This window comes from Phallusia mammillata, chromosome 4, assembly GCF_965637545.1.
Source record: "Phallusia mammillata chromosome 4, kaPhaMamm4.hap1.1, whole genome shotgun sequence".
Classification (NCBI taxonomy): domain Eukaryota; kingdom Metazoa; phylum Chordata; class Ascidiacea; order Phlebobranchia; family Ascidiidae; genus Phallusia; species Phallusia mammillata.
The window spans coordinates 31,260,732-31,332,820 of NC_137255.1; the positions used below are offsets into that span (position 1 = coordinate 31,260,732).

At 35.2% G+C, this 72,089-nt stretch overlaps 3 protein-coding genes and 1 long non-coding RNA gene across 14 annotated transcripts in view; all 4 read left to right on the forward strand.

The window, feature by feature from the left end:
* Positions 1–18,594: 18,594 nt before the first annotated feature.
* Positions 18,595–20,073, forward strand: LOC145224061 (uncharacterized). Its single transcript, XR_013859552.1, has 2 exons — positions 18,595–18,983; positions 19,488–20,073. It is a non-coding gene; the product is annotated as an uncharacterized LOC145224061 (long non-coding RNA).
* A 4,168-nt stretch (positions 20,074–24,241) lies between these two features.
* Positions 24,242–35,792, forward strand: LOC145224060 (uncharacterized). Its single transcript, XM_080090488.1, has 19 exons — positions 24,242–24,295; positions 24,617–25,156; positions 25,927–26,029; positions 26,363–26,902; positions 27,237–27,361; positions 28,569–28,671; positions 29,008–29,109; positions 29,444–29,546; positions 29,881–29,983; positions 30,318–30,442; positions 31,213–31,315; positions 31,652–32,191; positions 32,526–32,650; positions 32,985–33,087; positions 33,424–33,526; positions 33,861–34,403; positions 35,175–35,277; positions 35,379–35,485; positions 35,553–35,792. Exons 5-8 carry the CDS (start codon positions 27,337–27,339, stop codon positions 29,490–29,492), a joined length of 279 nt encoding a protein of 92 aa, XP_079946614.1. The 5' UTR covers positions 24,242–24,295; positions 24,617–25,156; positions 25,927–26,029; positions 26,363–26,902; positions 27,237–27,336; the 3' UTR covers positions 29,493–29,546; positions 29,881–29,983; positions 30,318–30,442; positions 31,213–31,315; positions 31,652–32,191; positions 32,526–32,650; positions 32,985–33,087; positions 33,424–33,526; positions 33,861–34,403; positions 35,175–35,277; positions 35,379–35,485; positions 35,553–35,792.
* Positions 35,793–36,876: 1,084 nt separating this feature from the next.
* Positions 36,877–54,712, forward strand: LOC145222868 (uncharacterized). 6 transcript variants are annotated; one of them, XM_080089094.1, is made up of 11 exons: positions 36,878–37,764; positions 38,440–38,597; positions 41,326–41,492; positions 42,030–42,136; positions 42,241–42,356; positions 44,080–44,218; positions 47,339–47,555; positions 48,129–48,439; positions 48,713–49,039; positions 49,459–49,597; positions 52,039–54,712. In XM_080089094.1, the coding sequence occupies exons 9-10, from the start codon at positions 48,727–48,729 to the stop codon at positions 49,572–49,574; spliced, it is 429 nt and encodes a 142-aa protein (XP_079945220.1). In that variant the 5' UTR covers positions 36,878–37,764; positions 38,440–38,597; positions 41,326–41,492; positions 42,030–42,136; positions 42,241–42,356; positions 44,080–44,218; positions 47,339–47,555; positions 48,129–48,439; positions 48,713–48,726; the 3' UTR covers positions 49,575–49,597; positions 52,039–54,712. The 6 variants fall into 6 exon arrangements, with proteins under 6 accessions (XP_079945223.1, XP_079945220.1, XP_079945218.1 ...); XM_080089097.1 differs by lacking the exon at positions 52,039–54,712 and adding an exon at positions 49,888–50,481 and having other exon boundaries at positions 36,877–37,764; positions 42,030–42,356; XM_080089092.1 differs by having other exon boundaries at positions 42,030–42,356.
* A 3,695-nt stretch (positions 54,713–58,407) lies between these two features.
* LOC145224156 (uncharacterized) overlaps positions 58,408–72,089 on the forward strand; it is an 18,538-nt gene continuing 4,856 nt past the window's right edge. The window contains exons 1-9 of one of the 6 annotated variants that reach the window (XR_013859578.1): positions 58,563–58,626; positions 58,742–58,924; positions 59,446–59,615; positions 61,242–61,412; positions 61,802–61,909; positions 62,768–62,853; positions 63,625–63,862; positions 64,390–64,522; positions 65,371–65,442. Coding sequence is in view for 2 of the 6 variants with exons in the window: in XM_080090592.1 (XP_079946718.1) it covers positions 58,538–58,626; positions 59,446–59,615; positions 61,242–61,412; positions 61,802–61,909; positions 62,768–62,853; positions 63,625–63,862; positions 64,390–64,522; positions 64,918–64,921 (999 nt within the window). In the remaining 4 variants the exon portion in view is untranslated. Of the gene's footprint in view, positions 58,627–58,741; positions 58,925–59,445; positions 59,616–59,992; positions 60,119–61,241; positions 61,413–61,801; positions 61,910–62,767; positions 62,854–63,624; positions 63,863–64,389; positions 64,523–64,917; positions 65,443–72,089 lie in introns of those variants that run through there. The other 5 variants (XR_013859577.1, XM_080090592.1, XM_080090593.1 and 2 more) reach the window with 5 other exon arrangements.

Consider the following 72,089-nt stretch of genomic DNA (forward strand, 5'->3'; position numbering starts at 1 on the left):
TGAAAACATTTGACATTGCATGGCTTCAGACAGTAAGGTTGCTGAAATAGTTTTAATAGAAGGTGTGTTTTGTAGAAGGCATGCTTCCAGTAAATGAAATGTCATTTTTAAGTCGATACTATTTTGTATGTTTTCGCTTGTGTTCAAAATCTGTTGCATGTTTTTGGCGTTAATAAAGTTTTCTTCTAGATTGATCAGTGGTGTTTTGCATTTTGTAAAGTATCTCTTGATTATGTTTGCGTTGTTTCTTGAGAAGGCAGATAGAGATTGATTTAAACATAGAATAAAAGGAGTCCATAAAATCACATGTAACCGTTGAGATTTGTCAAAAATGTTTGTTTACAAGGTTTTTGTGGAAATTTGTTCACGCACTAATGACCATGTGATGAAAAGTGATACCATAAAAAAATACTTTGTTATCAATTGCGGCATGAATTTGGGGAAAAAATTGCACTTTTGGAGTTAGAATAATATTTTGTGTTTTAATTTGCCGAAGTTGTTTAAAAACTTTATTAGTGAAGTTTTCTGAATCTAATTAACGTGACGCAATAATTCATGAGTTTGGCAAATATGATTTCAGTGTTTAGTTATGACGTAAAATTTTTCCGGAAGTTTCCAGTGCCGAAATTGAGCTACTGCTTGCTATGTCCGATTTTGTTTTGTGCCAATCAATGGGTAATAAATTCTTTTTTTTGAAAAAATTGACCGCGTAATGACGTTTTGCCGAAAGAAAACCCAAAAAAAGAAGTACCGTTTCATTGGCCTAAGAACGATAGTAGTGCGTCTTTTTGCTGCAAATGTGATTTACAAGTCAAACTTTTACGCCTCGATGGAATTGCAAGTTCAGGAGTTCGTTAATATGCATTTATTTTCGAAAAATATTGAGCGCGGAACATATTTATTGAACGATTGTGAAAATAAACATTGCGTCATCAGCGATCAGCCGTTTGTAAACAGACGTGGCGAAAATTTTTATCTTAAAAGTTGAGACTGTTTTTGGTCGTTTTGTCGCAAAATTATGAAGATCAAAGACAAAATCGTTTGGTAACTCGTTTTTGGAATAATATTCTAAAAGTTTAAGTTTTAATTTAACTTGGAAACATTGTCTGCCGATGACTCAGTTTTTCAGTTTACTAAGAAAAAACTTTGATTTCACTTCTAAATGTCTTTTTGTATTTTTATCACAGGCGTGCAAAGTCGCCAAAGGACACATACATACAGACATTTGAATCATAGCTTGGATTTACTGACAGATTCTTTTCTTCGTGAATGCACCCCTACATTTATACAGTATTTGGTTTTGCTCTATAAGGACATTAAAAAAGCAATGGTTTTAGGTATCAACTTTTTTGCAAATGATCAATTACCATGATAGTGAGTTTTTTGTCATCATGAAATCTTTTTCACCAGGGGTGATAGACTAGAATGGCATACATAATTTTGTTGTTTATATCTAGCCTGCATTGCTGTGCTGTTTATGTTTGGCCCGGAAACAAATTTTCATGGTCAAGTGTAGCTGACACTTGCCACGAAATATTGTTGAGAACTATAAGCTTGGTAAAGCCACATGTGCATTTTAAGCTTTGATTTCACTTCTAAATGTCTTTTTGTATTCTTATTACAGGCGTGCAAAGTCGCCAAAGGACACATACATACAGACATTTGAATCATAGCTTGGATTTACTGACAGATTCTTTCCTTCGTGAATGCACCCCCACATTTATACGGTATTTGGTTTTGCTCTATAGCAGCTGTTCCCAAACTGGGGTCCGCGGACCTTTAGGGGTCCGTGAAGCAATTTTGCGGGGTCCGCGAAAGGGTTGACATGCCTCTATAATCTTATTTGGCGTCAATTTGTGTCACTGAATAGGTTTAAATCAAAGTACCATTAGAGATCCACTGCCTTTATTACTATGTACAATAGATAGCCTTTGTTGCATGACAACTATCAAGAATGCAATTGTTTGCGCACTATCGTGAGATTTTCTGTCTTGTCTGTGATGTCCCAAACCGTCTTTGGATCGTTGTTATGTGTAATTTTGCATACCTAATAAGCTAAAATTCTGAAAATCAACTTTCGTATTGCTAAAATACACCTTCAGGCTTAAGGTCGACGAGTCCTCGATATAATAGCAAAATAACCGTTTTGAAAAAACAATGAAAAAGTTTGAAAACCAGCAAGTTAGAAAGTTGTTACATTAAAAAGAATCGTGACTGCACTATGTTTTTGCATTTTTCCTATATAGCATTCTTTAATTTTTATAGGGCCGCGAAATATCAAAATAATTGCAAAGGGTCCACCAGGCAAAATTTTTAGAAAAGTTTGGAAACCGCTGCTCTATAGGGACATTAAAAAAGCAATGGTTTTAGGTATCAACTTTTATGCAAATGATCAATTACCATGATAGTGGGTTTTTTGTCATCGTGACATCTTTTTAACCAGGGGTGATAGACTAGAATAGCATACATAATTTTGTTGTTTATAACTAGCCTGCATTGCTGTGCTGTTTATGTTTGGCCCGGAAACAAATTTTCATGGTCAAGTGTAGCTGACACTTGCCACAAAATGTTGTTGAGAACTTTAAGCTTGGTAAAGCCACATGTGCATTTTAAACTTTGATTTCACTTCTAAATGTCTTTTTGTATTCTTATTGCAGGCGCGCAAAGTCGCCAATAGACACATACATACCGACATTTGAATCATAGCTTGGATTTACTGACAGATTCTTTCCTTCGTGAATGCACCCCTACATTTATACGGTATTTGGTTTTGCTCTATTAGGACATTAAAAAAGCAATGGTTTTAGGTATCAACTTTTTTGCAAATGATCAATTACCATGATAGTGAGTTTTTTGTCATCATGAAATCTTTTTCACCAGGGGTGATAGACTAGAATGGCATACATAATTTTGTTGTTTATATCTAGCCTGCATTGCTGTGCTGTTTATGTTTCGCCCGGAAACAAATTTTCATGGTCAAGTGTAGCTGACACTTGCCACAAAATATTCTTGAGAACTATAAGCTTGGTAAAGCCACATGTGCATTTTAAACTTTAATTTCACTTCTAAATGTCTTTTTGTATTCTTATTACAGGCGTACAAAGTAGCCGAAGGATACATATGCTAAACCCATGGGTTCCGCATCTTTTTCTTCGCTGTAAGTTGTTAAAGCTGTGTAATTGAAACCCGTCAAAAAACATACTTTCAGATTTGCACTCTTTAAGCCACATGTGAGTATAGTACTGGGGTTGTGTTTTTCCGTTTTTCATTTCTGGGTTAATGTGTTGGTCTCAGAAGGTAACATTTGATAAGACATCTTACATTCAAATTCCAGCCGTTATTTTTATGTTTTGATTCAAACAGGCTAACTTATGTGGATACAAACCCCTATCCTTTCAGCACCAATTGTTGTTTCTACTTTGTATTTGTAGCCTAATTGCTGTATATGTTCATTAGTGTGTCCCTTGATTTCACAAACCTGCCTGCTTGAAAACATTTGACATTGCATGGCTTCAGACAGTAAGGTTGCTGAAATAGTTTTAATAGAAGGTGTGTTTTGTAGAAGGCATGCTTCCAGTAAATGAAATGTCATTTTTAAGTCGATACTATTTTGTATGTTTTCGCTTGTGTTCAAAATCTGTTGCATGTTTTTGGCGTTAATAAAGTTTTCTTCTAGATTGATCAGTGGTGTTTTGCATTTTGTAAAGTATCTCTTGATTATGTTTGCGTTGTTTCTTGAGAAGGCAGATAGAGATTGATTTAAACATAGAATAAAAGGAGTCCATAAAATCACATGTAACCGTTGAGATTTGTCAAAAATGTTTGTTTACAAGGTTTTTGTGGAAATTTGTTCACGCACTAATGACCATGTGATGAAAAGTGATACCATAAAAAAATACTTTGTTATCAATTGCGGCATGAATTTGGGGAAAAAATTGCACTTTTGGAGTTAGAATAATATTTTGTGTTTTAATTTGCCGAAGTTGTTTAAAAACTTTATTAGTGAAGTTTTCTGAATCTAATTAACGTGACGCAATAATTCATGAGTTTGGCAAATATGATTTCAGTGTTTAGTTATGACGTAACATTTTTCCGGAAGTTTCCAGTGCCGAAATTGAGCTACTGCTTGCTATGTCCGATTTTGTTTTGTGCCAATCAATGGGTAATAAATTCTTTTTTTTGAAAAAATTGACCGCGTAATGACGTTTTGCCGAAAGAAAACCCAAAAAAAGAAGTACCGTTTCATTGGCCTAAGAACGATAGTAGTGCGTCTTTTTGCTGCAAATGTGATTTACAAGTCAAACTTTTACGCCTCGATGGAATTGCAAGTTCAGGAGTTCGTTAATATGCATTTATTTTCGAAAAATATTGAGCGCGGAACATATTTATTGAACGATTGTGAAAATAAACATTGCGTCATCAGCGATCAGCCGTTTGTAAACAGACGTGGCGAAAATTTTTATCTTAAAAGTTGAGACTGTTTTTGGTCGTTTTGTCGCAAAATTATGAAGATCAAAGACAAAATCGTTTGGTAACTCGTTTTTGGAATAATATTCTAAAAGTTTAAGTTTTAATTTAACTTGGAAACATTGTCTGCCGATGACTCAGTTTTTCAGTTTACTAAGAAAAAACTTTGATTTCACTTCTAAATGTCTTTTTGTATTTTTATCACAGGCGTGCAAAGTCGCCAAAGGACACATACATACAGACATTTGAATCATAGCTTGGATTTACTGACAGATTCTTTTCTTCGTGAATGCACCCCTACATTTATACAGTATTTGGTTTTGCTCTATAAGGACATTAAAAAAGCAATGGTTTTAGGTATCAACTTTTTTGCAAATGATCAATTACCATGATAGTGAGTTTTTTGTCATCATGAAATCTTTTTCACCAGGGGTGATAGACTAGAATGGCATACATAATTTTGTTGTTTATATCTAGCCTGCATTGCTGTGCTGTTTATGTTTGGCCCGGAAACAAATTTTCATGGTCAAGTGTAGCTGACACTTGCCACGAAATATTGTTGAGAACTATAAGCTTGGTAAAGCCACATGTGCATTTTAAGCTTTGATTTCACTTCTAAATGTCTTTTTGTATTCTTATTACAGGCGTGCAAAGTCGCCAAAGGACACATACATACAGACATTTGAATCATAGCTTGGATTTACTGACAGATTCTTTCCTTCGTGAATGCACCCCCACATTTATACGGTATTTGGTTTTGCTCTATAGCAGCTGTTCCCAAACTGGGGTCCGCGGACCTTTAGGGGTCCGTGAAGCAATTTTGCGGGGTCCGCGAAAGGGTTGACATGCCTCTATAATCTTATTTGGCGTCAATTTGTGTCACTGAATAGGTTTAAATCAAAGTACCATTAGAGATCCACTGCCTTTATTACTATGTACAATAGATAGCCTTTGTTGCATGACAACTATCAAGAATGCAATTGTTTGCGCACTATCGTGAGATTTTCTGTCTTGTCTGTGATGTCCCAAACCGTCTTTGGATCGTTGTTATGTGTAATTTTGCATACCTAATAAGCTAAAATTCTGAAAATCAACTTTCGTATTGCTAAAATACACCTTCAGGCTTAAGGTCGACGAGTCCTCGATATAATAGCAAAATAACCGTTTTGAAAAAACAATGAAAAAGTTTGAAAACCAGCAAGTTAGAAAGTTGTTACATTAAAAAGAATCGTGACTGCACTATGTTTTTGCATTTTTCCTATATAGCATTCTTTAATTTTTATAGGGCCGCGAAATATCAAAATAATTGCAAAGGGTCCACCAGGCAAAATTTTTAGAAAAGTTTGGAAACCGCTGCTCTATAGGGACATTAAAAAAGCAATGGTTTTAGGTATCAACTTTTATGCAAATGATCAATTACCATGATAGTGGGTTTTTTGTCATCGTGACATCTTTTTAACCAGGGGTGATAGACTAGAATAGCATACATAATTTTGTTGTTTATAACTAGCCTGCATTGCTGTGCTGTTTATGTTTGGCCCGGAAACAAATTTTCATGGTCAAGTGTAGCTGACACTTGCCACAAAATGTTGTTGAGAACTTTAAGCTTGGTAAAGCCACATGTGCATTTTAAACTTTGATTTCACTTCTAAATGTCTTTTTGTATTCTTATTGCAGGCGCGCAAAGTCGCCAATAGACACATACATACCGACATTTGAATCATAGCTTGGATTTACTGACAGATTCTTTCCTTCGTGAATGCACCCCTACATTTATACGGTATTTGGTTTTGCTCTATTAGGACATTAAAAAAGCAATGGTTTTAGGTATCAACTTTTTTGCAAATGATCAATTACCATGATAGTGAGTTTTTTGTCATCATGAAATCTTTTTCACCAGGGGTGATAGACTAGAATGGCATACATAATTTTGTTGTTTATATCTAGCCTGCATTGCTGTGCTGTTTATGTTTCGCCCGGAAACAAATTTTCATGGTCAAGTGTAGCTGACACTTGCCACAAAATATTCTTGAGAACTATAAGCTTGGTAAAGCCACATGTGCATTTTAAACTTTAATTTCACTTCTAAATGTCTTTTTGTATTCTTATTACAGGCGTACAAAGTAGCCGAAGGATACATATGCTAAACCCATGGGTTCCGCATCTTTTTCTTCGCTGTAAGTTGTTAAAGCTGTGTAATTGAAACCCGTCAAAAAACATACTTTCAGATTTGCACTCTTTAAGCCACATGTGAGTATAGTACTGGGGTTGTGTTTTTCCGTTTTTCATTTCTGGGTTAATGTGTTGGTCTCAGAAGGTAACATTTGATAAGACATCTTACATTCAAATTCCAGCCGTTATTTTTATGTTTTGATTCAAACAGGCTAACTTATGTGGATACAAACCCCTATCCTTTCAGCACCAATTGTTGTTTCTACTTTGTATTTGTAGCCTAATTGCTGTATATGTTCATTAGTGTGTCCCTTGATTTCACAAACCTGCCTGCTTGAAAACATTTGACATTGCATGGCTTCAGACAGTAAGGTTGCTGAAATAGTTTTAATAGAAGGTGTGTTTTGTAGAAGGCATGCTTCCAGTAAATGAAATGTCATTTTTAAGTCGATACTATTTTGTATGTTTTCGCTTGTGTTCAAAATCTGTTGCATGTTTTTGGCGTTAATAAAGTTTTCTTCTAGATTGATCAGTGGTGTTTTGCATTTTGTAAAGTATCTCTTGATTATGTTTGCGTTGTTTCTTGAGAAGGCAGATAGAGATTGATTTAAACATAGAATAAAAGGAGTCCATAAAATCACATGTAACCGTTGAGATTTGTCAAAAATGTTTGTTTACAAGGTTTTTGTGGAAATTTGTTCACGCACTAATGACCATGTGATGAAAAGTGATACCATAAAAAAATACTTTGTTATCAATTGCGGCATGAATTTGGGGAAAAAATTGCACTTTTGGAGTTAGAATAATATTTTGTGTTTTAATTTGCCGAAGTTGTTTAAAAACTTTATTAGTGAAGTTTTCTGAATCTAATTAACGTGACGCAATAATTCATGAGTTTGGCAAATATGATTTCAGTGTTTAGTTATGACGTAAAATTTTTCCGGAAGTTTCCAGTGCCGAAATTGAGCTACTGCTTGCTATGTCCGATTTTGTTTTGTGCCAATCAATGGGTAATAAATTCTTTTTTTTGAAAAAATTGACCGCGTAATGACGTTTTGCCGAAAGAAAACCCAAAAAAAGAAGTACCGTTTCATTGGCCTAAGAACGATAGTAGTGCGTCTTTTTGCTGCAAATGTGATTTACAAGTCAAACTTTTACGCCTCGATGGAATTGCAAGTTCAGGAGTTCGTTAATATGCATTTATTTTCGAAAAATATTGAGCGCGGAACATATTTATTGAACGATTGTGAAAATAAACATTGCGTCATCAGCGATCAGCCGTTTGTAAACAGACGTGGCGAAAATTTTTATCTTAAAAGTTGAGACTGTTTTTGGTCGTTTTGTCGCAAAATTATGAAGATCAAAGACAAAATCGTTTGGTAACTCGTTTTTGGAATAATATTCTAAAAGTTTAAGTTTTAATTTAACTTGGAAACATTGTCTGCCGATGACTCAGTTTTTCAGTTTACTAAGAAAAAACTTTGATTTCACTTCTAAATGTCTTTTTGTATTTTTATCACAGGCGTGCAAAGTCGCCAAAGGACACATACATACAGACATTTGAATCATAGCTTGGATTTACTGACAGATTCTTTTCTTCGTGAATGCACCCCTACATTTATACAGTATTTGGTTTTGCTCTATAAGGACATTAAAAAAGCAATGGTTTTAGGTATCAACTTTTTTGCAAATGATCAATTACCATGATAGTGAGTTTTTTGTCATCATGAAATCTTTTTCACCAGGGGTGATAGACTAGAATGGCATACATAATTTTGTTGTTTATATCTAGCCTGCATTGCTGTGCTGTTTATGTTTGGCCCGGAAACAAATTTTCATGGTCAAGTGTAGCTGACACTTGCCACGAAATATTGTTGAGAACTATAAGCTTGGTAAAGCCACATGTGCATTTTAAGCTTTGATTTCACTTCTAAATGTCTTTTTGTATTCTTATTACAGGCGTGCAAAGTCGCCAAAGGACACATACATACAGACATTTGAATCATAGCTTGGATTTACTGACAGATTCTTTCCTTCGTGAATGCACCCCCACATTTATACGGTATTTGGTTTTGCTCTATAGCAGCTGTTCCCAAACTGGGGTCCGCGGACCTTTAGGGGTCCGTGAAGCAATTTTGCGGGGTCCGCGAAAGGGTTGACATGCCTCTATAATCTTATTTGGCGTCAATTTGTGTCACTGAATAGGTTTAAATCAAAGTACCATTAGAGATCCACTGCCTTTATTACTATGTACAATAGATAGCCTTTGTTGCATGACAACTATCAAGAATGCAATTGTTTGCGCACTATCGTGAGATTTTCTGTCTTGTCTGTGATGTCCCAAACCGTCTTTGGATCGTTGTTATGTGTAATTTTGCATACCTAATAAGCTAAAATTCTGAAAATCAACTTTCGTATTGCTAAAATACACCTTCAGGCTTAAGGTCGACGAGTCCTCGATATAATAGCAAAATAACCGTTTTGAAAAAACAATGAAAAAGTTTGAAAACCAGCAAGTTAGAAAGTTGTTACATTAAAAAGAATCGTGACTGCACTATGTTTTTGCATTTTTCCTATATAGCATTCTTTAATTTTTATAGGGCCGCGAAATATCAAAATAATTGCAAAGGGTCCACCAGGCAAAATTTTTAGAAAAGTTTGGAAACCGCTGCTCTATAGGGACATTAAAAAAGCAATGGTTTTAGGTATCAACTTTTATGCAAATGATCAATTACCATGATAGTGGGTTTTTTGTCATCGTGACATCTTTTTAACCAGGGGTGATAGACTAGAATAGCATACATAATTTTGTTGTTTATAACTAGCCTGCATTGCTGTGCTGTTTATGTTTGGCCCGGAAACAAATTTTCATGGTCAAGTGTAGCTGACACTTGCCACAAAATGTTGTTGAGAACTTTAAGCTTGGTAAAGCCACATGTGCATTTTAAACTTTGATTTCACTTCTAAATGTCTTTTTGTATTCTTATTGCAGGCGCGCAAAGTCGCCAATAGACACATACATACCGACATTTGAATCATAGCTTGGATTTACTGACAGATTCTTTCCTTCGTGAATGCACCCCTACATTTATACGGTATTTGGTTTTGCTCTATTAGGACATTAAAAAAGCAATGGTTTTAGGTATCAACTTTTTTGCAAATGATCAATTACCATGATAGTGAGTTTTTTGTCATCATGAAATCTTTTTCACCAGGGGTGATAGACTAGAATGGCATACATAATTTTGTTGTTTATATCTAGCCTGCATTGCTGTGCTGTTTATGTTTCGCCCGGAAACAAATTTTCATGGTCAAGTGTAGCTGACACTTGCCACAAAATATTCTTGAGAACTATAAGCTTGGTAAAGCCACATGTGCATTTTAAACTTTAATTTCACTTCTAAATGTCTTTTTGTATTCTTATTACAGGCGTACAAAGTAGCCGAAGGATACATATGCTAAACCCATGGGTTCCGCATCTTTTTCTTCGCTGTAAGTTGTTAAAGCTGTGTAATTGAAACCCGTCAAAAAACATACTTTCAGATTTGCACTCTTTAAGCCACATGTGAGTATAGTACTGGGGTTGTGTTTTTCCGTTTTTCATTTCTGGGTTAATGTGTTGGTCTCAGAAGGTAACATTTGATAAGACATCTTACATTCAAATTCCAGCCGTTATTTTTATGTTTTGATTCAAACAGGCTAACTTATGTGGATACAAACCCCTATCCTTTCAGCACCAATTGTTGTTTCTACTTTGTATTTGTAGCCTAATTGCTGTATATGTTCATTAGTGTGTCCCTTGATTTCACAAACCTGCCTGCTTGAAAACATTTGACATTGCATGGCTTCAGACAGTAAGGTTGCTGAAATAGTTTTAATAGAAGGTGTGTTTTGTAGAAGGCATGCTTCCAGTAAATGAAATGTCATTTTTAAGTCGATACTATTTTGTATGTTTTCGCTTGTGTTCAAAATCTGTTGCATGTTTTTGGCGTTAATAAAGTTTTCTTCTAGATTGATCAGTGGTGTTTTGCATTTTGTAAAGTATCTCTTGATTATGTTTGCGTTGTTTCTTGAGAAGGCAGATAGAGATTGATTTAAACATAGAATAAAAGGAGTCCATAAAATCACATGTAACCGTTGAGATTTGTCAAAAATGTTTGTTTACAAGGTTTTTGTGGAAATTTGTTCACGCACTAATGACCATGTGATGAAAAGTGATACCATAAAAAAATACTTTGTTATCAATTGCGGCATGAATTTGGGGAAAAAATTGCACTTTTGGAGTTAGAATAATATTTTGTGTTTTAATTTGCCGAAGTTGTTTAAAAACTTTATTAGTGAAGTTTTCTGAATCTAATTAACGTGACGCAATAATTCATGAGTTTGGCAAATATGATTTCAGTGTTTAGTTATGACGTAAAATTTTTCCGGAAGTTTCCAGTGCCGAAATTGAGCTACTGCTTGCTATGTCCGATTTTGTTTTGTGCCAATCAATGGGTAATAAATTCTTTTTTTTGAAAAAATTGACCGCGTAATGACGTTTTGCCGAAAGCAAACCCAAAAAAAGAAGTACCGTTTCATTGGCCTAAGAACGATAGTAGTGCGTCTTTTTGCTGCAAAAGTTATTTGCAAGTCAAACTTTTACGCCTCGATGGAATAGCAAGTTCAGGAGTTCGTTAATATGCATTTATTTTCGAAAAATATTGAGCGCGGAACATATTTATTGAACGACTGTGAAAATAAACATTGCGTCATCAGCGATCAGCCGTTTGTAAACAGACGTGGCGAAAATTTTTATCTTAAAAGTTGAGACTGTTTTTGGTCGTTTTGTCGCAAAATTATGAAGATCAAAGACAAAATCGTTTGGTAACTCGTTTTTGGAATAATATTCTAAAAGTTTAAGTTTTAATTTAACTTGGAAACATTGTCTGACGATGACTCAGTTTTTCAGTTTACTAAGAAAAAACTTTGATTTCACTTCTAAATGTCTTTTTGTATTTTTATCACAGGCGTGCAAAGTCGCCAAAGGACACATACATACAGACATTTGAATCATAGCTTGGATTTACTGACAGATTCTTTTCTTCGTGAATGCACCTCTATATTTATACGGTATTTGGTTTTGCTCTGTAAGGACATTAAAAAAGCAATGGTTTTAGGTATCAACTTTTTTGCAAATGATCAATTACCATGATAGTGAGTTTTTTGTCATCGTGACATCTTTTTAACCAGGGGTGATAGACTAGAATGCCATACATCATTTTGTTGTTTATAACTAGCCTGCATTGCTGTGCTGTTTATGTTTGGCCCGGAAACAAATTTTCATGGTCAAGTGTAGCTGACACTTGCCACAAAATATTGTTGAGAACTATAAGCTTGGTAAAGCCACATGTGCATTTTAAGCTTTGATTTCACTTCTAAATGTTTTTTTGTATTCTTATTACAGGGTGCAAAGTCGCCAAAGGACACATACATACCGACATTTGAATCATAGCTTGGATTTACTGACAGATTCTTTTCTTCGTGAATGTACCCCTCCATTTATACGGTATTTGGTTTTGCTCTATAAGGACATTAAAAAAGCAATGGTTTTAGGTATAAACTTTTTTGCAAATGATCAATTACCATGATAGTGAGTTTTTTGTCATCATGAAATCTTTTTCACCAGGGGTGATAGACTAGAATGGCATACATAATTTTGTTGTTTATATCTAGCCTGCATTGCTGTGCTGTTTATGTTTGGCCCGGAAACAAATTTTCATGGTCAAGTGTAGCTGACACTTGCCACAAAATATTGTTGAGAACTATAAGCTTGGTAAAGCCACATGTGCATTTTAAGCTTTGATTTCACTTCTAAATGTCTTTTTGTATTCTTATTACAGGCGTGCAAAGTCGCCAAAGGACACATACATACCGACATTTGAATCATAGCTTGGATTTACTGACAGATTCTTTCCTTCGTGAATGCACCCCTACATTTATACGGTATTTGGTTTTGCTCTATAGGGACATTAAAAAAGCAATGGTTTTAGGTATCAACTTTTTTGCAAATGATCAATTACCATGATAGTGGGTTTTTTGTCATCGTGACATCTTTTTCACCAGGGGTGATAGACTAGAATGGCATACATAATTTTGTTGTTTATAACTAGCCTGCATTGCTGTGCTGTTTATGTTTGGCCCGGAAACAAATTTTCATGGTCAAGTGTAGCTGACACTTGCCACAAAATATTCTTGAGAACTATAAGCTTAGTAAAGCCACATGTGCATTTTAAACTTTGATTTCACTTCTAAATGTCTTTTTGTATTCTTATTACAGGCGTGCAAAGTAGCCGAAGGATACATATGCTAAACCAATGGGTTCCGCATCTTTTTCTTCGCTGTAAGTTTTTAAAGCTGTGTAATTGAAACCCGTCAAAAAACATACTTTCAGATTTGCACTCTTTAAGCCACATGTGAGTATAGTACTGGGATTGTGTCTTTCCGTTTTTCATTTCTGGGTTAATGTGTTGTCTCAGAAGGTAACATTTGATAAGACATCTTACATTCAAATTCCAGCCGTTATTTTTATGTTTTGATTCAAACAGGCTAACTTATGTGGATACAAACCCCTATCCTTTCAGCACCAATTGTTGTTTCTACTTTGTATTTGTAGCCTAATTGCTGTATATGTTCATTAGTGTGTCCCTTGATTTTACAAACCTGCCTGCTTGAAAACATTTGACATTGCATCGCTTCAGACAGTAAGGTTGCTGAAATAGTTTTAATAGAAGGTGTGTTTTGTAGAAGGCATGCTTCCAGTAAATGAAATGTCATTTTTTAGTCGATACTATTTTGTATGTTTTCGCTTGTGTTCAAAATCTGTTGCATGTTTTTGGCGTTAATAAAGTTTTCTTCTAGATTGATCAGTGTTGTTTTGCATTTTGTAAAGTATCTCTTGATTATGTTTGCGTTGTTTCTTGAGAAGGCAGGTAGAGATTGATTTAAACATAGAATAAAAGGAGTCCATAAAATCACATGTAACCGTTGAGATTTGTCAAAAATGTTTGTTTACAAGCTTTTTGTGGAAATTTGTTCACGCACTAATGACAATGTCATGAAAAGTGATACCATAAAAAAATACTTTGTTATCAATTGCGGCAGGAATTTGGGGGAAAAAATTGCACTTTTGGAGTTAGAATAATATTTTGTGTTTTAATTTGCCGAAGTTGTTTAAAAACTTTATTAGTGAAGTTTTCTGAATCTAATTAACGTGACGCAATAATTCATGAGTTTGGCAAATATGATTTCAGTGTTTAGTTATGACGTAAAATTTTTCCGAAAGTTTCCAGTGCCGAAATTGAGCTACTGCTTGCTATGTCCGATTTTGTTTTGTGCCAATCAATGGGTAATAAATTCTTTTTTTTGAAAAAATTGACCGCGTAATGACGTTTTGCCGAACGAAAACCCAAAAAAAGAAGTACCGTTTCATTGGCCTAAGAACGATAGTAGTGCGTCTTTTTGCTGCAAAAGTGATTTGCAAGTCAAACTTTTACGCCTCGATGGAATAGCAAGTTCAGGAGTTCGTTAATATGCATTTATTTTCGAAAAATATTGAGCGCGGAACATATTTATTGAACGATTGTGAAAATAAACATTGCGTCATCAGCGATCAGCCGTTTGTAAACAGACGTGGCGAAAATTTTTATCTTAAAAGTTGAGACTGTTTTTGGTCGTTTTGTCGCAAAATTATGAAGATCAAAGACAAAATCGTTTGGTAACTCGTTTTTGGAATAATATTCTAAAAGTTTAAGTTTTAATTTAACTTGGAAACATTGTCTGCCGATGACTCAGTTTTTCAGTTTACTAAGAAAAAACTTTGATTTCACTTCTAAATGTCTTTTTGTATTTTTATCACAGGCGTGCAAAGTCGCCAAAGGACACATACATACAGACATTTGAATCATAGCTTGGATTTACTGACAGATTCTTTTCTTCGTGAATGCACCTCTATATTTATACGGTATTTGGTTTTGCTCTGTAAGGACATTAAAAAAGCAATGGTTTTAGGTATCAACTTTTTTGCAAATGATCAATTACCATGATAGTGAGTTTTTTGTCATCGTGACATCTTTTTAACCAGGGGTGATAGACTAGAATGCCATACATCATTTTGTTGTTTATAACTAGCCTGCATTGCTGTGCTGTTTATGTTTGGCCCGGAAACAAATTTTCATGGTCAAGTGTAGCTGACACTTGCCACAAAATATTGTTGAGAACTATAAGCTTGGTAAAGCCACATGTGCATTTTAAGCTTTGATTTCACTTCTAAATGTTTTTTTGTATTCTTATTACAGGCGTGCAAAGTCGCCAAAGGACACATACATACCGACATTTGAATCATAGCTTGGATTTACTGACAGATTCTTTTCTTCGTGAATGCACCCCTACATTTATACGGTATTTGGTTTTGCTCTATAAGGACATTAAAAAAGCAATGGTTTTAGGTATCAACTTTTTTGCAAATGATCAATTACCATGATAGTGAGTTTTTTGTCATCATGAAATCTTTTTCACCAGGGGTGATAGACTAGAATGGCATGATGCACCCTTGTATACCTTTTCGTACTGGTGCACCCCATGCATGTTTTGGTGCACCTTGCACACCGGTTGAAGAGCATTGGACTAGAATGGTGTACATAATTTGTTGCCTATAACTATCCTGCATTGCTGTGCTGTTTATGTTTGGCCCGGAAACAAATTTTCATGGTCAAGTGTAGCTGACACTTGCCACAAAATATTCTTGAGAACTATATGCTTGGTAAAGCCACCTGTGCATTTTAAACTTTGATTTCACTTCTAAATGTCTGTTTGTATTCTTATTACAGGTGTGCAAAGTAGCCAAAAGACACATACATACAGACATTTGAATCATAGCTTGGATTTACTGACAGATTCTTTCCTTCGTGAATGCACCCCTACATTTATACGGTATTTGGTTTTGCTCTATGAGGACATTAAAAAAGCAATGGTTTTAGGTATAAACCTTTTTGCAAATGATCAATTACCATGATAGTGAGTTTTTTGTCATCATGAAATCTTTTTCACCAGGGGTGATAGACTAGAATGGCATACATAATTTTGTTGTTTATAACTAGCCTGCATTGCTGTGCTGTTTATGTTTGGCCCAGAAACAAATTTTTATGGTCAAGTATAGCTGACACTTACCACAAAATATTCTTGAGAACTATAAGCTTGGTAAAGCCACATGTGCATTTTAAACTTTGATTTCACTTCTAAATGTCTTTTTGTATTCTTATTACAGGCATGCAAAGTAGCCAAAGGACACATGCAAAGTCGCCCAAGGACGCATACATGCAGACATTTGAATCATAGCTTGGATTTACTGACAGATTCTTTTCTTCGTGAATGCACCCCTACTTTTCTACGGTATTTGGTTTTGCTCAATGAGGACATTAAAAAAGCAAAGGTTTTAGGTATCAACTTTTTTGTAAATGATCAATTACCATGATAGTGAGTTTTTTGTCATCATGAAATGTTTTTCATAGGGGTGATAGACTAGAACAGTGCTCTTCAATCTTTTTTGGTGTGGTGAACCCTTGAAGTTGTTGTGACGAACTCATGCACCCTGTTTACTTAAAAGGTAAACTGAGATAAAAAGCGATATGAAAAATTGTTATGCATATCATTTTGTCAAATAACTCCAAGCATATGTTCGCAAATTTTCTATGAAACATTGGCGAAAAAATCATCACTCGATATCCAAACATCACCCGAATGTAACACAGACACTATCAAACTGGACACAGGTATAAACCATGGAAAAAGTTTACCTTGGTGTTGTACATGAGTTGAAACCTACATCTTTTTTCTAATATCTTGTAAGTCAAATATTAATGGTTCATTAAAAGTTTGTGATGCACCCTTGTATACCTTTTCGTACTGGTGCACCCCATGCATGTTTTGGTGCACCTTGCACACCGGTTGAAGAGCATTGGACTAGAATGGTGTACATAATTTGTTGCCTATAACTATCCTGCATTGCTGTGCTGTTTATGTTTGGCCCGGAAACAAATTTTCATGGTCAAGTGTAGCTGACACTTGCCACAAAATATTCTTGAGAACTTTAAGCTTGGTAAAGCCACCTGTGCATTTTAAACTTTGATTTCACTTCTAAATGTCTGTTTGTATTCTTATTACAGGTGTGCAAAGTAGCCAAAGGACGCATACATACAGACATTTGAATCATAGCTTGGATTTACTGACAGATTCTTTTCTTCGTGAATGCACCCCTACATTTATACGGTATTTGGTTTTGCTCTATAAGGACATTAAAAAAGCAATGGTTTTAGGTATCAACTTTTTTGCAAATGATCAATTACCATGATAGTGAGTTTTTTGTCATCATGAAATCTTTTTCACCAGGGTTGATAGACTAGAATGCCATACATCATTTTGTTGTTTATATCTAGCCTGCATTGCTGTGCTGTTTATGTTTGGCCCGGAAACAAATTTTCATGGTCAAGTGTAGCTGACACTTGCCACAAAATATTGTTGAGAACTATAAGCTTGGTAAAGCCACATGTGCATTTTAAGCTTTGATTTCACTTCTAAATGTCTTTTTGTATTCTTATTACAGGCGTGCAAAGTAGCCAAAGGACACATACATACAGACATTTGAATCATAGCTTGGATTTACTGACAGATTCTTTTCTTCGTGAATGCACCCCTACATTTATACGGTATTTGGTTTTGCTCTATAAGGACATTAAAAAAGCAATGGTTTTAGGTATAAAATTTTTTGCAAATGATCAATTACCATGATAGTGAGTTTTTTGTCATCATGAAATCTTTTTCACCAGGGTTGATAGACTAGAATGGCATACATAATTTTGTTTTTTATAACTAGCCTGCATTGCTGTGCTGTTTATGTTTGGCCCGGAAACAAATTTTCATGGTCAAGTGTAGCTGACACTTGCCACAAAATATTCTTGAGAACTTTAAGCTTGGTAAAGCCACATGTGCATTTTAAACTTTGATTTCACTTCTAAATGTATTTTTGTATTCTTATTGCAGGCGAGCAAAGTTGCCAAAGGACGCATACATACAGACATTTGAATCATAGCTTGGATTTACTGACAGATTCTTTTCTTCGTGAATGCACCCCTACATTTATACGGTATTTGGTTTTGCCCTATAAGGACATTAAAAAAGCAATGGTTTTAGGTATCAACTTTTTTGCAAACGATCAATTACCATGATATTTGGTTTTTTGTCATCATAAAATCTTTTTCACCAGGGATGATAGACTAGAATGGCATACATAATTTTGTTGTTTATAACTAGCCTGCATTGCTGTGCTGTTTATGTTTGGCCCAGAAACAAATTTTTATGGTCAAGTATAGCTGACACTTACCACAAAATATTGTTGAGAACTATAAGCTTGGTAAAGCCACATGTGCATTTTAAACTTTGATTTCACTTCTAAATGTCTTTTTGTATTCTTATTACAGGCATGCAAAGTAGCCAAAGGACACATGCAAAGTCGCCCAAGGACGCATACATGCAGACATTTGAATCATAGCTTGGATTTACTGACAGATTCTTTTCTTCGTGAATGCACCCCTACTTTTCTACGGTATTTGGTTTTGCTCAATGAGGACATTAAAAAAGCAAAGGTTTTAGGTATCAACTTTTTTGTAAATGATCAATTACCATGATAGTGAGTTTTTTGTCATCATGAAATGTTTTTCATAGGGGTGATAGACTAGAACAGTGCTCTTCAATCTTTTTTTGTGTGGTGAACCCTTGAAGTTGTTGTGACGAACTCATGCACCCTGTTTACTTAAAAGGTAAACTGAGATAAAAAGCGATATGAAAAATTGTTATGCATATCATTTTGTCAAATAACTCCAAGCATATGTTCGCAAATTTTCTATGAAACATTGGCGAAAAAATCATTACTCGATATCCAAACATCACCCGAATGTAACACAGACACTATCAAACTGGACACAGGTATAAACCATGGAAAAAGTTTACCTTGGTGTTGTACATGAGTTGAAACCTACATCTTTTTTCTAATATCTTGTAAGTCAAATATTAATGGTTCATTAAAAGTTTGTGATGCACCCTTGTATACCTTTTCGTACTGGTGCACCCCATGCATGTTTTGGTGCACCTTGCACACCGGTTGAAGAGCATTGGACTAGAATGGTGTACATAATTTGTTGCCTATAACTATCCTGCATTGCTGTGCTGTTTATGTTTGGCCCGGAAACAAATTTTCATGGTCAAGTGTAGCTGACACTTGCCACAAAATATTCTTGAGAACTATAAGCTTGGTAAAGCCACATGTGCATTTTAAGCTTTGATTTCACTTCTAAATGTCTTTTTGTATTCTTATTGCAGGCGAGCAAAGTCGCCAAAGGACGCATACATACAGACATTTGAATCATAGCTTGGATTTACTGACAGATTCTTTTCTTCGTGAATGCACCCCTACATTTATACGGTATTTGGTTTTGCTCTATAAGGACATTAAAAAAGCAATGGTTTTAGGTATCAACTTTTTTGCAAATGATCAATTACCATGATAGTGGGTTTTTTGTCATCGTGACATCTTTTTCACCAGGGGTGGTAGACTAGAATGGCATACATAATTTTGTTGTTTATAACTAGCCTGCATTGCTGTGCTGTTTATGTTTGGCCCGGAAACAAATTTTCATGGTCAAGTGTAGCTGACACTTGCCACAAAATATTCTTGAGAACTATAAGCTTAGTAAAGCCACATGTGCATTTTAAACTTTGATTTCACTTCTAAATGTCTTTTTGTATTCTTATTACAGGCGTGCAAAGTAGCCGAAGGATACATATGCTAAACCCATGGGTTCCGCATCTTTTTCTTCGCTGTAAGTTTTTAAAGCTGTGTAATTGAAACCCGTCAAAAAACATACTTTCAGATTTGCACTCTTTAAGCCACATGTGAGTATAGTACTGGGATTGTGTCTTTCCGTTTTTCATTTCTGGGTTAATGTGTTGTCTCAGAAGGTAACATTTGATAAGACATCTTACATTCAAATTCCAGCCGTTATTTTTATGTTTTGATTCAAACAGGCTAACTTATGTGGATACAAACCCCTATCCTTTCAGCACCAATTGTTGTTTCTACTTTGTATTTGTAGCCTAATTGCTGTATATGTTCATTAGTGTGTCCCATGATTTTACAAACCTGCCTGCTTGAAAACATTTGACATTGCATGGCTTCAGACAGTAAGGTTGCTGAAATAGTTTTAATAGAAGGTGTGTTTTGTAGAAGGCATGCTTCCAGTAAATGAAATGTCATTTTTTAGTCGATACTATTTTGTATGTTTTCGCTTGTGTTCAAAATCTGTTGCATGTTTTTGGCGTGAATAAAGTTTTCTTCTAGATTGATCAGTGTTGTTTTGCATTTTGTAAAGTATCTCTTGATTATGTTTGCGTTGTTTCTTGAGAAGGCAGGTAGAGATTGATTTAAACATAGAATAAAAGGAGTCCATAAAATCACATGTAACCGTTGAGATTTGTCAAAAATCTTTGTTTACAAGCTTTTTGTGGAAATTTGTTCACGCACTAATGACAATGTGATGAAAAGTGATACCATAAAAAAATACTTTGTTATCAATTGCGGCATGAATTTGGGGGGAAAAATTGCACTTTTGGAGTTAGAATAATATTTTGTGTTTTAATTTGCCGAAGTTGTTTAAAAACTTTATTAGTGAAGTTTTCTGAATCTAATTAACGTGACGCAATAATTCATGAGTTTGGCAAATATGATTTCAGTGTTTAGTTATGATGTAAAAATTTTCCAGAAGTTTCCAGTGCCGAAATTGAGCTACTGCTTGCTATGTCCGATTTTGTTTTGTGCCAATAAATGGGTAATAAATTCTTTTTTTTGAAAAAATTGATCGCGTGATGACGTTTTGCCGAATGCAAACTCAAATAAAGAAGTACCGTTTCATTGGCCTAAGAACGATAGTAGTGCGTCTTTTTGCTGCAAAAGTGATTTGCAAGTTAAACTTTTACGCCTCGATGGAATAGCAAGTTCAGGAGTTCGTTAATATGCATTTATTTTCGAAAGATATTGAGCGCGAAACATATTTATTGAACAACTGTGAAAATAAACATTGCGTCATCAGCGATCAGCTGTTTGTAAACAGACGTGGCGAAAATTTTTATCTTAAAAATTGAAACTGTTTTTGGTCGTTTTGTCGCAAAATTATGAAGATCAAAGACAAAATCGTTTGGTAACTCGTTTTTGGAATAATGTTCTAAAAGTTTAAGTTTCAATTTAACTTGGAAACATTGTCTGCCGATGACTCAGTTTTTCAGTTTACTAAGAAAAAACTTTGATTTCACTTCTAAATGTCTTTTTGTATTTTTATTACAGGCGTGCAAAGTCGCCAAAGGACACATACTTACAGACATTTGAATCATAGCTTGGATTTACTGACAGATTCTTTTCTTCGTGAATGCACCCCTACATTTATACGGTATTTGGTTTTGCTCTATAAGGACATTAAAAAAGCAATGGTTTTAGGTATAAACTTTTTTGCAAATGATCAATTACCATGATATTTGGTTTTTTGTCATCATAAAATCTTTTTAACCAGGGGTGATAGACTAGAATGGCATACATAATTTTGTTGTTTATAACTAGCCTGCATTGCTGTGCTGTTTATGTTTGGCCCGGAAACAAATTTTCATGGTCAAGTGTAGCTGACACTTGCCACAAAATATTCTTGAGAACTATATGCTTGGTAAAGCCACCTGTGCATTTTAAACTTTGATTTCACTTCTAAATGTCTGTTTGTATTCTTATTACAGGTGTGCAAAGTAGCCAAAAGACACATACATACAGACATTTGAATCATAGCTTGGATTTACTGACAGATTCTTTTCTTCATGAATGCACCCCTACATTTATACGGTATTTGGTTTTGCTCTATAAGGACATTAAAAAAGCAATGGTTTTAGGTATAAACTTTTTTGCAAATGATCAATTACCATGATAGTGAGTTTTTTGTCATCATGAAATCTTTTTCACCAGGGGTGATAGACTAGAATGGCATACATAATTTTGTTGTTTATAACTAGCCTGCATTGCTGTGCTGTTTATGTTTGGCCCAGAAACAAATTTTTATGGTCAAGTATAGCTGACACTTACCACAAAATATTCTTGAGAACTATAAGCTTGGTAAAGCCACATGTGCATTTTAAAGTTCTTTGATTTCACTTCTAAATGTCTTTTTGTATTCTTATTACAGGCATGCAAAGTAGCCAAAGGACACATGCAAAGTCGCCCAAGGACGCATACATGCAGACATTTGAATCATAGCTTGGATTTACTGACAGATTCTTTTCTTCGTGAATGCACCCCTACTTTTCTACGGTATTTGGTTTTGCTCAATGAGGACATTAAAAAAGCAAAGGTTTTAGGTATCAACTTTTTTGTAAATGATCAATTACCATGATAGTGAGTTTTTTGTCATCATGAAATGTTTTTCATAGGGGTGATAGACTAGAACAGTGCTCTTCAATCTTTTTTGGTGTGGTGAACCCTTGAAGTTGTTGTGACGAACTCATGCACCCTGTTTACTTAAAAGGTAAACTGAGATAAAAAGCGATATGAAAAATTGTTATGCATATCATTTTGTCAAATAACTCCAAGCATATGTTCGCAAATTTTCTATGAAACATTGGCGAAAAAATCATCACTCGATATCCAAACATCACCCGAATGTAACACAGACACTATCAAACTGGACACAGGTATAAACCATGGAAAAAGTTTACCTTGGTGTTGTACATGAGTTGAAACCTACATCTTTTTTCTAATATCTTGTAAGTCAAATATTAATGGTTCATTAAAAGTTTGTGATGCACCCTTGTATACCGTTTCGTACTGGTGCACCCCATGCATGTTTTGGTGCACCTTGCACACCGGTTGAAGAGCATTGGACTAGAATGGTGTACATAATTTGTTGCCTATAACTATCCTGCATTGCTGTGCTGTTTATGTTTGGCCCGGAAACAAATTTTCATGGTCAAGTGTAGCTGACACTTGCCTCACAATATTCTTGAGAACTATATGCTTGGTAAAGCCACCTGTGCATTTTAAACTTTGATTTCACTTCTAAATGTCTGTTTGTATTCTTATTACAGGTGTGCAAAGTAGCCAAAGGACACATACATACAGACATTTGAATCATAGCTTGGATTTACTGACAGATTCTTTTCTTCGTGAATGCACCCCTACATTTATACAGTATTTGGTTTTGCTCTATAAGGACATTAAAAAAGCAATGGTTTTAGGTATAAACCTTTTTGCAAATGATCAATTACCATGATAGTGAGTTTTTTGTCATCATGAAATCTTTTTCACCAGGGTTGATAGACTAGAATGGCATACATAATTTTGTTTTTTATAACTAGCCTGCATTGCTGTGCTGTTTATGTTTGGCCCGGAAACAAATTTTCATGGTCAAGTGTAGCTGACACTTGCCACAAAATATTCTTGAGAACTTTAAGCTTGGTAAAGCCACATGTGCATTTTAAACTTTGATTTCACTTCTAAATGTCTTTTTGTATTCTTATTGCAGGCGAGCAAAGTCGCCAAAGGACGCATACATACAGACATTTGAATCATAGCTTGGATTTACTGACAGATTCTTTTCTTCGTGAATGCACCCCTACATTTATACGGTATTTGGTTTTGCTCTATAAGGACATCAAAAAGGAATGGTTTTAGGTATCAACTTTTTTGCAAATGATCAATTACCATGATAGTGAGTTTTTTGTCATCATGAAATCTTTTTCACCAGGGGTGATAGACTAGAATGGCATACATAATTTTGTTGTTTATAACTAGCCTGCATTGCTGTGCTGTTTATGTTTGGCCCAGAAACAAATTTTTATGGTCAAGTATAGCTGACACTTACCACAAAATATTCTTGAGAACTATAAGCTTGGTAAAGCCACATGTGCATTTTAAAGTTCTTTGATTTCACTTCTAAATGTCTTTTTGTATTCTTATTACAGGCATGCAAAGTAGCCAAAGGACACATGCAAAGTCGCCCAAGGACGCATACATGCAGACATTTGAATCATAGCTTGGATTTACTGACAGATTCTTTTCTTCGTGAATGCACCCCTACTTTTCTACGGTATTTGGTTTTGCTCAATGAGGACATTAAAAAAGCAAAGGTTTTAGGTATCAACTTTTTTGTAAATGATCAATTACCATGATAGTGAGTTTTTTGTCATCATGAAATGTTTTTCATAGGGGTGATAGACTAGAACAGTGCTCTTCAATCTTTTTTGGTGTGGTGAACCCTTGAAGTTGTTGTGACGAACTCATGCACCCTGTTTACTTAAAAGGTAAACTGAGATAAAAAGCGATATGAAAAATTGTTATGCATATCATTTTGTCAAATAACTCCAAGCATATGTTCGCAAATTTTCTATGAAACATTGGCGAAAAAATCATCACTCGATATCCAAACATCACCCGAATGTAACACAGACACTATCAAACTGGACACAGGTATAAACTATGGAAAAAGTTTACCTTGGTGTTGTACATGAGTTGAAACCTACATCTTTTTTCTAATATCTTGTAAGTCAAATATTAATGGTTCATTAAAAGTTTGTGATGCACCCTTGTATACCGTTTCGTACTGGTGCACCCCATGCATGTTTTGGTGCATCTTGCACACCGGTTGAAGAGCATTGGACTAGAATGGTGTACATAATTTGTTGCCTATAACTATCCTGCATTGCTGTGCTGTTTATGTTTGGCCCGGAAACAAATTTTCATGGTCAAGTGTAGCTGACACTTGCCTCACAATATTCTTGAGAACTATATGCTTGGTAAAGCCACCTGTGCATTTTAAACTTTGATTTCACTTCTAAATGTCTGTTTGTATTCTTATTACAGGTGTGCAAAGTAGCCAAAGGACACATACATACAGACATTTGAATCATAGCTTGGATTTACTGACAGATTCTTTTCTTCGTGAATGCACCCCTACATTTATACAGTATTTGGTTTTGCTCTATAAGGACATTAAAAAAGCAATGGTTTTAGGTATAAACCTTTTTGCAAATGATCAATTACCATGATAGTGAGTTTTTTGTCATCATGAAATCTTTTTCACCAGGGTTGATAGACTAGAATGGCATACATAATTTTGTTTTTTATAACTAGCCTGCATTGCTGTGCTGTTTATGTTTGGCCCGGAAACAAATTTTCATGGTCAAGTGTAGCTGACACTTGCCACAAAATATTCTTGAGAACTTTAAGCTTGGTAAAGCCACATGTGCATTTTAAACTTTGATTTCACTTCTAAATGTCTTTTTGTATTCTTATTCCAGGCGAGCAAAGTCGCCAAAGGACGCATACATACAGACATTTGAATCATAGCTTGGATTTACTGACAGATTCTTTTCTTCGTGAATGCACCCCTACATTTATACGGTATTTGGTTTTGCCCTATAAGGACATTAAAAAAGCAATGGTTTTAGGTATCAACTTTTTTGCAAATGATCAATTACCATGATATTTGGTTTTTTGTCATCATAAAATCTTTTTCACCAGGGGTGATAGACTAGAATGGCATACATAATTTTGTTGTTTATAACTAGCCTGCATTGCTGTGCTGTTTATGTTTGGCCCGGAAACAAATTTTGATGGTCAAGTGTAGCTGACACTTGCCACAAAATATTCTTGAGAACTATATGCTTGGTAAAGCCACATGTGCATTTTAAACTTTGATTTCACTTCTAAATGTCTGTTTGTATTCTTATTACAGGCGTGCAAAGTAGCCAAAAGACACATACATACAGACATTTGAATCATAGCTTGGATTTACTGACAGATTCTTTTCTTCGTGAATGCACCCCTACATTTATATGGTATTTGGTTTTGCAATATAAGACATTAAAAAAGCAATGGTTTTAGGTATCAACTTTTTTGCAAATGATCAATTACCATGATAGTGAGTTTTTTGTCATCATGAAATCTTCTTCACCAGGGGTGATAGACTAGAATGGCATACATAATTTTGTTGTTTATAACTAGCCTGCATTGCTGTGCTGTTTATGTTTGGCCCGGAAACAAATTTTCATGGTCAAGTGTAGCTGACACTTGCCACAAAATATTCTTGAGAACTATAAGCTTGGTAAAGCCACATGTGCATTTTAAACTTTGATTTCACTTCTAAATGTCTTTTTGTATTCTCTTTACAGGCGTGCAAGGTCGCCAAAGGACACATACATGCAGACATTTGAATCATAGCTTGGATTTACTGACAGATTCTTTTCTTCGTGAATGCACCCCTACATTTATACGGTATTTGGTTTTGCTCTATGAGGACATTAAAAAGCAATGGTTTTAGGTATAAACTTTTTTGCAAATGATCAATTACCATGATAGTGAGTTTTTTGTCATCATGAAATCTTCTTCACCAGGGGTGATAGACTAGAATGGCATACATAATTTTGTTGTTTATAACTAGCCTGCAATGCTGTGCTGTTTATGTTTGGCCCGGAAACAAATTTTCATGGTCAAGTGTAGCTGACACTTGCCACAAAATATTCTTGAGAACTATAAGCTTGGTAAAGCCACATGTGCATTTTAAACTTTGATTTCACTTCTAAATGTCTTTTTGTATTCTCTTTACAGGCGTGCAAGGTCGCCAAAGGACACATACATGCAGACATTTGAATCATAGCTTGGATTTACTGACAGATTCTTTTCTTCGTGAATGCACCCCTACATTTATACGGTATTTGGTTTTGCTCTATAAGGACATTAAAAAAGCAATGGTTTTAGGTATAAACTTTTTTACAAATGATCAATTACCATGGTAGTGAGTTTTTTGTCATCATAAAATCTTTTTCACCAGGGGTGATAGACTAAAATGGCATACATAATTTTGTTGTTTATAACTAGCCTGCATTGCTGTGCTGTTTATGTTTGGCCCGGAAACAAATTTTCATGGTCAACTGTAGCTGACACTTGCCACAAAATATTCTTGAGAACTATATGCTTGGTAAAGCCACCTGTGCATTTTAAACTTTGATTTCACTTCTAAATGTCTGTTTGTATTCTTATTACAGGTGTGCAAAGTAGCCAAAGGACACATACATACAGACATTTGAATCATAGCTTGGATTTACTGACAGATTCTTTTCTTCATGAATGCACCCCTACATTTATACGGTATTTGGTTTTGCTCTATAAGGACATTAAAAAAGCAATGGTTTTAGGTATAAACCTTTTTGCAAATGATCAATTACCATGATAGTGAGTTTTTTGTCATCATGAAATCTTTTTCACCAGGGGTGATAGACTAGAATGGCATACATAATTTTGTTGTTTATAACTAGCCTGCATTGCTGTGCTGTTTATGTTTGGCCCAGAAACAAATTTTTATGGTCAAGTATAGCTGACACTTACCACAAAATATTCTTGAGAACTATAAGCTTGGTAAAGCCACATGTGCATTTTAAACTTTGATTTCACTTCTAAATGTCTTTTTGTATTCTTATTACAGCCATGCAAAGTAGCCAAAGGACACATGCAAAGTCGCCCAAGGACGCATACATGCAGACATTTGAATCATAGCTTGGATTTACTGACAGATTCTTTTCTTCATGAATGCACCCCTACATTTATACGGTATTTGGTTTTGCTCTATAAGGACATTAAAAAAGCAATGGTTTTAGGTATCAACTTTTTTGCAAATGATCAATTACCATGATAGTGAGTTTTTTGTCATCATGAAATCTTTTTAACCAGGGGTGATAGACTAGAATGGCATACATAATTTTGTTGTTTATAACTAGCCTGCATTGCTGTGCTGTTTATGTTTGGCCCGGAAACAAATTTTCATGGTCTAGTGTAGCTGACACTTGCCACAAAATATTGTTGAGAACTATAAGCTTGGTAAAACCACATGTGCATTTTAAACTTTGATTTCACTTCTAAATGTCTTTTTGTATTCTCTTTACAGGCGTGCAAAGTCGCCAAAGGACACATACATGCAGACATTTGAATCATAGCTTGGATTTACTGACAGATTCTTTTCTTCGTGAATGCACCCCTACATTTATATGGTATTTGGTTTTGCAATATAAGACATTAAAAAAGCAATGGTTTGAGGTATAAACTTTTTTGCAAATGATCAATTACCATGATAGTGAGTTTTTTGTCATCATGAAATCTTTTTTACCAGGGGTGATAGACTAGAATGGCATGCATAATGTTGTTGTTTATAACTAGCCTGCATTGCTGTGCTGTTTATGTTTGGCCCGGAAACAAATTTTGATGGTCAAGTGTAGCTGACACTTGCCACAAAATATTCTTGGGAATTATAAGCTTGGTAAAGCCACATGTGCATTTTAAACTTTGATTTCACTTCTAAATGTCTTTTTGTATTCTTATTACAGGCGTGTAAAGTCGCCAAAAGACACATACATGCAGACATTTGAATCATAGCTTGGATTTACTGACAGATTCTTTTCTTCGTGAATGCACCCCTACATTTATATGGTATTTGGTTTTGCTCTATAAGGACATTAAAAAAGCAATGGTTTTAGGTATAAACTTTTTTGCAAATGATCAATTACCATGATGGTGAGTTTTTTGTCATCATGAAATCTTTTTTACCAGGGGTGATAGACTAGAATGGCATGCATAATTTTGTTGTTTATATCTAGCCTGCATTGCTGTGCTGTTTATGTTTGGCCCGGAAACAAATTTTCATGGTCAAGTGTAGCTGACACTTGCCACAAAATATTCTTGAGAACTATAAGCTTGGTAAAGCCACATGTGCATTTTAAACTTTGATTTCACTTCTAAATGTCTTTTTGTATTCTTATTACAGGCGTGCAAAGTCGCCAAAGGACACATACATACACACATTTGAATCATAGCTTGGATTTACTGACAGATTCTTTTCTTCGTGAATGCACCCCTACATTTATACGGTATTTGGTTTTGCTCTATGAGGACATTAAAAAGCAATGGTTTTAGGTATAAACTTTTTTGCAAATGATCAATTACCATGATAGTGAGTTTTTTGTCATCATGAAATCTTCTTCACCAGGGGTGATAGACTAGAATGGCATACATAATTTTGTTGTTTATAACTAGCCTGCAATGCTGTGCTGTTTATGTTTGGCCCGGAAACAAATTTTCATGGTCAAGTGTAGCTGACACTTGCCACAAAATATTCTTGAGAACTATAAGCTTGGTAAAGCCACATGTGCATTTTAAAGTTCTTGGATTTCACTTCTAAATGTCTTTTTGTATTCTTATTACAGGCGTGAAAAGTCGCCAAGGACACATACATACAGACATTTGAATCATAGCTTGGATTTACTGACAGATTCTTTTCTTCGTGAATGCACCCCTACATTTATACGGTATTTGGTTTTGCTCTATAAGGACATTAAAAAAGCAATGGTTTTAGGTATAAACTTTTTTGCAAATGATCAATTACCATGGTAGTGAGTTTTTTGTCATCACAAAATCTTTTTCACCAGGGGTGATAGACTAGAATGGCATACATAATTTTGTTGTTTATAACTAGCCTGCATTGCTGTGCTGTTTATGTTTGGCCCGGAAACAAATTTTCATGGTCAAGTGTAGCTGACACTTGCCACAAAATATTCTTGAGAACTATAAGCTTGATAAAGCCACATGTGCATTTTAAACTTTGATTTCACTTCTAAAAGTATTTTTGTATTCTTATTACAGGCGTGCAAAGTCGCCAAAGGACACATACATACAGACATTTGAATCATAGCTTGGATTTACTGACAGATTCTTTTCTTCGTGAATGCACCCCTACATTTATACGGTATTTGGTTTTGCTCTATAAGGACATTAAAAAAGCAATGGTTTTAGGTATAAACTTTTTTACAAATGATCAATTACCATGGTAGTGAGTTTTTTGTCATCATAAAATCTTTTTCACCAGGGGTGATAGACTAGAATGGCATACATAATTTTGTTGTTTATAACTAGCCTGCATTGCTGTGCTGTTTATGTTTGGCCCAGAAACAAATTTTCATGGTCAAGTGTAGCTGACACTTGCCACAAAATATTCTTGAGAACTATAAGCTTGGTAAAGCCACATGTGCATTTTAAACTTTGATTTCACTTCTAAAAGTATTTTTGTATTCTTATTACAGGCGTGCAAAGTCGCCAAACGACACATACATACAGACATTTGAATCATAGCTTGGATTTACTGACAGATTCTTTTCTTCGTGAATGCACCCCTACATTTATACGGTATTTGGTTTTGCTCTATAAGGACATTAAAAAAGCAATGGTTTTAGGTATAAACTTTTTTGCAAATGATCAATTACCATGATAGTGAGTTTTTTGTCAGCATGAAATCTTTTTTACCAGCGGTGATAGACTAGAATGGCATACATAATTTTGTTGTTTATAACTAGCCTGCATTGCTGTGCTGTTTATGTTTGGTCCAGAAACAAATTTTTATGGTCAAGTATAGCTGACACTTACCACAAAATATTCTTGAGAACTATAAGCTTGGTAAAGCCACATGTGCATTTTAAACTTTGATTTCACTTCTAAATGTCTTTTTGTATTCTTATTACAGGCATGCAAAGTAGCCAAAGGACACATGCAAAGTCGCCAAAGGACGCATACATGCAGACATTTGAATCATAGCTTGGATTTACTGACAGATTCTTTTCTTCATGAATGCACCCCTACATTTATGCGGTATTTGGTTTTGCTCTATAAGGACATTAAAAAAGCAATGGTTTTAGGTATCAACTTTTTTGCAAATGATCAATTACCATGATAGTGAGTTTTTTGTCATCATGAAATCTTTTTAACCAGGGGTGATAGACTAGAATGGCATACATAATTTTGTGGTTTATAACTAGCCTGCATTGCTGTGCTGTTTATGTTTGGCCCGGAAACAAATTTTCATGGTCAAGTGTAGCTGACACTTGCCACAAAATATTCTTGGGAATTATAAGCTTGGTAAAGCCACATGTGCATTTTAAACTTTGATTTCACTTCTAAATGTCTTTTTGTATTCTTATTACAGGCGTGTAAAGTCGCCAAAAGACACATACATGCAGACATTTGAATCATAGCTTGGATTTACTGACAGATTCTTTTCTTCGTGAATGCACCCCTACATTTATATGGTATTTGGTTTTGCAATATAAGACATTAAAAAAGCAATGGTTTGAGGTATAAACTTTTTTGCAAATGATCAATTACCATGATAGTGAGTTTTTTGTCATCATGAAATCTTTTTTACCAGGGGTGATAGACTAGAATGGCATGCATAATGTTGTTGTTTATAACTAGCCTGCATTGCTGTGCTGTTTATGTTTGGCCCGGAAACAAATTTTCATGGTCAAGTGTAGCTGACACTTGCCACAAAATATTGTTGAGAACTATAAGCTTGGTAAAGCCACATGTGCATTTTAAACTTTGATTTCACTTCTAAATGTCTTTTTGTATTCTTATTACAGGCGTGAAAAGTCGCCAAAGGACACATACATACAGACATTTGAATCATAGCTTGGATTTACTGACAGATTCTTTTCTTCGTGAATGCACCCCTACATTTATACGGTATTTGGTTTTGCTCTATGAGGACATTAAAAAGCAATGGTTTTAGGTATAAACTTTTTTGCAAATGATCAATTACCATGATAGTGAGTTTTTTGTCATCATGAAATCTTCTTCACCAGGGGTGATAGACTAGAATGGCATACATAATTTTGTTGTTTATAACTAGCCTGCATTGCTGTGCTGTTTATGTTTGGCCCGGAAACAAATTTTGATGGTCAAGTGTAGCTGACACTTGCCACAAAATATTCTTGAGAACTATAAGCTTGGTAAAGCCACATGTGCATTTTAAAGTTCTTTGATTTCACTTCTAAATGTCTTTTTGTATTCTTATTACAGGCGTGCAAAGTCACCAAAGGACACATACATACAGACATTTGAATCATAGCTTGGATTTACTGACAGATTCTTTTCTTCGTGAATGCACCCCTACATTTATACGGTATTTGGTTTTGCTCTATAAGGACATTAAAAAAGCAATGGTTTTAGGTATAAACTTTTTTACAAATGATCAATTACCATGGTAGTGAGTTTTTTGTCATCATAAAATCTTTTTCACCAGGGGTGATAGACTAGAATGGCATACATAATTTTGTTGTTTATAACTAGCCTGCATTGCTGTGCTGTTTATGTTTGGCCCAGAAACAAATTTTCATGGTCAAGTGTAGCTGACACTTGCCACAAAATATTCTTGAGAACTATAAGCTTGGTAAAGCCACATGTGCATTTTAAACTTTGATTTCACTTCTAAAAGTATTTTTGTATTCTTATTACAGGCGTGCAAAGTCGCCAAACGACACATACATACAGACATTTGAATCATAGCTTGGATTTACTGACAGATTCTTTTCTTCGTGAATGCACCCCTACATTTATACGGTATTTGGTTTTGCTCTATAAGGACATTAAAAAAGCAATGGTTTTAGGTATAAACTTTTTTGCAAATGATCAATTACCATGATAGTGAGTTTTTTGTCAGCATGAAATCTTTTTTACCAGCGGTGATAGACTAGAATGGCATACATAATTTTGTTGTTTATAACTAGCCTGCATTGCTGTGCTGTTTATGTTTGGTCCAGAAACAAATTTTTATGGTCAAGTATAGCTGACACTTACCACAAAATATTCTTGAGAACTATAAGCTTGGTAAAGCCACATGTGCATTTTAAACTTTGATTTCACTTCTAAATGTCTTTTTGTATTCTTATTACAGGCATGCAAAGTAGCCAAAGGACACATGCAAAGTCGCCAAAGGACGCATACATGCAGACATTTGAATCATAGCTTGGATTTACTGACAGATTCTTTTCTTCATGAATGCACCCCTACATTTATGCGGTATTTGGTTTTGCTCTATAAGGACATTAAAAAAGCAATGGTTTTAGGTATAAACTTTTTTGCAAATGATCAATTACCATGATGGTGAGTTTTTTGTCATCATGAAATCTTTTTTACCAGGGGTGATAGACTAGAATGGCATGCATAATTTTGTTGTTTATATCTAGCCTGCATTGCTGTGCTGTTTATGTTTGGCCCGGAAACAAATTTTCATGGTCAAGTGTAGCTGACACTTGCCACAAAATATTCTTGAGAACTATAAGCTTGGTAAAGCCACATGTGCATTTTAAACTTTGATTTCTCTTCTAAATGTCTTTTTGTATTCTTATTACAGGCGTGCAAAGTCGCCAAACGACACATACATACAGACATTTGAATCATAGCTTGGATTTACTGACAGATTCTTTTCTTCGTGAATGCACCCCTACATTTATACGGTATTTGGTTTTGCTCTATGAGGACATTAAAAAGCAATGGTTTTAGGTATCAACTTTTTTGCAAATGATCAATTACCATGATAGTGAGTTTTTTGTCATCATGAAATCTTCTTCACCAGGGGTGATAGACTAGAATGGCATACATAATTTTGTTGTTTATAACTAGCCTGCAATGCTGTGCTGTTTATGTTTGGTCCGGAAACAAATTTTCATGGTCAAGTGTAGCTGACACTTGCCACAAAATATTCTTGAGAACTATAAGCTTGGTAAAGCCACATGTGCATTTTAAAGTTCTTTGATTTCACTTCTAAATGTCTTTTTGTATTCTTATTACAGGCGTGAAAAGTCGCCAAAGGACACATACATACAGACATTTGAATCATAGCTTGGATTTACTGACAGATTCTTTTCTTCGTGAATGCACCCCTACATTTATACGGTATTTGGTTTTGCTCTATAAGGACATTAAAAAAGCAATGGTTTTAGGTATAAACTTTTTTACAAATGATCAATTACCATGGTAGTGAGTTTTTTGTCATCACAAAATCTTTTTCACCAGGGGTGATAGACTAGAATGGCATACATAATTTTGTTGTTTATAACTAGCCTGCATTGCTGTGCTGTTTATGTTTGGCCCGGAAACAAATTTTCATGGTCAAGTGTAGCTGACACTTGCCACAAAATATTCTTGAGAACTATAAGCTTGATAAAGCCACATGTGCATTTTAAGCTTTGATTTCACTTCTAAAAGTATTTTTGTATTCTTATTACAGGCGTGCAAAGTCGCCAAAGGACACATACATACAGACATTTGAATCATAGCTTGGATTTACTGACAGATTCTTTTCTTCGTGAATGCACCCCTACATTTATACGGTATTTGGTTTTGCTCTATAAGGACATTAAAAAAGCAATGGTTTTAGGTATAAACTTTTTTGCAAATGATCAATTACCATGACAGTGAGTTTTTTGTCATCATGAAATCTTCTTCACCAGGGGTGATAGACTAGAATGGCATACATAATTTTGTTGTTTATAACTAGCCTGCATTGCTGTGCTGTTTATGTTTGGCCCGGAAACAAATTTTGATGGTCAAGTGTAGCTGACACTTGCCACAAAATATTCTTGAGAACTATAAGCTTGGTAAAGCCACATGTGCATTTTAAAGTTCTTTGATTTCACTTCTAAATGTCTTTTTGTATTCTTATTACAGGCGTGCAAAGTCGCCAAAGGACACATACATACAGACATTTGAATCATAGCTTGGATTTACTGACAGATTCTTTTCTTCGTGAATGCACCCCTACATTTATACGGTATTTGGTTTTGCTCTATAAGGACATTAAAAAAGCAATGGTTTTAGGTATAAACTTTTTTACAAATGATCAATTACCATGGTAGTGAGTTTTTTGTCATCATAAAATCTTTTTCACCAGGGGTGATAGACTAGAATGGCATACATAATTTTGTTGTTTATAACTAGCCTGCATTGCTGTGCTGTTTATGTTTGGCCCGGAAACAAATTTTCATGGTCAAGTGTAGCTGACACTTGCCACAAAATATTCTTGAGAACTATAAGCTTGGTAAAGCCACATGTGCATTTTAAACTTTGATTTCACTTCTAAAAGTCCTTTTGTATTCTTATTACAGGCGTGCAAAGTCGCCAAAGGACACATACATACAGACATTTGAATCATAGCTTGGATTTACTGACAGATTCTTTTCTTCGTGAATGCACCCCTACATTTATATGGTATTTGGTTTTGCTCTATAAGGACATTAAAAAAGCAATGGTTTTAGGTATAAACTTTTTTACAAATGATCAATTACCATGGTAGTGAGTTTTTTGTCATCATAAAATCTTTTTCACCAGGGGTGATAGACTAGAATGACATACATAATTTTGTTGTTTATAACTAGCCTGCATTGCTGTGCTGTATATGTTTGGCCCCGAAACAAATTTTCATGGTCAAGTGTAGCTGACACTTGCCCCAAAATATTTTTGAGAACTATAAGCTTGGTAAAGCCACATGTGCATTTTAAACTTTGATTTCACTTCTAAATGTCTATTTGTATTCTTATTACAGGTGTGCAAAGTAGCCAAAGGACACATACATACAGACATTTGAATCATAGCTTGGATTTACTGACAGATTCTTTTCTTCGTGAATGCACCCCTACATTTATACGGTATTTGGTTTTGCTCTATTGGTTTTAGGTATCAACTTATTTGCAAATGATCAATTACCATGATAGTGAGTTTTTTGTCATCATGAAATCTTTTTTACCAGGGGTGAGCCTGCATTGCTGTGCTATTTATGTTTGGCCCGGAAACAAATTTTGATGGTCAAGTGTAGCTGACACTTGCCACAAAATATTCTTGAGAACTATAAGCTTGGTAAAGCCACATGTGCATTTTTAAGTTTGATTTCACTTCTAAATGTTTTTTTGTATTCTTATTACAGGCGTGCAAAGTAGCCGAAGGATACATATGCTAAACCCAGGGGTTCCGCATCTTTTTCTTCGCTGTAAGTTTTTAAAGCTGTGTAATTGAAACCCGTCATAAAACATACTTTGCAAATTTATACTCTTTAAGCCACATGTGTGTATAGTACTGGGATTGTGTCTTTCTGTTTTTCATTTCTGGGTTAATGTGTTGGTCTCAGAAGTTAACATTTGATAAGACATGTTACATTTAAATTCAAGCTGTTGTTTTTATGTTTTGTTTCAAACAGGCTTACTTATGTGGATACAAACCCCTATCCTTTCAGCACCAATTGTTGTTTCTACTTTGTATTTGTAGTCTAATTGCTGTATATGTTCATTTGTGTGTCCCTTGATTTCACAAACCTGCCTGCTTGAAAATATTTGACATTGCATCGCTTCAGACAGTAAGGTTGCTGAAATAGTTTTAATAGAAGGTGTGTTTTGTAGAAGGCATGCTTCCAGTAAATGAAATGTCATTTTTTAGTCGATACTATTTTGTATGTTTTCGCTTGTGTTCAAAATTCTGTTGCATGTTTTTGGCGTGAATAAAGTTTTCTTCTAGATCGGTCAGTGTTGTTTTGCATTTTGTAAAGTATCTCTTGATTATGTTTGCGTTGTTTCTTGAGAAGGCAGGTAGAGATTGATTTAAACATAGAATCAAAGGAATCCATAAAATCACATGTAACCGTTGAGATTTGTCAAAAATGTTTGTTTACAAGCTTTTTGTGGAAATTTGGTCACGCACTAACGACCATGTCATGAAAAGTGATACCATAAAAAATACTTTGTTATCAATTGCGGCATGAATTTGGGGAAAAAATTGCACTTTTGGAGTTAGAATAATATTTTGTGTTTTAATTTTCCGCAGTTGTTGAAAAACTTTATTAGTGAAGTTTTCTGAATCTAATTAACGTGACGCAATAATTCATGAGTTTGGCAAATATGATTTCAGTGTTTAGTTATGACGTAACATTTTTCAGAAGTTTCCAGTGCCGAAATTGAGCTACTACTTGCTATGTCCGATTTTGTTTTGTGCCAATGAATGGGTAATAAATTCTTTTTTGAAAAAATTGATCGCGTGATGACGTTTTGCCGAATGCAAACTCAAATAAAGAAGTGCCGTTTCATTGGCCTAAGAACGATAGTAGTGCGTCTTTTTGCTGCAAAAGTGATTTACAAGTTCAACTTTTACGCCTCGATGGAATAGCAAGTTCAGGAGTTCGTTAATATGCATTTATTTTCGAAAAATGTTGAGCGCGAAACATATTTATTGAACAACTGTGAAAATAAACAATGCGTCATTAATCAGCTGTTTGTAAACAGACGTGGCGAAAATTTTTATCTTCAAAGTTGATTGAGACTGTTTTTGGTCGTTTTGTCGCCAAATTATGAAGATTAAAGACAAAATCGTTTGGTAACTCGGTTTTGGAATTATATTCTGAAAGTTTTGAGTTTCAATTTTAGTTGGAAACGTCGTTGCCGATGACCCTGTTTTACAGTTTACTAAGAAGGTTTTGGGCCTTATGCGATTTTATTTACGAATTTACCGTGTACCTTATGTTGTGTTAGATTTCTAGAGGATTAATAATAAACGCAATCCAAAGATCTAAAGTGCAACGAGAGAATGATATCCAAAACATGTCTTCTACTCCAGCCCAAATTATGACATGATTGGGTTCTATTTTTCTTTTGCCTGTCACGTTCCTCATACCACTGTCGGGCCAAGATGGAGCTGATGGGCTTGAAAGGCTGAGGCTGTTTTTCTTTCTAATCCAAGACTTTGAAACAACATTCAGCATCTCAATCACCTCATTACAGTTTTTCATGTTTTTAAAAAACATGGGGTTCAGTTTGGGGGTATGCGAATGTGCATTCATGTGTAACGACAACTTTTAAAGCTCATATCTTGAAGAGCGCACTAGCTAGAAAGTTGAGTAATAGCTCAAATGAAAGCTCTTGTTGAGTACCTTACTTGTTCTTCATTTTGTGCTTGCCTTTTGTAATTTGTTTGAAGCAGGGTCATAATAAAAAACAGGTTCATTTTTCAGATATTTTTGTGATACTGCTTCTATTATCTATATTTTATGTGCCCTATTTTGTGATTAAAAGTTGTTAAGATGCAAAAGTGTAGTGTAGGTGTCTCACTGGATACTGAATGCCACAAAAAGACATATCCAACACAAAAACAAGGTATTTTACCAATTGACTCTCTAACAGATAAAGAGCGAGTTGCTGCTGATAAGGGTAATGAATGTTGTTTGGAGAACGCATGTATTTCCACAAGTACAATTACATTGGTCAGCACCCTTCCTTGCAGAAGAAGTGTTGTGATCCTTTTTAAGTCCACAGTATACCAGTCAAAAATCGTAATATACGTCCTATCACTTGGGAATGTTACCAAACTTGTAAAAACAATTTAAACATTGTACCGGGAAAAAAGGTGTGTGCCAAATGCAGTACAAGACTTTTTTTTAATGTATATGCTACATGGTTTGGAGTAGCATACTCTTCTCCACTATAAAGCTCTTCGAATGAGACATGATACTGCTGGTTGACTTTTTGATGACAGAGAGCCCGGTATCAGTAAAAGCCTCAGTAGCAAGCAAAAATGTGTATGTATATAATAATTTTTGACACAGTTAGACGATGGGGCTGTAGGTACATACCATGCATTGTAAGGCAGATTAATTTATTCATGGTAAAAATCATTAGTTGAGTGTTTCTTGGCACATGTAGGTTCTTCAACCAGTGTCCTCAAATATTTTAGAGGGTCCTTGGTGGATCTTTGACGAATAGTACCATAACACATTTTCTCGCTAAACATTTTTTGTTTGCTTTATCTACTACTCTTTGTATATGTTGCAGGTGGCCACATAAGTTCAATTCGCTTTCCATGTGAGCTGTTGTCTTTGCTGGATGCAGGAGGTGGAAGGAATCATTGCAATAAATTCGCATGTTTAGAAGTATCCACCAGCGTATGCACGCAAAAATGTTGTCCTTGCAATTTCGAACAGCTATGCAAGGTAACTATATATACTGTAAATGACACCTACATGTTTTGTTTGTATTCTAATCCTTTATAGTGATTTTTGTTTTTGGATACCCTTTCGAACACTAGTTTTGTATGCATGGGCATATATATGCAAATTTAATGCTCGGGTGAGTTTGTGCAACTGCTCGGCCAAGCACCAAGCACCAAAATAAGCAGTTCTCGGTAGCAAGTACTCTGGTTCTGGCTCAGTGCGGCCATTCCCTAGTATTTACTTTGGTCTATAACATGGATGGAGAACCTTTTCAGTTGAATGGGTCATACATGAGATTATAATTCGGAAAGAAAACAAAGTGGGTCACTTATTTTATTACATGTCAATGTCAATGAGAAGCTTGTTGCTGCATCTTCTCTGCAAGTCTTACAATCCTAGATAGTTTTCAGCTTAATACACGCAGCAGTCATATCCGAGCTAATACGATTCCTGGCACTTGATTTTACCAAATTCATGTGTGAAAACAAGGATTCGCATGAATATTTAAATTTGGGTCACTAAAAAAACTACAAGTGGGTCACTGAAATTCACGTGACGGGTCACTTCGTGACTGGTCAGTGGTTCGCCATCCCTGGTCTATGAGGACATTAAAAAAGCAATGGTTTTAGGTTTGAATATTTTTGCAAATGATCCATTACCATGATAGTGAGTTTTTTGTCATTATGAAATGTTTGAAACCAGGGTGATAGACTAGAATGGCATACATAATTTGTTGCTTGTAACTAAGTCACATTGCTAAGCTGTTTATGTTTGGCCTGGAAACCAATTTTCTTAGGCAAGTGTAGGCTGACCCTTGCCGCTAAATATTTTTGACCAGTATATGCTTGGCAAAGCCACATATACATTTTGAACTTTGATTTCATTTCTAAATGTCTTTTTGTATTCCCCCACACACACACTTTTATAAGGTATTTAGGTTTTTACGGTATTTTCAAGATTGTCCACCAGAGCATTGATGGTTTAATGTGTCGGGTATGCGATTTTTTACAGCAAGTGTTTTGTGTTATGGCAAAGTACTGGAAGCCCGTCATAAAATCTACTTTACAAATTTGCACTCTTTAAGCCATGTGTGCGTATAGTACTGGGATTGTGTCTTTCCGTTTTTCATTTTTGGTGTAATGTGTTGGTCTCAGAAGTTAACATTTGATAAGACATGTTACATTTAAATTCAAGCTGTTATTTTTATGTTTTGATTCAAACAGGCTAACTTATGTAGATATAGAAACCCTATGTTTTCATTTCACAAACCTGCTTGCTTGAAAATATTTGACATTGCATCGCCTCAGACAGTAAGGTTGCTGAAATAGTTTTAATAGAAGGTGTGTTTTGTAGACGGCATGCTTTCAGTGAATGAAATGTCTTATTTTAGTGGATCCTATTTTGTATGTTTTCGCTTGTGTTCAAAATTCTGTTGCATGTTTTTGGCGTGAATAAAGTTTTCTTCTAGATTGATCAGTGTTGTTTTGCATTTTGTAAAGTATCTCTTTATTATGTTTGTGTTGTTACTTGAGAAGGCAAACAGAGATTTATTTAAACATAGAATAAAAGGAATCCATAAAATCACATGTAAACGTTGAGATTTGTCAAAAAATGTTTGTTGACAAGCTTTTTGTGGAAATTTGGTCATAAAAAAATACTTTGTTATGAATTTGGGGAAAAAATTGCACTTTTGGAATAATATTTTGTGTTTTAATTTACCGCAGTTGTTTAATAACTTTATTGGTAAAGTTTTCTGAATCTAATTAAGGTGACGCAATAATTCATAAGTTTGCCAACTATGATTTCAGTGTTTAGTTATGACGTAACATTTTTTCAGAAGTTTCCAGTGCCGAAATTGAGCTATTGCTGGCTATCTCCGGTTTTGTTTTGTGCCAATGAATGGGTAATAAATTCTTTTTCATAAAAATTTGACTGCGTGATGACCTTTTGCCGAATGCAAACTCAAATAAAGAAGTAACGTTTCATTGGTCCAAGAACGATAGTAGATTGCGTCTTTTTGCTGCAAAAGTGATTTACAAGTTCAACTTTTACGCCTCGATGGAATTGCAAGTTCAGAAGTTCGTTAATGTGCATTTATTTCCTAAAATTATTGAGCGCGAAACATATTTATTGAACAACTGTGAAAATAAACATTGCATCATCAATCAGCTGTTTGTAAACAGACGTGGCGAATTTTTTTATCTTCAAAGTTGATTGAGACTGTTTTTGGTCGTTTTGTCGCCAAATTATGAAGATTAAAGACAAAATCGTTTGGTAACTCGGTTTTGGAATTATATTCTGAAAGTTTTGAGTTTCAATTTAAGTTGGAAACGTCGTTGCCGATGACCCTGTTATACAGTTTACTAAGAAGGTTTTCGACCTTATGCGATTTTATTTACGAATTTACCGTGTACCTTATGTTTTGTTAGATTTCTAGAGGATTAATAATAAACGCAATCCAAAGATCTAAAGTGCAACAGAGAGAATGATATCCAAAACATGTCTTCTACTCCAGCCCAAATTATGACAAGACTGGGTGCTATTTTTCTTTTGCCTGTCACGTTCCTCACATGAGCATTTGCAGAAGCAGTTATAAAATAATAAACCATGTTGCATTTACGTCTATTTGAGCTGTTATTTTTATGACTAAATTTATGAACAGATCCATGCATATTGTTTAATATATTTTTACATTAATTATTTTGAACTGACAATTGGATTTTTGCAGAGGTTATGAAGTGCTTGCGACGTCAGTAGATGTCTACAACATGTGGCTGCATCTTGTATTTTCTGATCACTCACTTGCTATAACTGATGTGATGGATTTTGAAAAACCAAATGTCACTTCAGTTTCCACTTTCCAGGTTCCATAGCTCGTGTGTCTGGGATATCAAGGTTTGTCTTTGCAACATACATATATTGAAGTTACATCACTAAAAAAATTATATTTCACCACAAAAGACAATTGTAAACAATAAATCTTATTAATTGGGACACACTGCTTGTTGATATCCAAAATACTGAAAAACAGCGACTGATCATTTTTTTTAAATGTTGAATGTGCTCAAAAAAAGCATCGTCAGTTTCTGTACCCCTCACATCCATGGAGATCATAACATAATTCATAACAAAAAGTAGATAAGCTTATGTCAATAGACATACTATAACTATTCAAATATCATCAGTAGTGGCTGCAAATGAATGAAATGTTGTAATGTCAGCTGCTGTAATCATGTCTCATGAGTGTAAATTGTCTGCTCCACACTAATTATAACAGTGGAATTATAAATGTAAACCAAATTCAGAAAAGTCTTTCTGATTTAATTTATTTAGTCAAATTCTTGTTTTGTTTTTGCCACTGATTTAAATCACTGGGGCACAAAACCCTGTTTACATGTAATAATAGTTTCTTCCTTATGGTGTTTTTTGCAGACTCTTCCTGATTGTGCTGAGTCAGCTGTTTTGTTTCGTGTTCAAATGACGGCAGAGTCAGGATTTGGAAAATCGAAGACCAAACACCTTATATATTGTGGCAGTTTGTAGGATATATGTATTGGACGAACAATAAGAATATTATATATTGTGGCTGTTTGTAGGATATATGTATTGAACGAGCAATAAGTTAGTTATTAAATATTTGTAGGTTCTGAAACACACAATTCTATTGGAAAGTATGGAGAAACACTCCACGGACACTAAAACATCGGTTGAAGCACGTTGCATTTCTCCGTTAGTTGAGGTGTTTGTAGAGTTGCTTTGGTAATGATCCCAGAAAATATCCTGCATTAAGAAAGATATTATTGATGTTTTCTGAAATAATTTTATTTTATCACATATTTAAACTTATAATCTTTTTTTGTATCTTGATTTTTGTTCCTTGATTTAAACAGAATGACCACTGTTTTGCCTGGTTTGATATGTTACTATTATCATATTTATTGACATTCAGAATACACTTTTTTTATATTATGATTCCTTTATTGTTTTTCTTATTACACACATCAGTACAAACTTCATTATGCAAATTTAATTATGGGTCCCCTTCCCTGAAGGGGACGCATATTGATTTTACTCAAATTGTTTTGTTTTGTTTTTCTTCTTTTTTTTTTCTCCCCAAAGTTTGTCCGACTCGTTTTTCCATGAAATGTTTGGATTTCGATGAAATTTACACAGATGGTAGATATAGTTATGTAGATGTGCATCCCACTTTGTTTTTGTTGATAACCCCAGTATTTACCCCGCTAGCCCCCTAAAATGTTTTTTTTCACCCAAAATTTGTCCGACTCGTTTTTCCATCAAATGTTTAATGGATTTGGGTGAAATTTGCACAGATGGTAGATATAGTTATGTAGATGTGCATCCCACTTGGTTTGTGATGATAACCCCACTATTTATCCCGCTAGCCCCCTAAAATGTTTTTTTTTCACCCATAGTTTGTCCGACTCTTTTTTCCATCAAATGTATGATGGATTTGGGTGAAATTTGCACAGATGGTAGATATAGTTATGTAGATGTGCATCCCACTTTGTTTGTGTTGATAACCCCAGTACTTACCCCGCTAGCCCCCTAAAATGTTTTTTTACCCCGCAAAGTTTGTCCGACTCGTTTTGCCATCAAATGTTTAATGGATTCGGATGAAACTTACACATATGGTAAAGATAGTTATGTAGATGTGCTTCCCACTTTGTTTGTGTTGATAACCCCAGTATTTACCCTGTTAACCCTTAAAATGGGTGAGGTTTTAAACAGTGTTGGAATGGGCTGAAATTTGGATAGCTTGAAGAAGAGGCCATTTATAGGTGTTGATTGTTGTGTTCAACCCTGTAGCCCCAACATTCACCCCACTAGCCCCCAAAGTGTAAAACGTATTTGTATGTTATTGGGCACCACAAACGAAAGATTTCTGTGGCCCAATAGTGTTACAAGGGCAACCAGTTGTGTGTTACTTGTGTTTGTGGGTTGCTTGTTGGACGTTTTTGTGGCATGGCAGTTAGGGGGTTGTTAACAGCCCTATGTAGTCAGAAGCATTAATGGTTGTTGCTCAAAACACCTCTAGTGGTCAAACCTTTAAACATTGGCGGATTGGGCTCAAATTTTGTAGTACTATTGATTGAATTATTGTGGTTTCATAGTATTATTATTTAAGCCCAGTGCTGATCACTGTGTTTTACCTTACAACACCCGACTTTCTCATGGTTATCTCTTGAAATGCATTATTTTTAACTTTGCATGTGTGGGGACCCATGAGTTTCTGCCTGCAGAAACAACTAAGGTTATAAAAGACGCTGGATAATGTGGGACCCAATATAAAATAAGCAGAGGAAATATATGAATGTTTTAAAATAGGTTATAGTGTATAGGCAATGACAAAATGTGCTAAGCCACCCTTCTAGTTTTTAAAGAAGTGTCAACATTTTTATGCATTTTGCTGGTTTTTATTTATTTTGTTTGGCTCTTTAAGAACTTACAATTGCTTTTTCAGATGCTGAGCAACAAAATACTGATGAGTCATTGTTGTCAAAGTGGGTGACTAAGCAGTTGTCCAACGATGAGTCAGGGTTATTAAGCAACAAACCTTTACCTGAACTGGGGAAATAGGAGATAAATTACACAAAGAAAAGGTGAGATGTTGGGATTTAACTTTACAAATATGTGACAGACTGAAAACTTTGACAAGTCTGAAGTCATCCACCGGTTTATTTAGACATATATTTCACCCAAGTAATAGACATTGTCAGTTTTTAAAAACAACTAAGTCACATTGCTAAGCTGTTTATGTTTGGCCTGGAAACCAATTTTCTTAGGCAAGTGTAGGCTGACCCTTGGGGCTAAATATTTTTATTGTCAGTTTTTAAAAACAACTAAGTCACATTGCTAAGCTGTTTATGTTTGGCCTGGAAACCAATTTTCTTAGGCAAGTGTAGGCTGACCCTTGGGGCTAAATATTTTTGACCAGTATATGCTTGGCAAAGCCACATATACATTCTGAACTTTGATTTCATTTCTAAATGTCTTTTTGTATTCCCCCACACACACACTTTTATAAGGTATTTAGGTTTTTACGGTAATTTCAAGATTATCCACCAGAGCATTGATGGTTTAATGTGTCGGGTATGCGATTTTTTACAGCAAGTGTTTTGTGTTATGGCAAAGTACTGGAAGCCCGTCATAAAATCTACTTTACAAATTTACACTCTTTAAGCCATGTGTGCGTATAGTACTGGGATTGTGTCTTTCCGTTTTTCATTTTTGGTGTAATGTGTTGGTCTCAGAAGTTAACATTTGATAAGACATGTTACATTTAAATTCAAGCTGTTATTTTTATGTTTTGATTCAAACAGGCTAACTTATGTAGATATAGAACCCTATGTTTTCTGCACCAATTGTTTAAGTTGTTTCTACTTTGTATTTATGGGTCCCCTTCCCTGAAGGGGACACACATTGATTTTACTCAAAATGTTTTTGTTTTTTTTCTTTGTTTTTCTTCTACCCAAAGTTTGTCCGACTCGTTTTTCCATCAAATCCTTGATGGATTTGGCTGAAATTAACACAGATGGTAGATGTAGTTATGTAGATGTTCATCCCATTTTGTTTTTGTTGATACCCCCAGTATTTACCCCGCTAGCCCCCTAAAATGGGTATTTTTCCCCCGAAGTTTGTCCGACTCGTTTGTCCATCAAATGTTTGATGGATTTGGCTGAAATTTACACAGATGGTAGATGTAGTTATGTAGATGTGCATACCACTTTGTTTTTGTTGATAACCCCAGTATTTACCCCGCTAGCCCCCTAAAATAGGTATTTTTCCCCGAAGTTTGTCCGACTCGTTTTTCGATCAAATGTTTGATGGATTTGGCTGAAATTTACACAGATGGTAGATGTAGTTATGTAGATGTGCATCCCACTTTGTTTTTGTTGATAACCCCAGTATTTACCCCGCTAGCCCCCTAACATGGGTATTTTCCCCCGAAGTTTGTCCGACTCGTTTTGCCATCAAATGGTTGATGCATGTGGCTGAAACTTAAACAGATGGTAAATGTAGTTATGTAGATGTGCATCCCACTTTGTTTGTCCGAATAACTGTAGTATTTACCCCGCTAGCCCCCTAAAATGGGTATTTTCCCCCAAAGTTTGTCCGACTCGTTTTGCCATCAAATGGTTGATGGATGTGGCTGAAACTTATACAGATGGTAGATGTAGTTATGTAAATGTGCATCCCATTTTGTTTTTGTTGATAACCCCAGTATTTACCCCGCTAGCCCCCTAAAATGGGTATTTTTCCCCCGAAGTTTGTCCGACTTGTTTTTCCATCAAATGTTTAATGGATTTGGCTGAAATTTACACAGATGGTAGATGTAGTTATGTAGATGTGCATACCACTTTGTTTTTGTTGATAACCCTAGTATTTACCCCGCTAGCCCCCTAAAAGGGGTGAATTTGCAAACAATGTCAGAATTGGCTAAAATTGGTATAGTTTGTATGCCATTTATAGGTGTCAATTGTTGTGTTCAACCTTGTAGCCCTAACATTTACCCCATAGGCCCCCAAAGTGTAAAACTTATTTGTATGTTACTGGGCACCACAAACAAAAGATTTCTGTGGCACAATAGTATTACAAGGGCAACCAGTTGTAAGTTACTCATTATTACAAGGGCAACCAGTTGTAAGTTACTCATTTGTGACTTTGTGGGTTGCTTGGTGGACGTTTTTGCGCCATTGCAGTTCGGGGGTTGTTGCCCTATGACGTAAGAAACATTAATGGTTGTTGCTCAAAACACCTCTAGTGGTCGAAATTTTTAACATTGGCGGTTTGGGCTGAAATTTTGCACTACTATTGATTGAGTCATTGAGGTTTCCTATTTTTTTAGTTTGTGTGTCGGACCCCATTAGTTAACCTACTAGCCCCCTAAAATGGGTCAGTTTTTTTTTTAATTGTTATCTATTGAATTGCATTATTTTCAACTTTGCATGTGTGGGGACCCATGAGTTTTTGCCTGCAGAAACAACCAAGGTTATAAAAGACGATGGCTAATATGGGACCCAATACAAAATAAGCATAGGAAATATATTTATGTTTTAAAATAGATCATAGTGTATGTGCAAGGGCAATATGTGCTAAGCCACCCTTCTAGTTGTAGTCTAATTGCTGTATTTGTTCATGTGTGTCCTATTTCAGAAACCTGTCTGCTTGAAAATATTTGACATTGCATCGATTCAGACAGTAAGGTTGCTGAAATAGTTTTAATAGAAGGCGTGTTTTGTAGACGGCATGCTTTCAGTGAATGAAATGTCTTATTTTAGTGGATCCTATTTTGTATGTTTTCGTTTGTGTTCAAAATTTTGTTGCATGTTTTTGGCGTGAATAAAGTTTTCTTCTAGATCGGTCAGTGTTGTTTTGCATGGTGTACATGCGGTTGGCGACAGGAGTGAAACACATGCGGTTGGTGACAGGAGTGGGAGTATCCAGCAGTATGTATTCAACATACTTCCTAATTCAATTTGTAGTCATCTTTATGCCTGGGCACTTTAGGGAATTCTGCATACAATTTAAACACTCTTTATCATAAATATGCATCAGTAATTTCATCGCTGGTTTCTAGGCTGCACCTATTTTAGCTTGTTTTTCCAAGCCACAGTAAATTTGGAATTTGGTTTTGAGTTGTTATTTTTGATTTGTTCTTTTGTAATCCTTAAGACTAAGTAGTTTTGTGTTTTTTATGACAACCAATCATTTGTTTTTAGTGTGTACGACCTTATGACGTTTAAGAGGATATCATTTATTTCGTCACACGACGGGGATATATTAAGCATGGATTATTCTCACTGTGGTTCGATGCTTGCAAGCGCGAGTAGAGATCGATGTGTTCACATGTTCACTGATGATTATATTCCGTCCAACACGATAGCTGATCATTCTGCTGCCGTCACTGCCATGAAGTTTGCAAACCGAGATCATGAGGTAAACTGTCATGTAGGGGAGTTGAAACTAGTATAAGTAGGTATTCTAGAATAGTTGTTTCAATTCTAGAATATCTAATCCAAGTCTTTTATAATTTTTTATTGTGATCTGGACAACAATGTTTCCTGAGGTAAACTGTCACTGGTGTGGCTATTTCGATCCAGTTGACATAAAATGTAAATTCAATGCACTAGTATCATTTACACGAACTACAATAAACTGTATTAAAACGCTGGAATAAAATTATACAAGTTAACAAGGTTAAATTTGGCAAATGCAACACACACGTTTAAGTGATTTGCCTTTGTTTGAACCAAATATGTAACATTTGAAAATCTGACTTTTTTCCGAACCTTCCTTTGTACATTGCTTTTTACTTTGCCTAAGCTTTCTTAATTATACACACACATATATATATATATATATCAGTCACAGTGAAACTGTCCAGTTTTCAGCTTCATTTGTTTTCACACCATTTTTGTGTTTTAGTCTCATTATGTTGTTTAACAGAGAGCATAATTGTTTAATCTTGATGCTGACAATTCTTGGTCTAAATCAGATTTGTAATTGCAGTATCGACTAATGAGCTGTGGAACAGACAAGTCTCTCTACTTCTGTGCAGTTATGAACAATTCTGGCAAAACTGACATCAGTCGAGAGCAACATTACATTGAGAAACACTCGATGGCTGACATGGCCATTGTTGAGTAAGCAAATCCACAAAATTTAAAACCCAGCCATTCTAACTGTGGGTTTTATTCATCGATGATTCAGTGCTTGTTGTGTGCAGCTGCAATTTAACCGAATATGACATCTTTGGTGCAAAACGCTTGTTGCAACCTCGTGTGTTGATAAAAACATCTATGTCCTCCCGTACACCACAGGTCAGTGTTGGTTTGCATTTGTTGAGAAAATTGAAAAGCAATTTGCAGTTATGCAGTATTAATAAGTATTTCCACTTAATTCAATCAAACATGTTTTATTCATGTCAAATGACTAAATGTGTGTCTAGCAAATTTACTCATGGTAGGAATTTCACAATACTGGCCTTTTACAAGTTTGCATTTTTTCTGCATCAGTTTTTAAATTGCTTTAATGTATTTGCAACTGTTTTTCCAATTAAAATTTTTAACAAGAATCTTTTGTTTGTCTCGCAGGAGATTGTGTTTGCATGATCAGCCGGCATTCAGAGGTAGCGGTTGCCCTCACTTTCGACCACAACTCTCACTTAATCTCCGCATCTGTCGACTGTTGCATATTTGTCTGGACAATCAGCCATCGGGTGGCAGAAGAGCTCAAACAAACCCAGAAAGGTGCCACCTCCATGCCTGGAAGTCCAGATTTGAATAAAACCTCGTATTTTGATACAAACGACGAATTTACACTGGAAATAATCGATGATTCTGTGCTTCCTGGTAATGTTGACATCCCGTTCAGTGATGAGTTTTACGATCCTTCAACTTTGACATTTCACAACAATCCAGGTAATGTCTGTTGCTGCGGTTTTCAAATGATTTGTCCGTTAGTTAGGTGTTTTTAGAGTTGCTTTGGTAATGATCCCAGAAAATATCCTGCATTAAGAAAGATATTATTTATGTTTTCTGAAATAATTTTATTTTATCACATATTTAAACTTATAATCTTTTTTTGTATCTTGATTTTTGTTCCTTGATTTAAACAGAATGACCACTGTTTTGCCTGGTTTGATATGTTACTATTATCATATTTATTGACATTCAGAATACACTTTTTTATATTATGATTCCTTTATTGTTTTTCTTATTACACACATCAGTACAAACTTCATTATGCAAATTTAATTTTTGTGTCAACATTTTTATGCATTTTGCTGGTTTTTATTTATTTTGTTTGGCTCTTTAAGAACTTACAATTGCTTTTTCAGATGCTGAGCAACAAAATACTGATGAGTCATTGCTGTCAAAGTGGGTGACGAAGCAGTTGTCCAACGATGAGTCAGGGTTATTAAGCAACAAACCTTTACCTGAACTGGGGAAATAGGAGATAAATTACACAAAGAAAAGGTGGGATGTTGGGATTTAACTTTACAAATATGTGACAGACTGAAAACAAGTCATCCACCGTTTTATTAGACATATATATTTTACCTAAGTAATAGGCATTGTCAGTTTCTAAAAACAACTAAGTCACATTGCTAAGCTGTTTATGTTTGGCCTGGAAACCAATTTTCTTAGGCAAGTGTAGGCTGACCCTTGGGGCTAAATATTTTTGACCAGTATATGCTTGGCAAAGCCACATATACATTTTGAACTTTGATTTCATTTACAAATGACTTTTTGTATTCTTATTTCAGGCTTGCAAAGTAGCAGAAGGACACATACATACCAACATTTGAGTCATAGCTTGGATTTACTGATGGATTATTATGGCCCCCCTTCCCTGAAGGGGACACATATTAATTTTACTCAAAATGTTTGTGTGTTTTTTCTTGTTTTTTTCTTTTTTTTTCTTGTTTTTTTTTCTTCCCAAAGTTTGTCCGACTCGTTTTTCTATCAAATGTTTGATGGATTTGGCTGAAATTTACACAGATGGTAGATATAGTTATGTAGATATGCATCCCACTTTGTTTTTGTTGATAACCCCAGTATTTACCCCGCTAGCCCCCTAAAATGAGTATTTTTTCCCCCGAAGTTTGTCCGACTCGTTTTTCCATCAAATGTTTGATGGATTTGGGTGAAATTTACACATATGGTAGATGTAGTTATGTAGATGTGCATCCCACTTTGTTTTTGTTGATAACCCCAGTATTTACCCCGCTAGCCCCCTAAAATGTTCCCCCCCCCCCGAAGTTTGTCTGACTCGTTTTGCCATCAAATGCTTGATGGATGTGGCTGAAACTTATACAGATGGTAGATGTAGTTATGTAGATGTGCATCCCACTTTGTTTTTTGTTGATAACCCCAGTATTTACCCCGCTAGCCCCCTAAAATGGGTATTTTCCCCCAAAGTTTATCCGACTCGTTTTTCCATCAAATGTTTGATGGATTCGGCTGAAATTTACACAGATGGTAGATGTAGTTATGTAGATGTGCATCCCACTTTGTTTTTGTTGATAACCCCAGTATTTACCCCGCTAGCCCCCTAAAATGGGTATTTTCCCCCGAAGTTTGTCCGACTTGTTTTTCTATCAAATGCTTGATGGATGTGGCTGAAACTTATACAGATGGTAGATATAGTTATGTAGATGTGCATCCCACTTTGTTTGTCCGGATAACCCTAGTATTTACCCCCTAAAAGGGGTGAGTTTGTAAACAATGTCAGAATTGGCTAAAATTTGGATAGCTTGTAAAGTATGCCAATTATCGTTATTGCGCCATTGCAGTTCGGGGGTTGTTAACAGCCCTTTGACGTCAGAAACATTAACGGTTGTTGCTCAAAACACCTCTAGTGGTTGAAATTTTAAACGTTGGAAGATTGGACTGAAATTTTGCAGTACTATTGATTGAGTCTTTGTGGTTTCCTACTTTTAAGTTTGTGTGTGTTGAACCTCCATTAGTTATCCTACTAGCCCCCTAAAATGAGTTTTTTAATTTAAATTGTTTTTACTCCATATAGCATATTTAAATATGCACAGTACCAATCACTGTGTTTGTCTTCACAATACCAAACTTACTCATTGTTATCTATTGAAATGCATTATCTATAACTTTGCATGTGTGGGGACCCATGAGTTTTTGCTTGCAGAAACAACCAAGGTTATAAAAGACGATGGCTAATATGGGACCCAATACAAAATAAGCATAGGAAATATATTTATGTTTTAAAATAGATCATAGTGTATGTGCAAGGGCAATATGTGCTAGAAGCCACCCTTCTAGTTTTCTTTGTCCCCCCTCCCCCCCCCCCCCCCCCCCCCCCCACACACACTTTTATACGGTATTTTCAATATTATCCACCAGAGCATTGATGGTTTAATGTGTCGGGTATGCAAGTTTTTACAGCAAGTGTTTTGTGTTATGGCAAAGTACTGGAACCCCTGGTTTTTGCACCTTTTTCTTCACTTTAGGTTTTTAAAGCTGTTTAATTGAAGCCCGTCATAAAATATACTTTACAAATTTACACTCTTTAAGCCAGTGGTTCTCAACCTTTTAAGTTTGCGGACCGGTAAACTTTCAAAAATAATTTTGCGGCCCGGTGGACTTTCAAAATCAACCCAAAATGTCATCACGACAAAAATATGCAGATCAAAAAAGTATGAAAAATTCGATTAAATGGGAAGTTTACTGCTGTCTGTTTGATATCATGCATGTTAAACGCGGTTCTAATGAAGTTTCTGCAAGGCGAAGTAGAGCGTTGACTTCCACACGATTTCTCTGCCTTCAACATCTTGCATTTTGCAAATGAGATATAAAATTGTAATATATTTGGCGGACCGGCCGAAACGTTGACGCGGACCGGTGCCGGTACAAATTTAATAATTGCAATATTTTGATGTTATTTGTAGGAATTTTGTGGAAATCGTAATGACCGCGGTGTTAAAAAGTTGGCTAAAACATTACTGACCTCAATATTGTCACCGATTCAAATCATATTTCAATGGACAATCTCAGTGACAATTCACCGGTGGTTTCCCTGTTACGAGAATACTCTGATCGCTTGGTTGATATCGTCCATACCCAGGTTGATGGTGGAAAAATATTGTCGCGCGACGCTGTGTGATGTCACAAAAGGAGTTTGCACAAACACTTTCCTGTGATAGGACGATTCCAAATAATTGCAAATTCTGTTTTGTTACATACTGAATTCCAAAACTTTAGTTTGTTATTAGTTGGGAAAATCGCTTGAGTTATTCACAAGAAGTGTTGGTAAATTCAACTTAGTATTGACCAAAATCAATTTCGACAAAATGTGTCTGGGGAAAAAATTGAACCCTGTCTAAAAGTTTCACATTTTGAAATATTAACACTAATGGTGATGACATTTAAACTTGCAACAATCTCAAATAGTTAAAACTAGTTAATTTATCACTGTGGTATGCAATAAATTGGGAATTAAGAATTGACTTGAACCAAGCTACATCCATCTACCTCGTGATAATATCATTGCTGTGAAGTTATTTCGTTCAATTTGTTTCTCTGTAATTATGAATTCTATATTTTTGTTGTTTGAAAACTTTATTTATGCAATTTTTTTTCAGTCCTTGTTATTTATTCCAACTTGCAGCATTTTTCTTCAGTGGCGGTGAACAAAGCACAGTTGTTGTTTGCATATTTTTGTTTACATTTTTTCCTACTACTGATTTATTTGTAAAAGAAGAAATTTTCTTGAACCCGGGTTTAGGTCAAATCCAAAATATCAAAACAACACTACTTAGAAAAGTCAAAATTATTAAAGGAAAAGTTACTTTTGTTGCCAAATAAAATATTTACACACCTCTCATCCAGTCAACTCATAAAGTGCTCCATCTAGTGTCGGTATGTTTCCTTTTCAAGATTTTGCCATATCTATAAATCTGGCTTTTCTACCTCCCAGTGCCTTCGTGTATAAGTTCACAAAATTATTTCGCAGTTTGATGCAGTGTTGTGTTAAAGCGGGTTTTAAACAAGCTTTGTGCAGTCATCCATAACCAACCCAGCTACAAGATATTTTCTCGTGTATTTCAACACATCAGCACGCTTGAATGTACGAAGCTCGCTTGCAAACCCGCTTCATGCTGACCATGTATAAGTAACATGTTTCGTTTTTCGTGCAACCGGTTTTGGGAGACTTAATAAATTTCCATCCACTGTTTCTACATAACCTACTTCGTCTTTGCAGACGTGTTTGTGTTGTTCATGGTGAAATGTTGCAAATGTATTTGACACTTTGTTTCCGAGCTGAGTAGTTGATTTCGCAAAAAGGTTGTAAACAAGAAGACGCAGTTTCAAATGACATAACAATGCGAACGATAGTTAGGCAGCCAGTTGAAACTGTTGTTGCTTTTATATTTAGTTGAAAACGCAGCTAGTTGAAAACGCAGCTGGTTGAAAACGACGAGATTGTTCATGCAAATTGCTGCTAGTGACAATGTTCCGTGGATCTATGTAGTCTCCCTCCTTATCAGTGGGTCACCTGTGTAAAGGTGTTTCTCTACACTTTGAGCCAAGGTGTGAAGATTTGGTGAAGGTGACGTAGTAACTGAAAATTAAATGTTTAATGCTTAGTTCGAGGGCTTCTTAACAAAAATGAGGTCGCGGGCCAAAGTTTCTCATGTATTCTATTCCTGTGTTCCACCCTGTCCAGCAAATTGGATTTAACCTAATAACGGTTTTAAGTCTTTTTTTTCCCGATGGAACACAACAAGAACGACCTGAATATATTGATGCGGTGTCTGACTGTTACATGTTTATTTTAATCAAGTCCGTCCTAATTATGTTTATGTGACATCACCTGACACAAGTCAGTGTTTGATTATGTTGTCACTTCTTTCCACTGTTTGTAAACCAAGAGTTGTTTCGTCCCTGAGGAGGTGAATGTTCGGTAAAAACGCGCGGTAAAGTGATTAACTAATCGTTGCCCGAAAACTCCACAGGCAGAAAGATTGGGACTACAGGTGTTTGAAGGATCTTTTTCCGAGGCGATGATTGGTCGGTCAAAACACGTGACATTAAGCAGGCAATTTGCGCGCAGAATTGGGGACTCCAAAGCTGACTTGCAGGGGCGCTGAGGTTGATATAAAAGTTAAACAGCTGATTTGCTGCGTTAAAAGCACGTGTTGCTGGAAGCGGATGGAGGAAGCCAAGCTATACAGGTTCGTCGTTGTTGCTGGATTTTGTTGTTATAAAAACACGGTTTAAAGTTTAGGGACCAACCCAGAACCTTGGTTTACTATTTTTATTTACTTTACTTTACTTCACTTCACTTTTATTCTTTTTATTTCTATTGTATTTTTTTTCGCCGCACTATACAATATAGAGGGTTTGGCCAGACTCTCTATATTGTTTTTGCGGATTTTACCAAACAAGGTTCTGGGTTTTTACGCGCATAAACTATTTGTTTGTTTGTATCGCGATAAAATCAAAATATTTAGTAATAAGTTTTATTTTGTTTTCACGCATGTGACACAACCATTGATGATGTCATCTAATGGGAATTGCAACATGATCCAATGGAACCGAAGCACCAGTGAGAACCAGAACGCGGTCACTATTCGATGACGTCACACGTCGGAGCAGTACGACTTCAAAACCCGTATGACACTCGCCATGTTTGTTGCACGATGTGTGTATAAGCATCGTTGATTTGTCTGCAGCGGAGTGGAGACGACGGGATAACGAAGCGACGATGATCGGATCCATGGAGCGGTTGGATTCTGAAAGTAAGATGACTCGGCAAACCAGCGACACAACAATATCATGACAGGAACGAGGTAACTGTTATTAGTTGTTTAAATAACTTTTTAGCAACTACCGAAGGTTATATCACTTTATATCACAGTTAAACATTTTATTAATGTGTTTTAAGCATTGTTGATTTGTCTTCAGCTGAGTGGAGACGACGGGATAAGAAGCGACGATGATTGGATCCATGGAGCGGTTGGATTCCTGAAAGTAAGATGACTGGACAAACCAGCGACACAACAAAATTATTAAGGGAACGAGGTAACTGTTTAAATGATAATAAATAGTTTGAATAACGTTTTAGCAACCAACTCTTAAGTTAAAAGTACTTTGTATCGCAGTTTTAAACATTTTAATGATGTGTTCTAAGTATTGTTGATTTGTCTGCAACTGTTTAAATGAATGTTTAATAATCCCACGCTTTATATAAATTTTATTCCATTCATATTTTGTGAAATGTGTTTATAAATTCTTATACACAAAGGCATCTTGGTGGTAGTAGCAAATATTCTTAGCAAACAACAACAAATAGTTTATTTTTTAACAGGAATCCAACCTCCTTCTCTGCGATACCACCAAACTCCACCTCTCCATCGAACAAGCAACTTTCCTCCTGATAAGTTTTGTTAGAAGTCTGTCGTGTGATTCACCCAGGTCGTCCAACCAAATCATAACAACTACATATTTAATTTTACTAACTCCGTCAATAGATTTGTAATCAATTAATAATTTATTTTCTTGCATTTCCCGTAACTGGGTTTTGCTTTTTTATATTTGGACGACGAAAATGCATGACAGACTCGCTATATGAATTTTGTAAGCTAGCTTAGTTTGAATAGATAGATATAAATATGGTTAGGCTAGCTGTGTTAGATATCTTAAAACTTAATTTTACTCGGTTAGTTTACCAAACCTCTAGCTTAACGTTGAACAATATCCAACTTAAAAACTCGCAATATTCGATCCTATATATTACTCCCGTATTAATTATTAACTGCACTACATGAAACTAAATTTTATTTTAACTTAAATCGCGTAATAATGAAGACCTGAAGTGTTTTACTGAACTATATAACTAAACCAACGACCTGCCTAAAATAACTGATGTCAAAATAATCCCAACATGTTAACTTAATCATACCTGACCAGTTTGCTGACATTTACATGTAGATGATCATTATTCACTTAACCGTCATACTGACCACTTTTCTGACATTTATTTTAATGCGCTTGGTTAACCATCCTGCAACACCCGCATTATCTGATACAAATGAATAATCCCAACCTGCTGAGTTTGCCATTCAACCATTTTGTCCCCCGATAATTGATAAGACGCATAATATCTTGAACGGTTGTTAGCAATGAGCCTGTTTTAATTGTTTCGTTACCTATCTGACAATCCTTACATAAATAATACTTATTTGACCCTAAACTGTGGTTTACAAATTAATAACCCCTGTACCCCGATCTTAGAATCAATAAGTAATACATATTTTCTCAGCTACAAGTTACAAACATGTTCAAACATTTCTATAATAGCTAAAATCTCAATAAATCTGCGAAATAACCTGCCGCATAATTTATAAAATTGCAGCAATTTTTCAGTGAAAGAAGGTCATTGTTTACTTCTTCTTAGACACACCGACAGTGCGACCACGTCGTCCGGTGGTTTTGGTGTGTTGACCGCGGAACCTTGTTTACTCGGAACCTTGTTTTGTTTTCAATTTTTTTTTGCATTTGTTTTATTTTTATTTACTTCTCTTTTATTTTCTCTTTATTTTTGTTCGTTTATGTTATATTTTTATTTACATTTTTTTATTCTTTCGTTTTTTATATATTTTTTTTTTCGCCGCATTATATAATATCGAGGGTGTGCACGGCCCTTTATATTATTTGTACGGATTTTTTAAACAAGGTTCTGGGTTAAAGATTAGTTTCAAAATGTAAAAAATTAAACAAATTTTTGCGTTCATGGTTTCATTACGTTCCCAACATGTTACGTCATAGTAGGGGAATTCCCTTATTTGTCCCCAAGCCCCTAACATGTTACGTCATTGTGGGGGAATTCCCATGCGCCCCCCAACGCGTTACGTCATAGTAGTGGAATTCCCATGCGCCCCCTAACGCGTTACGTCATAGTAGGGGAAATCCCATATGCGCCTATAACACGTTACGTAATATTTACTTGAGGTTTTGTAATCTACCCTATGGACTGCCATCGTTAATTTTAAGTATTATTGTTTGTAGATTTGTAAATATAGTTTGTAACCGTAATAATTTATGCAATTAATTTTAATGGTAAGCAAATAGCCTGTATTTTTGTAGCTGTATTAGCGTATGTTTTTAAGCATGTTTACATATTACATATTACTCATTCATAACTTTCGTAACAATAATATAAGTTCGTACAGTTTGTGTTTTATAACTTGAACATTTGTTATTAACGTTAGTTTTGGGCGGTCAGCCGCAAATTTAGGGGTATGTTATTATCTGTTATTGACATTATCGCTTTTTATTACCATGTTTTCAGCTTGCGCTTTTCGTGCGCCAGTCTGTTTTCCTCTTTTCGGTTGTAGTTCTGCACCGAACGAGGGTTTCTCTACTGCCTTAGACGAAACCCATTGCGTGGGTTGACACCTTGACGCGGTGCAATGGCTTTTAAACCAAGATCAACCCTCAGAACCTTGATGTTTTTGCGAACTTTCAGAATACCTTGGATTATCGGATGAGCGGAACTTTTTTGTCCCATTTGTTTGTTTGTTTTACTTTTATTGATTTTTTTTTTACTTACTGTTGTTCGTAAAATTTGGACAATAAAACAGTGCAATTGCCTTTCTAAATTATTTTGCGATGTATCGTTCCTCAGTAAGAAAGTTCTTTTGTATCATTTAATATAGATAACAGTAGGAAGTTTTACAGTTTTAAGAGTAATACTTGTCCTTAGGAACACTACATAACTGTCGAAGCATTTGTGTAAATGGAATAGATTATGCAGACGTTTCAACAACCTGTACAGATGATGACAACCGTGATTGTTGAAACGTCTGTACGATGTATTTTATTATACACCGGTACTCTGGCAGTTACGTTTAGGAATAAATTACCTGTCCTAATGCCAGTAATTCATTAGCAAGCTGGCAACCATGGCTGTAGCACCACTGTTTGCGTGGTAGAGAAACTTGGTGCTGGTACGACTTCGCAAATTCGGTTGGATTGGGCTAATTTAAGTTAAAGCCGATTCAGTTCATTTGAGTTATTTCCAACATATGGGTATTGTATAATTCACTGGCAACACGGACAGTCAGGAATACCAAGTACATGCGCCGCAATTTTGACACGCATCGGGCAAAATACGACGTTTTTTTTATACCAGGAGCAGCAAATTTTTATCCGTAAGTTTAATGTTCGTATAAATTGTTTTCTCTTATTACTGTATGCTGTGGCGCGAAATCCAAGTTGTTTACTAATATTGGAATTGGTTTTATTGTGTTCAAAATATTTATCTGATTATGTATATGTATCAAGTACAGATAGCGTAGTTTTAAAGATATTTTGTTTGCGATGAGCTGGTTTTGGCCGTGATTTGGCTTCATAAAGCAACTTATAAGCAATCTTATTTGGGTGATGCCGTTGCAAAATATCAGGAATTCGGTCTTGATAAGATTAACACGGATAAAGGATTTACCTACGACAACAAAATATTGGCTGAACAGGTCGGTTCTATTACGTTAAATGTCAATAGCTAACAGATTGCATAGTGCACAAAAACATTTTAATATTTAAATTTAAATCATGATTTTGTTGAAAATTTGTGTTTCTTTTATTCAGCTTTTATTATCTGAGCTAACAGGAGATTACGATTTGTACATCACTCCTGTTCTAAACTTCTCCGATACATGGAGTGCTCAAAATGCCCCCAAAACTCCGGATGGTCTGCTGTCAATGCCAAAAATCAAAAACAAAATGTTATTTGTGGGCTAAAGTCACTGTTGTTTTTATTGAATAACTGAGGTAATTGGAAAAAAGGCTCATTAACATTCCTGTGATTTGGTTACCAATGCCACTATATTTAAAACAATGCTTTAAGAGAAGTTAAAAACATTGAAATGCCACTCACTTCATACAAGTGATCATTTATTCAAATAGTCTATTACTTTTAAGAGCATGAACAACTGTTCTTTTAATGCAGGTTTTCTAAAACGGTGCTTTGGTCTTCGACAAATTACTTTGCATTGTCTTTCATGCACCATAGGGTGTTGTGGGTTATTAATGCAGATGAATGCAGTTACTTACATAATCCATTTCTCTACAGTGGAAATGCTATTCCAACCAAAGCCGTTTGTTTGCAAAATTATCTGGTTAATAGCATAAAAAAGTTTTACAAATTGGTTGAGCAAAAACCACATTTGTTTGTAGCCCGATATATTTCGGGCATCAAAATTTGTCGTGTTCTGTTTTGTGCTTTACAAAATAAACATGAACTAGCATAACTAAAATATAGATCAATTATATATACTTATATATTTTTTCAGCGAACACAGCATTTTTGTGCACACTAACAGCAGAAGAAACATCAGATCTCAATCAAGCTACCAGGCCATGGTAAAACAACATATATCAGAGGTTATTGGGAAAGACAGTGGAGTTAGTTATATGGTTGGGTATGGAACGGATTACCCAAGAAGTTGCACGACAGAGATAGGTAAGAGAGTAAAATGTTTACTGTGTATCTATTGAATGTTGTTTGTACTTTGTTTCACAAAAATGGCTGCATGGTAATATTCTCATGTCATTGGAGTGTATTAAAATATTTTCTATTAAGATTTTTTGTAACTTGTTGCTGAAACTATTGTAAAAAATTGTGTATTGTGTTTTTCTGTGAGTGATATTTGATTGTTTTCCTTGTTGAACAATTAAATGTTGCTCACAAACTATTTTGCCATGTTGCAACTATATCAATTTGTGTTTCATCTTAGCAACTGAGAATGCATCTCGATAAAAAATTTCTGTAGCAAACTTTAATTATCCACATTTCCAGATTTTTTGCATCCATAACATTAATAAACCACTTTTTTCCAGCTCATGTCCGACTCCCCCTCAACAGTGCGGATGGGGATTTTTCGGGTCGCCTAGCAACAACGCACATGAATTAATTGGAGCTATCGTTGGTGGACCGGATGACAGCGGACATCTTGTGGACACTAGGTAGGGTGCACTTCCATGTTTTTGTGTTTTAACATGTTGCATGCCACCAAATATTTAAATGCTGCTTGCCACAAAATAGAATCTGCTTCTAATTGTGTGAGGGTTTCTTGTGTAAATATTTTGCATTCATTGTTTCCATTAAGGCTTTTTTAGGTACACAAGACACGGACTTAAATAGTAGCTTGAATAAAAACCAAATTTCCAGCATTGTAATCATGGGCGCAACTAGGGGGGGCAGGTTCGTCGTCATGCCAGGTCCCTTTTCTATCAGCGTTATTGCGTATAACGGCTCTCGTACAGCGCCGAAAACATGTTCGTTCGCATCAAAGCTAAAAATTACTTTCAAATGACAGGACAAGGCGCCGGCACAGCAGTAAATCGCTCATCGGCATGTATTGCGATGGTAAAAACGAAGTTTCTGCGATGTATTTATACAACAACCTAAATAACCGCAACAACGATCTTTGTTGGAACTTAGTAGACAGATTGAAAGATTAACATGTAAACACCCAGTCGAACGAGTTTATTTGATATGAAACAATGCCTTAGATTAAAACGTCAATATACTATCACAATGGACTTTGTGACTTACAAGTGTTACTTTTTCATGGCATTCGAAGCCGTACAATCCAAGGACGAATCCCAGTTTTTTTAGATTATGAGTGGAAAAGCGCATCGGACCATTCGACCAATCTATGATACGCACTTAGCAATACAATCGTTTTTGGGAAAGTTGGTAGTTCGTTGCCTGCCCCCTCAATTTTCCGCTTATTGCGGCACTGAACGTAATATATTCAAATAAAACATATTCATAGGAACACTATATACAGACTTGAAAAGTAATTTATTCATAAACATTACTGCCAAGATACTGGTGTATATAGAATACATCGTTCAGACGTTTCGACAATCTCTGTTGTTAAAAACTGTTTAATAAAATAAACATGTTGTTTTGCATTGCTGGCAATTTGTTTTTTATTAAAGCCATTAAGGCTTTGTTTACATGTTTTGATTAAAGAAGTATTTTGGTTTTAAGACAACTAGCAGTCAGTTAATAAAACTAACAACTAACAATCACTTTATTGTTTACTTGGATTTTTTACTTTTGCCTCTTATCTTGCAGGAAAAATTTTGTTGGCAACCAACCTCACATTCTTCACAACTTCGCTTCAATCGGCAGCAGTGGGGATTCTTCACATAGAAAGCATAAATTCAGGGCAATCTCTGGTTGCGCTCGACCCACAAGAAATTGCACGACAAGTTTTTGCAATTAACACAGCTTCTCAACTTAATGGTAAACTGATTAACATGAAGTTGACTTTTTCCATTACATTGTATGAATGTATGATTTGTACGTTATTGGATGTGTGTATTTGTTAACTGTTTGACCACACAGCATCACCAATAACTTGCTTGACTTGTAAACGACATAATTGTTGCCTTTTAATTTACTGGGCTATGGATTTTTTTCAAAGGCTAGAGAGTCCTAGCTTGGTATAATTTGTGCAAACTTAAAAAAATACTGCTTAAAATTTTTTTATTCCTATCATTGTCTGTAGAAAATAACTAATATGGGTCTTCTAAATAGCTTTGTGTGGATACTTTGAACTCGTCCAAGTGATGAAAGTGTAATTTATTGGAGTTTCCTTTTGTCAACAATTCATCTTATTTTTTAAATTGCAGCTTGCTCATCATCACCGTGTGAGAACAACGGTCAGTGCAACAGTGTGGAAGGGTTCAACTATCTTTGCACTTGTCCTGATAATGTTTTTGGTATCAACTGTGAACATTGTAAGTTGATGAGTTTATTTTATTCAACCTAAATACTGTTTTAATCTTTGTACTTTGTTGTTTTACTTATGTGTAATAGTGCAGCTTGTCATCTAACTAGTTTGATTATGTTCATTGAAGTAGGTTGTATGAATTGTGCTAATAAACATTTATGTTGAAGAACAGTCAATTTAGAACATTGGATTTTGAACTGTTGGCAATGAACAGTGTAGCCTGTGATTGAAATAGTTTGATTATGTCCAGCCCTTCAGTGAACAAGGTTGTATGCACTGCTCTAATAAACATTTTTTATGTTTGAAGGTATGACCCCAATCTTAAAGTTCACCAACACTTGGGCGATAGGAGCTGAGATAAAACTTGAACTCCCCGATCTACAACCCACTGGGGCTTGGCAACTTAAAATGGGGTTTCCCCCTGATTGCCCCCTTACAGAACTTGATGTAAGTAAAAATATAAGCTATTGCTGCCAGAAGAGCTTGATTGACTTGATGTAAGTAAAGCGTATAATAGTTGTCTGGAAGACAAAAAGTGAAAATCTGAGAATGTGCTCAACAATCTTGTTATCATCACATTATTTATCTCACAATAATAAAGTATTATTTCAATATGGTGGAAAGTGTTCTCCCATTTATTCCAACTATGCCATTTGTTTAAACATTATTTTGTGGCTGTAAACCAAGTGTCATGGTCAGCAGCTAATTTCTTTCCTAACATGTGAAAAATTTGTTTTACATATCATATAGATTAATTTTTCTGTTGTTTTTTGGGCTTCTTAGATAACTTTGAAGGGTGAACCAGTTAAGAAGCACTGAAGTAGAATTTATTTGCAGTTAACTTTAAATGTAAAATATTTTGCAGTGAGCCGTTTCCGAGTGAAGTCTTCATCTAATGATTCTGTGATGCTTGCTTGGGGAAGAATTCCAACATTTGTGGACAATATTGAGGTAAAATAATTTATTTCATTGCAAGATGTCACGCTTAGTCTAGTGCAGTGGTTCTTAATCTTTTTGGTGTGGTTTCCCACTAAAGTCAATCACCAATTCGAATTTCCCCCTCTGTTATTTTTATAAACATGTTTTGTGCTCTACGTAACAAACAAAATATTCTTTAAATGAAATAATTTTGTGGAGCGCTTTGGTCTGGACCCTAAAGGTATACTGCAATCTTATTTAGCTTAAATAGTGCTTCTGTGCGAGATTAAACGTTTTGGAATACTGAAGAGTCTGCTATGCTTGCATAAGTCATTTATTGCATCACAAGTAACAAAGGAAAGGCTTTTATAAGTGCACAACAGCAAAGTCATTGATGGTTTCAGTCTTGTCTGTGATGTAACAAACGGCCTTTGGATTTGTATGTGTCTTGTAAACCTTGGTTAAATCAATCTTACATGTTGTTGCAGAAAAGTTTTAGTAATGTAACTTTCAACCGTTAATTCAAAGCCGGTTTCGACCATCGAGCCCGAGTTTGCTCTTTTCAAGCTTACATAATTTCCCTCCGAAAACATTAAATTTCCCATTAGTGGGAAATTTCCCACCGGTTAAGAACCACTGGTCTAGTGGTTCCCAACCTGGGAGGAATTTAAAAACTTTAAGCGAGGAATTTAATTTTTTTACATGTGGTTTGTAAATATACACTTCAGGCTTATGTCTGGTAAAGTTGATAAAATACCCCTTTTTAAATGTTTTAGCAAATGATAACCTCAAATTTTTTTGTAGATTGTTTACCAACCAGCGCCATCTAATGGTGAAAGTTTAACAGCAAAGTTAGAGGAAATCTCAGTGAAAAAATCTGGTAGCTCAGTGATGACAGACATCGACACAAAAGTTGAACTGGCACGAAGTTTTACCTCCGTCCAACTCAGCAGCATGTTACCGGAAATGCGATACCAATTCACTGCAAGACTTCATGCTGGAAAAACTGTCGGACCTCTTGCACGAATCTTTGTCACAACCAGTAAGTTGTAGATGATGTTTTAACAAAAGATTAAATGACCAACTTGAGGTAAAAGCATCAAGCCAATAAATGACCATCTAACAGCGCTCCAATTCATTGGGAGTAACAGACTGAAAAACCAAGCCTCGCCTATTCCGTTAGATGCCACAACTAGGCATAAACGACACAGGAAACTAGTTCACAATGGCCGAATCCTTAATATGATTTAGATCCGGGCATCTCAGTCATTTTACCTCACAAATGTAATCTGATGTTTTATTCAAACCACCAAACTAATTTTATCAAATAGCCAGAGAAGTCTACTGCTAACTTGAAAAAGATTTGAAACAATTTGAAAGTATTAAAAACTACCCACAGACACAAACTTATCAGGTTATGTACAGAAAAACCACACCTACATGTGTTCAACACAATATTTCATAAACAAACTGTTGCTGCCTGGCATAATGTATCAACAGACAGCAGCATATTACAATAAAGACTGCTGGAAGAGCTAAATTTGTTGAGTATAATATTTTTACTTTCAGACCCGCTTGATCCTGTCCAACTTTCAGTCTGTGAATTCCCGCTACTTGTCTGCTTGACTCGATCAGCTTTTGGAAAATTTGCACGACTGAAAGTTTGTCCGACCCTTACAATGGTGTTGTTGTGTTCGAACAGGTAAATAACTTAACGTAACTGTGAAAATTTAGATGTGTTTAGGTAAAAAGCTTAGTTTTTCTCCTCAGTGCATTAAGTCAGTGGTACCCAACTTTTTTAACGAATTCCTTACTTAACAATTCAAAACATTTTTATTCCTCCCTAATCAACTACATAGTAGATGCTAAACCATACAAAGATAATTTAAAATTGGGTCTTTTATCAACTTTACATGTTATAAGTGTATGTTCACATGTATAAATAAAAGTAAATTTCCCCCTGAAGTTTTTTAATTCCGCCCTTGTCGATAACCACTGATTTAGAGCATATTATTGACAAATTACATTTTCTGTGAGAAGACTTTAGTTGTTGATTGTTAAATACGGGTCAAGGTGTAACTAAATGTTTATGTTTAGATAAGCTGGCAAATCCACAAAACCTTCATTGGATTTATGACATATTTTCTGTGAGAGGCTGTAGAGTTGAATTTATGTTTAGATAAGCTGGCAAATCCACAAAACCTTCATTGGATTTATGACACATTTTCTGTGAGAGGCTGTAGAGTTGAATTTATGTTTAGATAAGCTGGCAAATCCACAAAGCCTTCATTGGATTTATGACATATTTTCTGTGAGAGGCTGTAGAGTTGAATTTATGTTTAGATAAGCTGGCAAATCCACAAAACCTTCATTGGATTTATGACACATTTTCTGTGAGAGGCTGTAGAGTTGAATTTATGTTTAGATAAGCTGGCAAATCCACAAAGCCTTCATTGGATTTATGACACATTTTCTGTGAGAGGCTGTAGAGTTGAATTTATGTTTAGATAAGCTGGCAAATCCACAAAACCTTCATTGGATTTATGGCAGGTTTCCATGTTTCAAACGCACAAATTTCAAACAGCTGCTTGCAACCTGAACTTTACACTTTCACTTACCAAGGTGGGTTAAAACAAGTTGGTAAACATACTATATGTAATTAGTATGTTTACCAACTAGTTCAAACTGTTTGATATGTATTTTTTACAGCATGTTGTCAACTGTTTTGTGTTGTTGCAATATTAGTATGTTTTGATTCAAGGAAGGCCAACCCATGTTGATATAAACCACTATGTCTTTAGCACCATTTAATGATGTTTATGCTATTTCTACTTTGTATTTGTAGCCTATTTGGTGTATAAGTTCTTGATTGGACAAACTTGATTGGACAAACATTTGTTAAAACGCTACAATTGTAATTGTTTCAAAATAACCAAGCATTTAAACAAGCACATTTTTTGCTAATAAATTCCTTGCGCCAACATTAAACAATGCGAGCCGCTTTTAGTATCCATCTTTAGGTGTTGTGTGGGTGTGTGTTAATGATTCTGAAGCGGGGGGCCGTACTTGAAAACTTGAATCGCTTTTACTTTTATCGAACGAAGAAATTGGGTCAAGTGACAGTTTGCATAATTACATGGCAGAAACAACAGGCCAAAGCATGTAAAAAATATCTGTGTTTAGTTCCTATGGTACGGGTACAGATACTGCACATGGTATAGGTATCGGCATATGGTATAGGTATCGTCAAGTCACACCCTCTGTATTTTTTATTATTTTTAAACTCTGTGCTTATAATACTTTGCTCAGTAACTTTATCTTTAAAATTTACTAACATTTGGCGGGCCGCATAAACTCCTTTGCTGGGCCACATGCGGCCCGCAGGCCGTAGTTTGCCCACCCCTGGCGTAGATTATGTTGTTTATTAATTGAGTCAAACCTGACAATCTGTTTATATTTCCGAAGAATATTGTCTTAGCAAATATTTTAAAAATGCCATTATTTTTTTATTTTGTTTTTGCTTGGGAATATTTTCTATATTGGTATTATTCGACTATATTCGATTAAAAGACGTATATATTGTTTTTATCACATAACCAGTTACTTCTGGCAAACCACGGTTGCAAGGTTCAAAGGTTGATTTTGTAGTGTAGATTTAACATAAGTTTTGCTTGTGCATAAACAATATATATATATATATATATACTTGATTTAATAATAGCTAGTTTGATTAGGAAGGATAAATTTTAGCATTTGATCATGAACTTATGTATAGGTCATTTAGTGATAGTTGCATAAACACAATGTGAGTAACAGTGATATTTCTTTTTATTTTTTCTCGGTATAACGCTGCTTTGTGAAACGCGTTTGGTCAAGAAAGAGTGCTTCAGATTTATTCAAATTTTCAGTGATGTTAGTTAATAATGAAAATTTGATCCTCCTGAAGTTTGACCCTGATTGACCCAGCGGTTCACCCACAGGCCCCCAAAACATAATTTTTTTAAAACGGCGTTACTGACTAAAGTACAGCATTTTGGAGTTTCATGCTTTGTTGTTTGGTGCAATGTAAGGTTTTTTAAAGAATTTTGTATCTTTCTTTCGGATTCACCCATTTTTGACCCTTTAAACCCCTAACTACTCGGTTTTAGGCCAGAAATACAAGCCGTATGGTGCAGAAATATTTAAAAATTTTAACAATTGTTTAAGCAGGCTATTCCTTTAGTATTTAAAATTTTGCCAGTTACCTTTACAACCCATAATATGTGTATCAGTCAGATATAAGTCCCAAGGGATCAATTCACTGGTTCACGATTAAGGTGACAGAGTGGAAGTGCTCAGCCTGACGTCTGGACAGACTTTTACGAGACAGTCGTTTGGGTGATTAGAAATCAATTAGAACTCAGCTGTTTTTTGTGCAGCAATGCTGTGTCGTTTTATTAAGTTATCACGCGCATTTTCAGTTTTGACAAGGTTTTACACCTAAGATGTAATTTCAACTCGATAAATGTGCTTCGGTTTTGTTTGTGTCAGGGGTTGATCGACGTAAAGGTGAAAAAATAAACTTAAATATTTCGAAAGCCGCGATAAATGGTCTTTAAATTCTTGTTGTCAGCTTGGCCGCCGCATAACGACGGTCAACTTGTAGGCATTATAACTCAGTTAAGAATTTTTTGTCATAACGTAGCTTTTTTATTTTTGACAAATCAATTCAAGAATCAGTACTTTAGTCATTTATAAATTAGGCTAAACGGTATTGTTGAACACTAAGGGCTGCATGCTATTAAAAACGATGTCAAAAGGTCATTAAACGGTCATTTTTGCAAAATGAAGTTAGATGAAAAACAAGTTGTTATCTATATCTTTGTAGCAAACGACTTTTCAAATTAAAGTGCCTAATACAACAGTTAAGGCTTTCAAGGAAAATTTGTGTTTGAAAACTGACCTTAAATGACAATATCAAGGTCAAAGCAAGGGATTGAATTGAAAGCATTTTTCCCATTTTTTTTATTCTGATGTATTGTAATTATATGACGATAATGATGAAAAAAGAATACGGACAAAAACCTGTAAGTTAAGTTAATGCTTAGTGAAAAATTTGTCCTTCAACATTTGTTTTGGGGACCCATTCGTTTTTTGTTGTTGTACAAAAACAATCATATGTGTAGATCAAATGATCTGTATAGTAAACTGGTAAATAGGATATAGAATATATAAAATGGAAGTATATCAGAAAGCCACTTCTAGTTCGTTGTGTTTTTGTCATTCTTTTTGTCATAGTCTTGCAGGAATTACATACAAATTGCATGAACCATTTAATCCACTTGTAATCAAAAATTCATTAAGTCATGCAAATCTGAGCCGCAGTCAAGTTGAAATTCCGTGCAAAATCTGTGCAATTATTTGAACCTAAAGAATTCACTGAAAGCATTTCAAAATTACAATTGTTTGGTGCATGGGAATTTATTGCCACTCATGAGTCAAAAATGACACAGACATAGATGTATTGGGTCATTTCATAGGCAATAAATGCTGTCATCTATGGTTAAGTGTAGTAAATAACAGTCATGTTCTGTTTCTTATTCCCACAGCCTGACAATGGCTTGTGGCACACATTTTGTCATCTTATGCTGTAAAGTACACAAAACAAATATAGGATCAAATGCATAGATTTGCTATGATTTGATTATAATTATAGTTTGCTATTTATCTTTTAGGTTTATTTAAATTATTGGCTGACCTGCAGATGGGACACTTGTAATTCCAATCAGAAAACTAAACTGCTGGACATTATTTTTTGCAGAAGACAACACAGCAGCTTTTCATGAGGTATTTAAATGCAAGGTTATATGTTAACTTTTATTTTTTGTGATTTTAATGTATACACCTCATAGCTGGTAGTAGCATGCTCTTTTTTAATACACAGCTGTTTAAATCAGACATGATACTACTGGTTGACTTTTTGGCTTGTCTTTGGCATGTTTAATGCTCGGTGCTCAGCGAGCACGCTCGGTGCTTTGTGTTGTCACAAACATTTTTAATTCCACACTAGTTTTGTGAGTTTCAAAGGTCCTTTTGTCACCTGCTAGTATTAAGCTGCACAGGCCCCAGAAATACGCGTTTTTCCACCATATAAACATTTAATAAAACATTGATTTTTGATTTTTGATATGCTTTTGAACACTGGTTTTATATACATTGGTATATCTATGCAAATTTAATGCTTGGGTGATTTTGTGCAACTGCTCGGCAGAGCAACAAGCACCAAAATAAACAGTTCTCGGTACCAAGTACTCTGGTTCTGGCTCAGCGCGGCCAATCCCTAATATTTACTTTGGTCTATAAAGACATTAAAAATGCAATGGTTTTTGGTTATAACTTTTTTGCAATTGATTAATTACCATAATAGTGAGTTTTTGTCATCATGAAATGTTTGGACCCAGGGAGGATAGACTAGAATGGCATACATAATTTGTTGCTATGACTAGCCCACATTTCTGTGCTGTTTATGTTTGATCTGGTAACAAATTTTCATGGACAAGTGTTTTTTTGACCCTTGCCGTTAAATATTTTTGACCAGTATATGCTTGGCAAAGCCACATGTGCATTTTGAACTTTGATTTCACTTCTAAATGTCTTTTTGTATTCTTATTTCAGGCTTGCAAAGTAGCAGAAAGACACATTCATACCAACATTTGAGTCATAGCTTGGATTTACTAATGGATTATTTTCTTTGTGCCCCCCCTCCCACACACACACACACACACTTTTATACGGTATTTAGTTTTTTTATGGTATTTTTAAGATTATCCACTAGAGCATTGATGGTTTAATGTGACGGGTAGTCAATTTGTTTATAGCATGTTGGCAAGTGTTTTGTGTTATGGCAAATTACTGGAACCCCGGGTTTTTGCACCTTTTTTTCGTTGCAAGTTTTTGAACCTGTTTGATTGAAGCCCATCATAAAATATCCTTTACAAATTTACACTCTTTAAGCCACATGTGTGTATAGTACTGGGATTGTGTCTTTCTGTTTTTCATTTCTGGGTTAATGTGATGGTCTCAGAAGGTAACATTTGATAAGACATGGTACATTTAAATTCAAGCCATTATTTTTATGTTTTGATTCAAACAGGCTAACTTATGTGTATATAAACCCATATGTTTTCAGCACCAATTGTATTTGTAGTCTAATTGCTGTATATGTTCATTTGTGTGTCCCTTGATTTCACAAACCTTCCTGCTTAAAAATATTTGACATTCCATCGCCTCAGACAGTAAGGTTGCTGAAATAGTTTTAATAGAAGGTGTGTTTTGTAGAAGGCATGCTTCCCGTAAATGAAATGTCTTATTTTAGTTGATCCTATTTTGTATATTTTCGCTTGTGTTCAAAATCTGTTGCATGTTTTTGGCGTGAATAAAGTTTTCTTCTAGATTGATCAGTGTTGTTTTGCATTTTGTAAAGTATCTCTTGATTATGTTTGCTACGTGTTACTTGAGAAGGCAGATAGAGATTGATTTAAACATAGAACAAAAGGAACCCATAAAATCACATGCAAACGCTGAGATTTGTCAAAAAATGTTTGTTGACAAGCTTTTTGTGGAAATTTGGTCACGCACTAACGATCATGTCATGAAAAGTGATACCATTAAAAAAGCTCTTGTTATCAAATGTGGCTTGAACTAGGGCAAAAATTGCATCTTACGAGTAATAATAATATTTCGTGTTTTAATTAAGCGCAGTTGTTTAACAACTTTTTTTGTAGAGTTTATACAATCTAATTACCGTGACGCAATAATTCATAAGTTTGGCAAATATGATTTCAGTGTTTAGTTATGACGTAACATTTTTCCAGAAGTTTCAAGTGACGAAATTGAGCTACTGCTGGCTTTGTCCGATTTTGTTTTAAGCCAATCAATTGGTAATAAACTATTTTTATTACAAATTGACCGCGCGATGGCCGTTTGCCGAATGCAAACTCAAATAGAGAAGTAACGGTCCTTGGCGTAAGAACGATAGTAGGATGCGTCTTTTTGACACAGAATTGATTTAAAAATTATACTTTTTCGCCTCGATGGAACCCACGGTTAAGGAGTTCGTTAAAGTGCATTTATTTTCGAAAATTATTGAGCACAAAACATATTTATTGAACAACTGTGAAAATAAACATTGCGTCAATATTCATCAGTTTGTAAACAGACATAGCGAAATTTTTTATCTTCAAAGTTAAGACTGTTTTTGGTCGTTTTGTCGCAGATTTATGAAGCTTAAAGACAAAATCGTTTGGTAACTTGGTTTTGAAATAATAGTCTAAAAGTTTGAGTTTTAATTTAAGTTCGAAACGTTGTCTTTCGATGACCCAGTTTTACAGTTTACTAAGAAACTTTCCCGCCTTGTACGAATTTTAACTTGTACCTTATGTTTTGTCAGAGGATTAATATTCAATGCATTGCCAAGATTTGAATTGCAACAGAGAGAATGAAATCAAAAACATGTCTTCTACTCCAGCCCAAATTATGACAAGACTGGGTGCTATTTTTCTTTTGCCTGTCACCTACCTCATATCACTGTCGTGCCAAGATGGAGGTGATGGGCTTAAAAGGCTATGGCAGTTTTTCTTTTTCATTCAAGGCTTTAAAACAACATTCAGCATCTGAAAGGTAGATTTGTGTGCAGAAGTTTTCTGCTGCTTTAGCTGTTAACCTTGGGACAGTACCACACAGATGAATTATATATCCAATTTGCGTTTGGTTAGTGCCAGATTGGAAAGAATGGCCTAAAGCTTGGGTGGGAAACTTGCTCTATTTGTGACGTAACGATTGCCTCTCAGTAACAAATTATTTGCCATGTGATGTTAGTTTTAAATTCATTTTAGAGCTATTAGTGTGGATCCCTATATTGTTATTTCAAATATCTCTCAGAAAAAATGACAGAGCGGGATAATCGTACTAGGGTGTTCAAGAAAGAATGGTCAAACTCTTAATTTTTAGTCAAAATAAGTGATAAACCTGTATGTCTTTATTCGAACATGTAGCAGCAAAGAAGGTATCAAATCTGTATCGATGAAATGTGAAACCACTTGTGTGGTTTGGGTATTTTACACGGAATTTGAAATTAAAAAAAGTAGTTGGTCCACCCGAAAATGTTGTGCAATTCATGCGGCCCGCGACTCTTAGTAGGTTCCCCACCCCTGCCCTAAAGGAAAATCCTCCGCGCAATATTTTGTATTTTCCCTTGTAATCCGCACAAATTTAGGATTTCGACATGTAAT

Excerpts from the sequence above, each read along its gene's own strand:
- LOC145224060 (XM_080090488.1), top strand. The coding sequence starts at position 27,337 with ATGAATGCACCCCTACATTTATACG. Across the intron at positions 27,362-28,568 it reads TGCACCCCTACATTTATACG|GCGTGCAAAGTCGCCAAAGG; the intron begins GTATTTGGTTTT and ends TTCTTATTACAG. Across the intron at positions 28,672-29,007 it reads TGCACCCCTACATTTATACG|GCGTGAAAAGTCGCCAAGGA; the intron begins GTATTTGGTTTT and ends TTCTTATTACAG.
- LOC145222868 (XM_080089097.1), top strand. The coding sequence starts at position 48,727 with ATGATCAGCCGGCATTCAGAGGTAGCGGTTGCCCTCACTTTCGACCAC. Across the intron at positions 49,040-49,458 it reads GACATTTCACAACAATCCAG|ATGCTGAGCAACAAAATACT; the intron begins GTAATGTCTGTT and ends TTGCTTTTTCAG.